General features: G+C 48.6%; 1 protein-coding gene and 1 long non-coding RNA gene across 2 annotated transcripts; one reads left to right on the top strand and one right to left on the bottom strand.

The window, feature by feature from the left end:
• The first annotated feature begins 17,877 nt into the window (after window positions 1-17,877).
• LOC143941715 (uncharacterized) lies at window positions 17,878-43,948 on the top strand. The gene is made up of 3 exons (XR_013264400.1): window positions 17,878-18,016; window positions 27,937-27,985; window positions 43,835-43,948. It is a non-coding gene; the product is annotated as an uncharacterized LOC143941715 (long non-coding RNA).
• A 781-nt stretch (window positions 43,949-44,729) lies between these two features.
• On the bottom strand, window positions 44,730-45,512 carry LOC143925372 (cyclin-O protein B-like). The gene has a single exon (XM_077449943.1). The coding sequence runs from the start codon at window positions 45,510-45,512 to the stop codon at window positions 44,730-44,732; it is 783 nt and encodes a 260-aa protein (XP_077306069.1).
• Window positions 45,513-72,089: the final 26,577 nt, after the last annotated feature.

Consider the following 72,089-nt stretch of genomic DNA (forward strand, 5'->3'; position numbering starts at 1 on the left):
TCGCACATATCTACAACATACAAATCGCACATATCTACAACCTGTGAATCACAAATATCTACAACATGCAAATCGCAGTTATCTACAACCTGTAAATTGCACATATCTACAACATGCAAATCGCATATATCTACAATCTGTAAATAGCACATATCTCCATTCTGTAAATCACATTCTGTAAATTGCACATATCTACAACCTGTAAATTGCACATATCTACAACATGCAAATCTCACAAATCTACAACATGCAAATCGCACATATCTACAACCTGTAAATTGCACGTCTACAACCTGTAAATCGTACATATCTACAACATGCAAATCTCACAAATCTACAACATGCAAATCGCACATATCTACAACCTGTAAATTGCACATATCTACAACATGCAAATCGCACATATCTACAACCTGTAAATAGCACATATCTGCATTCTGTAAATCGCACATATCTACAACCTGTAAATCGCACATATCTCCAACATGCAAATCGCACATATCTACAACCTGTAAAAAGCACATATCTGCATTCTGTAAATCGCATTCTGTAAATCACACATATTTACAACCTGTAAATTGCACATATCTACAACATGCAAATCGCACATATCTACAACATGCAAATCGCACATATCTACAACCTGTAAAATCGCACATATCTACAACCTGTAAATAGGACATATCTGCATTCTGTAAATCGCACATATCTACAACCTTAAAATCGCACATATCTACAGCATGCAAATCGTACATATCTACAACCTGTAAATCGCTCCTCCGCCCCTGCTGCCCCCATGCTTCGGCATATATGCTCTTTTTTTTTGGTTTAACTGTGGTGGTGAAATCACCTCCTACAGCACTGGAGTCACGGCTTTATGTATCGTGGGAACAAACACTGTTGCTGTCAAGATAAATAAATCTGCGCTGCAACTGAATGGCATGCCTGCTAAGCAAATGATGGTTAAAATGCAAATCGCACATATCTACAACCTGTAAATTAAACATATCTACAACCTGTAAGTAGCACATATCTGCATCCTGTAAATCGCATTCTGTAAATCACACATCTGCATTCTGTAAATCGCACATATCTACAACATACAAATCGCACATATCTACAATCTGTGAATCACAAATATCTACAACATGCAAATCGCAGTTATCTACAACCTGTAAATTGCACATATCTACAACCTGTAAATTGCACATATCTACAACATGCAAATCGCATATATCTACAATCTGTAAATAGCACATATCTCCATTCTGTAAATCACATTCTGTAAATTGCACATATCTACAACCTGTAAATTGCACATGTCTACAACCTGTAAATCGTACATATCTACAACATGCAAATCGCACATATCTACAACCTGTAAATTGCACATATCTACAACTCGTAAATTGCACATATCTACAACATGCAAATCGCACATATCTACAACCTGTAAATAGCACATATCTGCATTCTGTAAATCGCACATATCTACAACATGCAAATCGCACATATCTACAACCTGTAAAAAGCACATATCTGCATTCTGTAAATCGCATTCTGTAAATCACACATATTTACAACCTGTAAATTGCACATATCTACAACATGCAAATCGCACATATCTACAACCTGTAAATCGCACATATCTACAACCTGTAAATAGGACATATCTGCATTCTGTAAATCGCACATATCTACAGCATGCAAATCGTACATATCTACAACCTGTAAATCGCACATATCTACAACATGCAAATGGCACATAATGATGGGCATATGCGCACCATTTATATATGCCGAAGCATGGGGGCATCCGCCCCAAAAGTTAGGTGCAAATTGATCCTCCACCCCTGCTGCCCCCATGCTTTGGCATATATGCTCTTTTTTGTTGTTGTTTAACTGTGGTGGTGAAATCACCTCCTACAGCGCTGGAGTCACGGCTTTATGTATCGTGGGAGCAAACGCTGTTGCTGCCAAGATAAATAAATCCTCGCTGCAACTGAATGGCGTACCTGCTAAGCAAATGATGGTTAACAATGAATGAATAATCAAGAATTTCTAAGCTGCCATGCGGCAGCCCCTTACCTATCAGGCGGGCAGAACAGAGAAGTGCCGTGCCAACGTCACTTCCTTCAGTGACGTCGGAAGCACCGCCCACTGTTCACTCATGTGCAAGTCTATGCACTTGCTCGGTCAGTCGATCGCGCCGGAAGCTGTGGCGCGATCGGCTGCTCCGCAGAGCGCTCTTTTTTTGGCCAAATGAAGCGCCTCGTCTGCAATCTTGTGATTGCATAGATGTGGCGCTTCCTATATTGCACTGCGCCCGGCGCCAGTGCACATAGGGAGGGAAATTTAAAAAAAAAAAAAATTTTTTGACTACATGGGAGGGGGGTGGGCAGCGCCTGGGCGCCCCCTATGGACGGACCTCCACTGGGCTTTGGGCTGCAGGTTTTGGGATATGGGATATGGGCTCTGGGCTTTGGACTGTGAGCTAAAGGAGAGGTTTGGGAATTAATGGAGAATGACAGAGGGAGGCACAAACATACAGAGACAATTCCATGACAAATAGTTTACAAGGACGTTAACTAAAATATCTATCTTTATATTTGATTTTTTTTTTTTAAAACAAGACCAAAAACATACATACTATTTTATCATATCACTATCCTATCTCTATTTACAAAATATATATATATAATTTTTTTAGTTTTTTTCTTTTTCTTTTTCAAACAGAGGTGAGGGGAAAGGGAGGGGTTTGGGAGTTAACAGAGGATGTGACGAGGAATCGGAGACGCACATAAGAAACAATTTCATGACAAATAATTTACAAGTACATTTACTTAATAATATCCATCTTATCTATAAAAATCTATACAAGAACAAAAATCATACATACTGTCTTATCATATCACTATCTTATCTATGTTTACTAAAAAATTTTTTTTTTGCATTTTTACATTTTTTTTCAAAACAGAAGTGAGGGGAAAGGGAGAGGTCCGGTAGTTTAACGACTTCATGCCCAAAGTATGTGATATGACGTCATAGACTTTGAGGGGGATATCTGAATGATGCCTGGATTGTATTTTTTCGGCCAGCGACACTGCGCACCGTAAGAACAATCCCAACAGCTCAGCCGCTTGACCGTTCTTACAGGCAGCGGGAGGGGATGCCCCCCCCTCTGCCACTCTCCGGTGCTCTTCGTGGGCTTGCCTGTACAATCGGCGACCCAGAGAAAGAATCGGTCACCAACGGAAGTTTACCGTAGAGATTTATGACGCTATGTCACATCCGGGCTGGCGGATGTAAACAAAGCCGAGAGCGTTCATTTTATTTTATTATTTTTAACGATCTCAGCCTTTCCAGCCTGGAGGAGAGATGTGGGGTCCATAAAGAGGACCTGTCACCCACTACTCATATAGTAAACTCTGGTTTAAAAATATATATTCAATTTAAGTATGTGTTCTTAACCCAAAAACGTAGCTATGGGCTTTTGGACTGTGGGCTTTCTTCTCCCCAATTAACCGCCCAATCACACTTCTTTTGTGTACTTTGGTAAAGAAGTGACACTAAACTCCAGTCCCTTCATTTATTTTATGATCCAACTTCCTGAAAAGGGCAATGGGCTTTAGACATTATGCTATGGGCTTTGGGCTATAAGATTTGGGCTATAAGATTTGGCCTATAATCTTTGGGCTCTGAGCTTTGTAATGTTCATAGAGCAGTGTGCATGACTGCAACTAACGTGCACTGCTCATTCGAAACAGATGTGAGGGGAAAAAGAAGGGGTGTAGGAGGACCATTAACTAATGGATGTGTATGAATTTTTAATGAAAAATAAGGATATTGTTTAGTGGAAAAAAAAATCCGGCCTCCTCCACCCCTTATATCCAACAATCCCTCTCCATCTTTGTAAGATTAAAAAAAAATGTGTTTTGCTGTTTATATGTTGAGTTTGTAACTACATTTTGTAGTCTGGTCTGGAATCCTCAACTTCATCAGGATGAAGGGACTCCTTTTCGGTGATAATTGTCTGAAGCGCTCATCTGGAAAGCTTGAAGCTGCATCAGGTTGAAACGACTCCTTTTCGGTGATAATTGTCTGGAACGCTCACCTGGAAAGCTTGAAGCTGCATCAGATTGAAACTACTCCTTTTCGGTGATAATTGTCTGAAGCGCTCACCTGGAAAGCTTGAAGCTGCATCAGGATAAAGCGACTCCTTGGGCACTGATGAGATGGCACTGATGAGCACTGATGGGCTGCACTGATGAGGTGGCTTTGAGGTTGGAACTGATGGGCACTGACAGGAAGCACTGATGGGCACCAATAGGCAGCACAGATGTGCCACTGATGGGAACTGATAGGTGGCACTTATAGGCAACACTGAGGTGGCACTGATAGGCAGCACTAACATGTGGCACTGACAGGTGACACTGATGGGCAGCACTGAAAGGTGGCACTGGGCAGCACTGAGGTGGAACTGGTTGGCACTGGCAGGTGGCAATGGTTGGCACTGGCAGGTGGCACTAATTGGCATGTGTCACTGGTTGGGATTGGCAGATGGCACTGGATGGCAATGGTGGGTTTCACAGCCGATAGTGTAACTGAATGCTCTCTGCAGCACTGCGGCGTGTGAAACTGTATGGAGAAAGAGAGGAGCTGACAAATTCAGAGTGATGTCGGAGGTGGTCGGGACACGGGGTGGGCGGGACCCGGCAGCTATCCAGCCAATGATTGGGCTGTTTAAGAAAGGGGCAGGTGTTGGATAGCTGGGTCTCGCCCATCCCGGGTCCCGCCCACCCCGACATTCAACCTCAATTTTGACAGCTCCTCTCTCTCTCCATACAGTTTCACACCGTGGCGCTGCTCTGCCAACAGAGTGTGGAGAAGGGAGGAGGAAGCTCTCGCCATGTCAGCGGCTGTTGCATTGCTCCCTTCCTGCTCCATCCCCACTCCTGCCGCTAATAACTTTACCAGACAGTGCTCTGTGTGTGGAGGGCCTACGAGGCCTGCAAGGCACCTCCACTTTCCCAGTCAAGACCCCACAGCCCGCTCTGTAGCAGGGGCACCTGTCACTGACAAAAGCCCAGGCCCCGGGGCACAATTTCTAGTCGCAATGGTGACCTGGCGCCTGGGATTTGTCGAGCCCTGCTCTATAGGGATCATTACCACATTACTACCTATCAATTACCTCATACTCATCGTCCTCTTCAAGAGCCTGAAAGTCAAGCAACACCTCTTCAACGTTAAAGTACCACACATTACCATTTTCATCAAGCTGAACCTCAAACCTGTCGTTGAGCCACTCGTCGATGTCAATCTCAAAGTGGATTCCGTGGTCCTGCTGGTCCTGCTGGGGGATGGGAATAGGAGCACGGCACAGTGGACAGGTTGCGCTTTGCTCGATCCAATGTTGGATGCAGCCCATGTGGAACTCGTGAGCGCAGGTCAGAATGGCCGTGTCTTCTCCAGGTTCATACCCTAGAAGACAAATTGAACATCTCACCTGCTCCTCGCCACGCAGCTCCATGGCCGGCGGCGGTGCTGGAAGATGTTCAGCCAACCTGTCGCGGTCTCTCGGCGAACGGCTCCTGTTCCTGGGTGGGTCCGCCTCCTGTCTCTGCTGATGTGGGGCTCTGGATCGCGTCCTGTGGGCGATTGGTGACTCGTCGCTGTCCTGGCGTGAGCGCCTTCGCCGGGATCTGGGACGTGAAGGCCGAGGCATCTTGTTGAAAGTCTGTATACCTGCAAAAAACTATAAAATTAATGATAATATTCTAATAAGGGTTAGTAATAGCGATAAATATCAATAAAAATGATAAAAATTGTGGTTATTTGCCATCAGTCGCTGAAAATCGCAGTGAAATACGGGAGCTCATAGGTTTGCTAATCTGACAGAACTTCGCTGCTTTTAAAATTCAACATCTAAGCAGTCAGACGTTCTAAGTCCTGTATTTCACTATACAAACTAACTTTACTGTTATAAATACGTCTAAAATGCAAAACTCTGGTGGGTGTAACAACATCTACCCCCCATCAACCCCCTTCTGTGTTCACTCATCTACCCCTCATAACTCCCCCTTCTATGTTCACTCAACTACCCCTCATAACTCCCCCTTCTATGTTCACTCAACTACCCCTCATAACTCCCCCTTCTATGTTCACTCAACTACCCCTCATAACTCCCCCCTCTGTGTTCACTCATCTACCCCTCATAACTCCCCCCTCCGTGTTCACTCATCTACCCCTCATAACTCCCCCCTCCGTGTTCACTCATCTACCCCTCATAACTCCCCCCTCTGTGTTCACTCATCTACCCCGGATCACCCAACCGTGTTCACTCATCTGCCCCTCCATCACCCCCCTCCTTGTTCACTCATCTGCCCCCCATCACCCCCCCGTGTTCACTCATCTACCCCTCCATCACCCCCCTCCATGTTCACACATCTGCTCCCCATCTTCATTCATGTATCACCCCCCCCCTCCCAATTACCTCCCTCGGTGCTCACTAACCCACCATTCACTCATCTGCCCCATCACCCCCCTCCCCATCCATGCTCACTAACCCCCCATGTTCACTCATCTATCTCACCCCCCACCTGTTCACTCATCACCCCCCCTTCCCTAATCAACACCCCTGTATTCACTCATCTGCCCCCCATCACCCACCTCAGTGCTCACTATCCCCCTCCCCCCCATGTTCAGCACCACCTGAATCGGATGACCAATTCCCAATAAGTACTTCCTGTATTACTTTTGCTGATATTTTAATTGTTGGTGTGAAATTTTATGCGTTCAGCTGGACATTTCTATCCCCTCCATGTCATCCTCCTGGAAGAAGTCTGTTTTTTTTATCAGCAAAACAAGCTGTCATGCAGATGTAGCAGTTAGAGGGTTGAGCCAAACCATGTGCCACTGATAGGTGATTGCAGTGATCAGCTCTTTTATTTATTTGTGTAAAACCTTTATCCCAAAAAATCTGTCATTCTAACTGCTTGTGAGTCTAAAGTGTGACCTGGAGATTGGCTCCAATTTGGTAGTATATGTAAATCTGCTAGTACATCTAATCCCCCCTCCCCCCAGACCAACAATGCTTCTGTCCTAAGATGTGCCCCCCTGTGCTCCTTCATCCAGAGTGGGGGCAGTCTAGTACAGGAGGTGTGTTACTGGCCAGATTACCAAGGGGAAAAGCCTTCGGTCCCTTTCACACGGGCGGACCACTCAGGTCCTCCTGTCAGTTTTTTACTACCACTTTAAGGGAATCCCTGGGGGAACCCCAAGTGACCAGAACTGGTGTCCCCATTGGAAGATTTCATCTCAATTATTTTTCTGGGACACCCCAAAAATGTGGGATTTTCTTTACTTTCAATGATAACGGTAATATATATATAATATATATACTGTATATACATATATATTTTGTTATAAAATGTTGAAAACTGGAAATTTTTCTCCTTCATTGATATACAAATGATAAAACTGCTTTGATGGGCACTGATGAGGTGGCACTGAAGGGCATTGATAGGTGACACTGGTGGGCACTGAGAAGGGGTACTAATAGGTGGCACTGATGGGTGGCAGTGATGGGCACTGGTAGGTGACAGTGATAGGCAGCACTGCAAGGTGGCACTGATTGGCATCACTGGTGGGCATTGATAGGTGGCACTGATTGCTGGCACTGATTTGTGATTCGTGCCACTGTGGGCACTGGCAGGCGGCACTGGTGGGCACAGATGAGATGGCTGTGCATCTTCCTCTTCGGGACTGATGTCCTTTGCACATAAGCCAGTGATTGGCTATTTTTTCTCCTCGCGCTCCTCTCATTGGCTCGGTGATCACAGTGCGGGGGGGGGACGTCTATTGATGGCCTCCTGGCAATGTAGGTCCACACTGTAGCCGTCATTCGGCTATAATGCGGATCTGAAGGGGTTAATATTACAAAGCACTTTAATTCTGTATTTTGCTTGGGGATCTATTCAGGTTAAATATCTGGCACAGGCACTAAAGCCATATTATTTCTAGATTTTGTATATTCTTTATTACATCCGGAGATTCATTTTTGATTTTTTTTCAATCAAAACAAATGGACGTCCCCCCTCCCCCCAGCTTGCTTTTTTTTATTATTTTTTTAAAGGACTAACGTTTATAGTGCAACACCCCCCTCCCCCCCATTACCCCAGTAGTGTTTTCAATGTTTATTAAAGAGGAAGTAAACCCTGATGGGTTTACTTCCTCTTTTTTTCCCTGCAAAGGTAAAGCATAATGGACTACTATGCATCGCATAGTAGCTCATTATGTGTCACTTACCTGACACAGGAGCCAGCGAAGTCGCCGCTGTCCGCATCCATCTTGCTGGTGGCGTCTCGCAGCTCCGCCGAATGACAGCAGCGAAGCCGCGATGACGTCACTCCCGCGCATGCGCACGGGAGTCGCGTCTCGCAGCTCCGCCGCTGTCATTCGGCGAAGCCGCGATGACGTCACTCCCGCGCATGCGCACGGGAGCCGACAAATTAGGCAGCTCCATTCTTGGACTTGCCGCGTTTAGTGCGCCTGCGCGCCGCTGTCTACGGCGCATGCGCCGTAGACAGCGGTGCCCATTTTCGGGCAAATATCTCCTAAACCATATAGGTTTAGGAGATATTGCTTGGACCTACAGGTAAGCCTTAATCTAGGCTTACCTGTAGGTCAAAGTGGTTTGTAAGGGTTTACAACCACTTTAATCTTTATTTTCTTGCTCTCTTAATTTTTTTTTCCCCACTGCTTGTGTGTGGAAAATGACATTTTTTTCCCCATTTATTCACAGTATATATCTCAATTTGCTGATATTGACTCCATCATAATATATTTGTTAAAAAATAAAAATACATTAAAACACAATTATGGCTTTGTTAATGTGTCTTTTTTTATTTATTTTCTATTCAGTCCAGCAGACATTGTGTGTGGTATTTGCAAGGCTGTTTAAATGGGCTTTTTCATGCATCCTCTGCAGCATTAAAAGGGTATACTGCAGGCCACATATTAACGAGGTGCATTGGCTCCATCAGATTCCGGGTGAAAGTGTGTTCCGCTAACTCCAAGCCAGGGTGTGGTATGAGCAGGGAAAAGTGTACCAGAGGTATGTGGCCTGAGCAGGCTAAGGTGTGTGCGAAGAGATCCAGTCAGAGTATGGGGTAAGGTCAGGCACGTCTTTAAGGCGGGGCAAAAGGGGAAGCTGCCCCGGTCCCAGTTATTTTTATGGGGACCAAAGCAGCTGCCCCTTGAGCCCAGGGTTGCTCATAGCTATAGGGGCCCATGCTGCCTCCCTATCATATCAGAGTAGCTGAGCGCTCTCCCCTCACACTGCTGCACAGGCATTACAGGTCTCGGGTCTGCTGTGCTATCACGGGGAAAAGGCGCGGCTGCAGGTTGTCTGTGTGCTCGCAACCTCCTGCCCACCCCCCCTGTCAGCAGCCAGCTCTGTCTAATCACTGCTCGCTCCCTCTTCCCCCTCCCTCCAGCTAAGCAGAACGAGCTGCCAATCAGAAGAGACTTGAGGGGCATGAATGGGACATGTAGTCTCAAGGAATGGCCTATTCACCAAAGTCCATGGGGCCTGAACTCAACCCGCTTTTTGTAGAGGGAACAAGATTTGCCCAGGCAAAAATTCACCAGGATGGCGCAGTGTTATGGGAGAGTTGGTGAGCGGTACAGCAGTACAGTTACAGTCCTCCCCGTGAGAGACTGAGCTGCTGAAAAACCACCAAGTGAGTACTATGTGGGGGAGACTGGAAGAGTGAGAAGACGTGTTGCTGAGCCACTGCCAGGATATAGACCTTGCTGCAGTGCCTACTGGAGATGTCACAGGCAACCAAGCAGTGAGCTTTAATGATGTGCTGTTGTCTCTAGCAACCATTAAGTGGTAATGATGCACAGTAACCGATAGCAGGGGGTCGTCAAACTACGGCCCTCCAGTTGTTCAGAAACTACAATTCCCATCATGCCTAGTCATGTCTGTGAATGTCAGAGTTTTACAATGCCTCATGGGATGCGTAGCTCCAACAGCTGGAGGGCCGTAGTTTGAGGATCCCTGACCTATAGCAACCAATCAGTGAGCTGTAATGTGCAGTAACTTTTAGCAACAAAGCAGCCGTAATGTGTGCTGTTTCCTCTAGCAACCAGTTATTGAGTGGTAATGATGTGCTGTATTCTCTGGCAACCAATCTCAATTGCTGCCTGATCTGCTGCAGTAAAATGGAAAATTTTGAAAAAAAAAAAAAAATCATGTTTAAAGCGGTAGTAAACCCGCTAATGTTTTTTTTTTTTTTTTTTACCATCTGCAAAGCAAAAGGCATAATGAGCTAGTATGCGCCGCATACTAGCTCATTATGAAATACCTTAGAATGAGGCCCCGACATCTGGCCCGATCCACGCCATGGGAGCTGACATGCTCCCTCAGCGTTTCTTCCGGGTATTGCGGCTCTGGTGCTGTGAGTGGCCGGAGCCGCGATATCGTCACTCCCGCTCATGCGCGCAGGAGATTTCTTTCTGGCCGGGGAGTATACAACCACTTTAAAAGTTTGTTATAAAATTTAGCAAACAGGTCATTTTTCTCCTTCATTGATATGCACTGATGAGGGGGCACTGGTGGGTACCGATAGGCACAGTTAAGGTGGCACTGATGGGGACAGATAAAGGGGCACTGATGGGCCCTGATAGGTACCACTGATAGATGGTACCACTGATAGATGTTTTTTCCAGTATCGTACTTACCTAGGTGGACGCCATATCTGTCCCCCGGCCCCTCTACACTGAGAACCAAGCGATCAAACACTGTTGATTGCTCGGTTCTCACAACTCCATGAGCAGAGAGCTGCAGACTGTCAGTCACAGCTCTCTGCTCTGCCCCCTCCTCACTCATTGGAGCACTCGGCTGTGGAGGGAGCGGAGGCCACATGCCCTCAACATTGGGAGTCTGTGACCCCTCAAAGCACCATGTCCCCATGTTGATGTGGAGAATGGCCTCATCCCCACAACCCTGAGTGGTGGTTGTGGGGGTCTGCAGGCGGGGGCTTATCAGAATCTGGAAGCCCCCTTTAACAAGGGGACCACCAGATCCCGGCCCCCCCTGTTTGAAATGGTAAGGGGGTACCCTACTATTTCACAAAGAAAGTGTAAAAATGGTTAAATAAGACAAACACACTTTTGAATAATTTCTTTATTAAAAATAAAAAAAAAAGATTCCAGCGGTGCTAATCCACTCTTGCTATCCAGCGATGGATGATCATATCCAGCGACGGGGGATCTCTCAGTCCAGCGCTGTCCATACATCCGTCTTCTGTCTCCACTGCGGGGATCCCAGCGCTGATGTTTCTTATATCATGAGGGCGGGCCTCCCGTCACCTGACCCCGCCCCCTCTGACGCTGGTGAGGGGAGCCAGGGATTCCCTAATGACGTATGGGTGACCCCGCCCCCTCTGATGTAACGGAAACCTGCGTTACATCAGAGGGGGGCGGGATCACCCATACGTCACTGGGGAACCCCATAGCTTTTCTCACCAGCGTCAGAGGGGGCAGGGTCAGGTGTAGCCCAATCTAACCAGCAGCTCTTTTGGGGGTTAGTGCTACATTTGTATATATCTCTTTGGGATGTGGTGCCATTATATATATATATAATACATTTAATATATAAATGTCCAGACCCCAACCGGATAAAATAATTTTTGGGATGATTTACAGCAGAGACTGCGAGCCAGGACTTCTCGTCCACATCAGTGCCTGACCTCACCAATGTTCTTCTGCAAGAATGGTCAAACATTCCCATAGACACACTCCAAAACCTTGTGGACAACCTCCCCAGAAGAGTTGAAGCTGTTATAGCTGCAAAGGGTGGGCCAACTCAATATTGGACCCTACAGAATAAGACTGGGATGCCATTAAATTTCATGTAAAGGCAGGTGTCCCAATACTTTTGATAATATAGAGTGTGTATACACAGACGTTTAGAAATAAATGTAAACAAACATATTAAAAAAATAAATCATGGATGGTGTCAATAGGGCAGTGGCCAGTGTCAGTAAAACGGGAATATGTGCCGCACATGGTGATTAGGATATGCCCAGGCTCACCCTGTGGGCATACCGTTGGGAATGCCATAACCCTGGTATCCTCTTCAACAGCGGGCGGTCCTCTTTCAGATAAAAGTGGTCTCTGCAATGGATTTGTCGCAAGATCACTTTTATCGTCGGAGGGAGAAGGGCCCCCCCCGCCGTGCTGCGGCCATCTCCACCGCTTACCAGAGCCGTCTGTAGTGGCAGAGACGATCGCGTCCTCTTCCCTGTGAGGCTGGATGCCACGTGAAGGAAAGATGCCCCCACTCTGCTCCATACCATTGGATGGCGGAAGAGACTTCAAAGGTCACTTCCCCCTAAGGGCCGGTTCACACTGCAGGCGAGGCGAGGCGACTCCGACTTGCCTCGCCGCGACCTGCCGCGGCCTCAGCGGCGACTTGCAAATGACTTCTGTATAGAAGTCAATGCAAGTCGCCCCGAGGTCGCCCAAAAGTAGTACAGGAACCTTTTTTCTGAGTCGGAGCGACTCGAGTCGCTCCTCTCAGAACGGTTCCATTGTACAGAACGGGGGCGACTTGCGAGAGCGAGGCGAGGCGAGTCATGTCGCCTCGCTTCGCCCGCTGTGTGAACCGGCTCTAATGGTTTTAAAAGGGGATTTTTTTTGTAAATAAAAAAAGACATTTAAGTGTAAATGTGATATCTGAGGTCTGCTTGACCCCCAGAACTCACATTTAGGAGGTCCTGTCATGCTTTTTTTTATCACATTTTTTTTTTTTTTTAAAGGACAGAGTACAAGTAAAATAAAGAAGAAAATTATTTTTTTAAGTGCCCCGCCGAGCTCGCACGCAGAAGAGAACGCATACGTTAGTTGTGCCCGCATATGAAAACTGTGTTAAAATGCCAAGCCCTCTCTACCCCACACACACCCCCCTCTCTACTCCTCACACACCCCTCTCTACTCCTCACACCTCCCCCTACTCCTCACACACCTCCCCCTACTCCTCATACACCCCCCTACGCCTCACAAACCCCCCTCTACTCCTCACAAACCCCCCCTCTCTACTCCTCACACCTCCCCTCTACTCCTCACACCTCCCCCTACTCCTCACACACCTCCCCTATTCCTCACACACCTCCCCCTCTCTACTCCTCACACAACCCCCTCTCTACTCCTCACACAACCCCCCCCCTCTACTCCTCACACAACCCCACTCTACTCCTCACAAACCCCCACTCTACTCCTCACAAACCCCCACTCTACTCCTTACAAACCCCCACTCTACTCCTTACAAACCCCCACTCTACTCCTCACACACCCCCCCTCTACTCCTTACAAACCCCCCTCTACTCCTCACACACCCCCCTCTACTCCTCACACACCCCCCCTCTACTCCTCACACACCCCCCCTCTACTCCTCACACACCCCCCCTCTACTCCTCACACACCCCCCCTCTACTCCTCACACACCCCCCCTCTTCTCCCTCTACTCCTCACACCTCCCCCTACTCCTCACACACCCCACACCTAGGGTTGCCACCTGAACACATATGAATTACACAGGTTCTGAGGCTAATTTAATTCAGATAATGCACCAAGTGAGTTTACCACCTTAATCAGCCACAGGACCAACTGCTGGATGGAGAGGCACAGACATGGCAGGATCCAGGGGGTGCCGATTTACACCCAGATTTCAGTTGTGCCCTCCCTTTGATGTGATGCCTGATTGGCCACTGATCTCTCCCCACCATCGCCTGCACTCAGAGCTGGGAAAAGGCAATGGCATCCTGCAGCAGTGAGAGGAGAAGTGGCAGAGTGGAGAGATGCCATCGGACTGTACACACACACTTTGATTACCGCCCCCCTATCTCCTCCAAGGGCTGCTCATCTCCTAGTGTTCTGTTGAGAAGTGCCCCCCCCCATCGAATAGTGCCCGGTATGTACTGCGCATGCGCCGTACGGAACAGCACAACAGCTGATTTGCCGGTCAGATGGGCTGACGTAATCAGAGCATAGGGCGCACACCGTAGGAGGTATCTCTCGATGGGAGATACCATTTCACAGGCACAATTTAAATCTATACAAACAGCGGGGGGAGACAGTAGTTCTCACATTGTGCATCGCTGCTGCTGGAGGGCGGCTAGTGTGTGTTGAAGAGCTGGTATTGTCTGTGTTGCAACCCGACCTTTCCCACAGGCAAAACCGGCCGTTCAACACAGCAAACCCGCCTGCAAAACAGACAAAATTCCGTACCATCAGCGCACTGTAAAGCCGCCCGCAACAGCGAGGCACAATGTGAGAACTACAGTCTCCCCCCGCTGTTTGTATAGGTTTCAATTGTGGCCCTGAAATGGTATCTCCCATCGAGAGATGCCACCTACGACGCCCTGGTCATGTCACTCCAGCTGATTGGCAAATCAGCTGAAGTGCGTCTCCGTCCTGCGCATGCGCGGGCACTATTCCATGGGGGGGCACTTCTAGACAGAACACCGGCAGCAGGAAATGTGGATGGGGGGCGGTAATGACACTGTGTGTGTGTGTACAGCCCAATGTCATCTAAGAGCAATCCTGTCTCATGTGCTGTAGGAGCGCTGTAATGACAGGAGAGGATGAGGAGGGGAAGGTCGCAGGGAAATTGTACACAATGGAGGAGGGGAGGGGGGGGGTAAAAGTTTGTGCTTTGGATGTTTGTGGAGAAGGGGGATGGGAATTTATCTGTGCTGTGAGGTGTAATCAGGATGGGGGGGTGTATTTGATAGAAGGAGAAATAGGGGGGGATATGTGCGAGGACAGTTTTGGGGGATTTGAGCCGGATGGGGAATGTTTGCCCTAAGGGTGTGTGAATTTCTGCTAAGAGGGGGAAATTTCTTCTGGGGGGAGATTTGGGTAGGGAGGAGGAATGTGTGCTAGAAAAAGGGTAATTTGGAGGGGGTTGTGGATTTATGGGGGGATTTCCTCTTGAAGAAGGGATTTAGGGATTGTTTTTTTTTGCTAGGGGGGAGGATTTGTGCTAGGAGGAGGGATTGGGAGAATTTGTGTTAGGAGTGAGGGCTGGGGGAGGATTTGTGCTGGGAGTGGGGGTTGGGGGGATTTGTGCTGGGAGAATGGATTGGGGGGGTTGTTAGAAAGGGGGGTTGGGGAGGATTTGTGTTAGGAGGGGGGGTTGTGGGGGAATTCTGCTGGGAGTGGGGATTTGTGCTAGTAGTGGGGGTTGGGGGGGGGATTTGTGCTGGAAGAATGGATTGGGGGGTTATTGCTAGAAGGGGGGATTGAGAGGATTATTGCAAGGAGGAGGGACTGGGTGGATTAGTGATTTGGGGGATTTGTTCTAGGAGGAGGGATCGGGCGGGAGGATTTGTGCTAGGAGAGGGAATTGGGGGGTAGATTTCTGCTAGGAGGGGGATAGGGGTGGGATGTGAGTTGGTGGGGGGCATAATAACTGTGTAGTGGATACTCCCACTTTGAATTAGATACAATGATGAAAAGTGACCCGCTGCCGCAGGCACCCGATATCTTATGGGTATGTAATGTGATTGGTATATATATGGAATGGAGGGGCTGCTGTAGTGATTGCCAAATGAATTGATGCATCAAAGCTGACATGACATCGGTGTACAAGGATGTAATTAATGGCCATTCAAATAATGTGACAATAATGAGCAAATAAATATCCAACACGTGAGAATTCATATAACACAATCCAGAGCACTTTATGTGCTGATAACAGTAATAAATATATGAAAAGAAGGTGGAGATGAATGTATAAAATACGGAGGATTCATCTGTCAATGTGCAGCGATTGCTATGAAGACAGCAGAATATTAATAGTGATTTATAAACAGACGACTCCGAAGTAAAGGGGGAGATGAGAAATCTGAGGCGACTTTCACACTGAAAAATAGCGGCAATTTACCGCCGATTCCCCCATCCCCCCCCCGTGTGAAAATGCCCTAAATTGTTCTCTCTTGTAATCCTTTAATGTAATGGGGTGTCCCTTTCCAGTGTTGTAGGAGGGATTAGGGGGATTTGCGCTGGGAGGAGGGGGGCCCCTGTCATGGAGTAAGTCGGGGGGCCCCTGTCATGGAGGGTGTCGGGGGCCCCTGTCAGGTAGGAAGTCAGGAGGCCCCCGTCATGGAGGAAGACGGGAGGCCCCTGCCATGGAGGAAGTCGGGGGCCCTTGTCACGGAGGAAGTCGGGGGGCCCTTGTCACGGAGGAAGTCGGGGGGCCCTTGTCACGGAGGGTGCCGGGGGCCCCTGTCACGGAGGGTGCCGGGGGCCCCTGTCACGGAGGGTGCCGGGGGCCCCTGTCACAGAGGAAGTCAGGGGGCCCCTGTCACAGAGGAAGTCAGGGGGCCCCTGTCACAGAGGAAGTCAGGGGGCCCCTGTCACAGAGGAAGACAGGGGGCCCCTATAACGCAGGGTGTCCGGGGCTCCTGTCAGGTAGGAAATCAGGGGCCCCTGTCACGGTGGAAGTCGGGGGCCCCTGTCACGGTGGAAGTCGGGGGGCCCTTATCATGGAGGAAGTTTGGGCCCCTGCCATTCAGGGTGTCAGGGGCTCCTGTCATGGAGGAAGTCGGGGGGTCCCTGTCATGGAGGAAATCAGGGGGCCCCTGTTATGGAGGAAATCAGGGGGCCCCTGTCACGGAGGGTGCAGGGGGGCCCTGTCACGGAGGGTGTCGAGGGGGCCCCTGTCACGGAGGGTGTCGGGGGGGCCCCTGTCACGGAGGGTGTCGGGGGGGCCCCTGTCACGGAGGGTGTCGGGGGGGCCCCTGTCACGGAGGGTGTCGGGGGGGCCCCTGTCACGGAGGGTGTCGAGGGGGCCCCTGTCACGGAGGGTGTCGAGGGGGCCCCTGTCACGGAGGGTGTCGGGGGGGCCCCTGTCACGGAGGGTGTCGAGGGGGCCCCTGTCACGGAGGGTGTCGAGGGGGCCCCTGTCACGGAGGGTGTCGGGGGGGCCCCTGTCACGGAGGGTGTCGGGGGGGCACCTGTCACGGAGGGTGTCGGGGGGCACCTGTCACGGAGGGTGTCGGGGGGGGCACCTGTCACGGAGGGTGTCGGGGGGGGCACCTGTCACGGAGGGTGTCGGGGGGGGCACCTGTCACGGAGGGTGTCGGGGGGGGCACCTGTCACGGAGGGTGTCGGGGGGGCACCTGTCACGGAGGGTGTCGGGGGGGCACCTGTCACGGAGGGTGTCGGGGGGGCACCTGTCACGGAGGGTGTCGGGGGGGCACCTGTCACGGAGGGTGTCGGGGGGGCCCCTGTCACGGAGGGTGTCGGGGGGGGCACTTGTCACGGAGGGTGTCGGGGGGGCACCTGTCAGGTAGGAAGTCGGGGGTCCCTGTCATGGAGGAATTCGGGGGGGCCCTGTCACGGAGGAAATCGGGGGCCCCTGTCACGGAAGGTGTCGGGGGGCACCTGTCACGGAGGGTGTCGGGGGCCACTGCCTGGGATTTCTCTTCCTTCAGACCAGAAAGGAGGAGAGAAAACACCGACGGATCATAGACAGCCAGCGGCGGTCACACACAACATTTCGGGGCAGGTCGGGAGAGACAGACCCCTCCCCCATCCCCACACTGGACCCGCCTCCCTGCTAAGGTGACATCAGAGCTAATGACACTTACTATAACTCCAAAAAAGCTGGGGGTGTAGTTTGCGGTTAATCCACTGGAAGGCGCTGTGTCTGATCAGTCAAAAGAGCGGTGAGTAGATACGCCCCTCTCTGTGACGCAGCCGACAATGGTCAAAATGGCGTCGCTAGGCTGTCTTATACTCGCGATGACGTCACCCGCCGCCTCCTCCGCCAATCAGGAAGCGCGCGTCCCCCCCACTACCCCCCCCCGCACAGAGCACAAGCTGGCTGTCTCACACTCACTCACAGCCCCGATGTACAGACAGGAGAGGAGTCGGGTTACTCCTCCCTCCAGCCTCTATCCCTCACTGGAGGAGGAAGAGGACGTTTCACATTCACACGGTGACTGTCTGCAGATACAAAAGAGGAGGATTGGGGGAAGACAACCTACCTCACACCTACCCTTTCTACTCCTCCAGCAACTCCCCTCTATTCTTTGGACACCCCCCAGACACCACCTCTCTTCCTCACCCCCTCCCAGACACCCCCTCTATTCCTCACCTCCCCCCCCACACCCCCTCTCTTCCCCACCTCCCTCCCAGACACCCCCACTATTCCTCACCCCCCAGACACCCCCTCTCTTCCTCACCTCCCTCCCCCCATTCTTCCTCACCCCCCTCCCAGACACCCCCTCTCTTCCTCACCTCCCCCCACAGACACCCCCCTCTCTTCCTCACCTCCCCCCAGGCACCCCCTCTCTTCCTCACCTCCCCCCCCAGACACCCCTTCTCTTCCTCTCCTCCTCCCCCCCAGACACCCCCTCTCTTCCTCACCTCCCCAGACATCCCCTCTCCACCTCACCTCCCCCCCAGACACCCCCTCTCCACCTCACCTCCCCCCCAGACACCCCCTCTCCACCTCACCTCCCCCCCAGACACCCCCTGTCTACCTCACCTCCCCCCAGACACCCCCTCTCTTCCTCCCCCACACCCCCTCTCTCCCTCACCTCCCCCTCCCCAGACACCCCCTCTCTTCCTCACCTCATCCTCCCCCCAGACACCCCCTATATTCCTCACCCTCCCCCCCAGACACCCCCCCTCTTCCTCACCTCACCCTCCCCCAGACACCCCCTCTATTCCTCACCCCCCTCCCAGATACCCCCTCTATTCCTCACCCCCCCAGACACCCCCTCTTGCTCAGACACCCCCTCTCTTCCTCAACTCCCTCCAGACACCCCCTTTTTTCCTTCCCCACACCCCCTCTCTTCCTCACCTCCCCCAGACACCCCCTCTCTACCTCACCTCCCCCAGACACCCCCTCTCTTCCTCCCCCCAGACACCCCCTCTCTTCTGCTCCTCCTCCCCCCCAGAAACCCCCTCTCTTCCTCCCCCACACCCCCTCTCTTCCTCACCTCCCCCCCCAGACACCCCCTCTCTTCCTCACCTCCCCCTCACCAGACACCCCCTCTCTTCCTCACCTCATCCTCCCCCCAGACACCCCCTCTATTCCTCACCCTCCCCCCCAGACACCCCCCCTCTTCCTCACCTCACCCTTCCCCAGACACCCCCTCTATTCCTCACCCCCCTCCCAGATACCCCCTCTATTCCTCACCCCCCCAGACACCCCCTCTTGCTCAGACACCCCCTCTCTTCCTCACCTTCACCTAGACACCCCCTCTCTTCCTCAACTCCCCCCCAGACACCCCCTTTTTTCCTTCCCCACACCCCCTCTCTTCCTCACTCCCCCAGACACCCCCTCTCTACCTCACCTCCCCCCAGACACCCCCTCTCTTCCTCCCCCCAGACACCCCTTCTCTTCCTCTCCTCCTCCCCCCCAGACACCCCCTCTCTTCCTCCCCCACACCCCCTCTCTTCCTCACCTCCCCAGACACCCCCTCTCCACCTCACCTCCCCCCCAGACACCCCCTGTCTACCTCACCTCCCCCCCAGACACCCCCTCTCTTCCTCCCCCACACCCCCTCTCTCCCTCACCTCCCCCTCCCCAGACACCCCCTCTCTTCCTCACCTCATCCTCCCCCCAGACACCCCCTATATTCCTCACCCTCCCCCCCCAGACACCCCCCCTCTTCCTCACCTCACCCTCCCCCAGACACCCCCTCTATTCCTCACCCCCCTCCCAGATACCCCCTCTATTCCTCACCCCCCCAGACACCCCCTCTTGCTCAGACACCCCCTCTCTTCCTCACCTTCACCTAGACACCCCCTCTCTTCCTCAACTCCCTCCAGACACCCCCTTTTTTCCTTCCCCACACCCCCTCTCTTCCTCACCCCCCCAGACACCCCCTCTCTACCTCACCTCCCCCAGACACCCCCTCTCTTCCTCCCCCCAGACACCCCCTCTCTTCCGCTCCTCCTCCCCCCCAGATACCCCCTCTCTTCCTCCCCCACACCCCCTCTCTTCCTCACCTCCCCAGACACCCCCTCTCCACCTCACCTCCCCCCCAGACACCCCCTGTCTACCTCACCTCCCCCCCAGACACCCCCTCTCTTCCTCCCCCACACCCCATCTCTTCCTCACCACCCCAGACACCCCCTCTCTTCCTCACCTCCCCCCGCAGACACCCCTTCTCTTCCTCACCTCCCCCCCAGACACCCCCTCTCTTCTTCACCTCCCCCCAGACCCCCCTCTCTTTTTCCCTTCCCCCCAGACACCCCCTCTCTTTTTCCCTCCCCCCCAGACACCCCCTCTCTACTTCACCTCCTGTAGATCTATACCTTATTATTACAAGAATGTTATTAAAAATGAACCTCAGTGATCTAAACAGAACATGAAACCAAGATAGCCACAGCAGTTCCAGAAGATTTACCCCCCCCCCCCCCCCGACCAGGCCATTTTCCTCACCTCACCCTCCCCCAGACACCCCCTCTATTCCTCACCCCCCTCCCAGATACCCCCTCTATTCCTCACCCCCCCAGACACCCCCTCTTGCTCAGACACCCCCTCTCTTCCTCACCTTCACCTAGACACCCCCTCTCTTCCTCAACTCCCCCCCAGACACCCCCTTTTTTCCTTCCCCACACCCCCTCTCTTCCTCACTCCCCCAGACACCCCCTCTCTACCTCACCTCCCCCCAGACACCCTCTCTCTTCCTCCCCCCAGACACCCCTTCTCTTCCTCTCCTCCCCCCAGACACCCCCTCTCTTCCTCCCCCACACCCCCTCTCTTCCTCACCTCCCCAGACACCCCCTCTCCACTTCCCCCCCAGACACCCCCTGTCTACCTCACCTCCCCCCCAGACACCCCTCTCTTCCTCCCCCACACCCCCTCTCTCCCTCACCTCCCCCTCCCCAGACACCCCCTCTCTTCCTCACCTCATCCTCCCCCCAGACACCCCCTATATTCCTCACCCTCCCCCCCAGACACCCCCCCCTCTTCCTCACCTCACCCTCCCCCAGACACCCCCTCTATTCCTCACCCCCCTCCCAGATACCCCCTCTATTCCTCACCCCCCCAGACACCCCCTCTTGCTCAGACACCCCCTCTCTTCCTCACCTTCACCTAGACACCCCCTCTCTTCCTCAACTCCCCCCAGACACCCCCTTTTTTCCTTCCCCACACCCCCTCTCTTCCTCACCCCCCCCAGACACCCCCTCTCTACCTGACCTCCCCCAGACACCCCCTCTCTTCCTCCCCCCAGACACCCCCTCTCTTCCGCTCCTCCTCCCCCCCCCAGAAACCCCCTCTCTTCCTCCCCCACACCCCCTCTCTTCCTCACCTCCCCAGACACCCCCTCTCCACCTCACCTCCCCCCCAGACACCCCCTGTCTACCTCACCTCCCCCCCAGACACCCCCTCTCTTCCTCCCCCACACCCCATCTCTTCCTCACCACCCCAGACACCCCCTCTCTTCCTCACCTCCCCCCGCAGACACCCCTTCTCTTCCTCACCTCCCCCCCAGACACCCCCTCTCTTCTTCACCTCCCCCCAGACCCCCCTCTCTTTTTCCCTTCCCCCCAGACACCCCCTCTCTTTTTCCCTCCCCCCCAGACACCCCCTCTCTACTTCACCTCCTGTAGATCTATACCTTATTATTACAAGAATGTTATTAAAAATGAACCTCAGTGATCTAAACAGAACATGAAACCAAGATAGCCACAGCAGTTCCAGAAGATTTACCCCCCCGACCAGGCCATTTTCCTCACCTCACCCTCCCCCAGACACCCCCTCTATTCCTCACCCCCCTCCCAGATACCCCCTCTATTCCTCACCCCCCCAGACACCCCCTCTTGCTCAGACACCCCCTCTCTTCCTCAACTCCCCCCCAGACACCCCCTTTTTTCCTTCCCCACACCCCCTCTCTTCCTCACTCCCCCAGACACCCCCTCTCTACCTCACCTCCCCCCAGACACCCCCTCTCTTCCTCCCCCCAGACACCCCTTCTCTTCCTCTCCTCCCCCCCAGACACCCCCTCTCTTCCTCCCCCACACCCCCTCTCTTCCTCACCTCCCCAGACACCCCCTCTCCACCTCACCTCCCCCCCAGACACCCCCTGTCTACCTCACCTCCCCCCCAGACACCCCCTCTCTTCCTCCCCCACACCCCCTCTCTCCCTCACCTCCCCCTCCCCAGACACCCCCTCTCTTCCTCACCTCATCCTCCCCCCAGACACCCCCTATATTCCTCACCCTCCCCCCCAGACACCCCCCCCTCTTCTCACCTCACCCTCCCCCAGACACCCCCTCTATTCCTCACCCCCCTCCCAGATACCCCCTCTATTCCTCACCCCCCCAGACACCCCCTCTTGCTCAGACACCCCCTCTCTTCCTCACCTTCACCTAGACACCCCCTCTCTTCCTCAACTCCCCCCAGACACCCCCTTTTTTCCTTCCCCACACCCCCTCTCTTCCTCACCCCCCCCAGACACCCCCTCTCTACCTGACCTCCCCCAGACACCCCCTCTCTTCCTCCCCCCAGACACCCCCTCTCTTCCTCACCTCCCCAGACACCCCCTGTCTACCTCACCTCCCCCCCAGACACCCCCTCTCTTCCTCCCCCACACCCCATCTCTTCCTCACCACCCCAGACACCCCCTCTCTTCCTCACTCCCCCAGACACCCCCTCTCTACCTCACCTCCCCCCAGACACCCCCTCTCTTCCTCCCCCCAGACACCCCTTCTCTTCCTCTCCTCCCCCCCAGACACCCCCTCTCTTCCTCCCCCACACCCCCTCTCTTCCTCACCTCCCCAGACACCCCCTCTCCACCTCACCTCCCCCCCAGACACCCCCTGTCTACCTCACCTCCCCCCCCAGACACCCCCTCTCTTCCTCCCCCACACCCCCTCTCTCCCTCACCTCCCCCTCCCCAGACACCCCCTCTCTTCCTCACCTCATCCTCCCCCCAGACACCCCCTATATTCCTCACCCTCCCCCCCAGACACCCCCCCCTCTTCTCACCTCACCCTCCCCCAGACACCCCCTCTATTCCTCACCCCCCTCCCAGATACCCCCTCTATTCCTCACCCCCCCAGACACCCCCTCTTGCTCAGACACCCCCTCTCTTCCTCACCTTCACCTAGACACCCCCTCTCTTCCTCAACTCCCCCCAGACACCCCCTTTTTTCCTTCCCCACACCCCCTCTCTTCCTCACCCCCCCCAGACACCCCCTCTCTACCTGACCTCCCCCAGACACCCCCTCTCTTCCTCCCCCCAGACACCCCCTCTCTTCCTCCCCCACACCCCCTCTCTTCCTCACCTCCCCAGACACCCCCTCTCCACCTCACCTCCCCCCCAGACACCCCCTGTCTACCTCACCTCCCCCCCAGACACCCCCTCTCTTCCTCCCCCACACCCCATCTCTTCCTCACCACCCCAGACACCCCCTCTCTTCCTCACCTCCCCCCGCAGACACCCCTTCTCTTCCTCACCTCCCCCCCAGACACCCCCTCTCTTCTTCACCTCCCCCCAGACCCCCCTCTCTTTTTCCCTTCCCCCCAGACACCCCCTCTCTTTTTCCCTCCCCCCCAGACACCCCCTCTCTACTTCACCTCCTGTAGATCTATACCTTATTATTACAAGAATGTTATTAAAAATGAACCTCAGTGATCTAAACAGAACATGAAACCAAGATAGCCACAGCAGTTCCAGAAGATTTACCCCCCCCCCCCCGACCAGGCCATTTTTTGCGTACTTTTACTGACAATTGCGTGGTCATGCGACGCTTTACCCAAATATAATTTATTTCCTTTTTTTTTACCCCAACCCGAAGGAAAAAAATTACATACAGCTATGTGATTTTGCTCTGAAGGGCCACCCTACCACAGAATATATGTGTGGGGCGGTCCGGAATCGGTTAATAAAGCCTAATTGCATCCTTTTTGGGAAATCGCTCATCCCAGTGCTGCCGAGACATTGGTCACATGATTGCTGCAGAAAAGATGGTAACCAATTAGACACAGCTACTGATTGGCCAGTTCTGCCTGAATTACAACATGCTACAGCTGGGTGCACACGTGACTGTCGGCTTCTCCAATTGTATTAACGTGTTTTTCATGCATGATCAGGAGTAAGGGGTTTATTGTTTTGGTCATTTGAAAGGTGGTGACTGGCTGTTAGGCAGTTACATGCGTTTTTCAGCCACTCCCATTGATTTCTATTGGGCTGAAAACACGATCCTGCCGCAGGGAAGTGCCTGTACTTCTCTGGGATGACCGCACTAGGCCTCATAGAATAAAATGGAAATCTTCCTGGTGAATGTTGTCCTACATTTGGAAACATGAGACTCATTGCTCCAGTCTGTGACCAGCAACCTACAAGGCTGATAGTAAGCCAAATTAAAGTATTTATAGTAGTTGCATTTTACCCACTTGTGGCAAAATCGCATACCTGTACATCATTCTGCCACAAGTGGTTGTACCAGGGTGTGCCTCACCCCGGTAAACCATTTTTAGAGCCGACGGTCAGCTTTCCTGTGATATTAACCGATGCGGCGAAGCAGCCGCTCGATTGTTATCACAAGCAGTGGTTAGGGACGTCCCCCACCCCCGCCATCCTACAGCCTCTCTGCCCAGGCCCAAGCGACAAGCCAGCACGTCCGCCCACTCTCCGGAAATCCGAACAAAGCCAGAATTGGCATTGGTGTCTCTGATATAGTAACCCAGAAGTGATGTCACTCCCAGTATATTCAGCAGCCAATAGAGCCAGTTTTAAAAATAATGGCAGTGTTAAAAGCTGCCGATATTTGTGCCTTGAATACTTTGACGTACAAAGGAGGGATTTGGGGTCTTATAGATCCCAGATCCCTCCAAAAAAATACTCAAAAATGCCGCAGTTGATCCTCACTTTACATCTACTTGTTTGGGTGGTCCCTTCTTGACCCTCATTGACATTGACATTTTTGAGTATCTTGTTTCTGTTGTTGAGGGACCCCACCCTAATGGGTGGGGCGGTTTTTTATTTGCGATAAGCGGTAATCCTGGACTATTGACCCCGGTGTTTTTATCAATTATTTAGTCAGGTCCCCCCAAAAAAATACCTGAGACGTGACAATTGCTGTCACAGGGATGTTTACATTTCTTGTGACAGCAATTAAAGTGATTAAAAAAATAAGAAAAACAATTTTTTTTTTAAAGTGCCCAATCCCTCCGCGCCCGCACCCGCCAATGTAAATCGTGTTCAAACCACAAACGTGAGGTATTGCCACGATTGTTCGAGCAAGAGCAATAATTCTAGCACAATACCTTCTCTGTGACTCTAAACGGGTAACCACAAAAATATTTTTAAAGCGTCACCTATGGAGATTTATAAGTACTGTAGTTTGTCGCCATTCCATGAGTGTGCGCAATTTCAAATCATGACATGTTGGGTATCTATTTACTCGGTGTAACATCATCTTTTTCATATTATACAAAATAGGGCTAACTTTACTGCTTAAGTTTTTTTTTTAAATTCATTGAAGTGTATTTATTTTCAAACAATTGCATTTGAAAGACCACTGCGCAAATAGTGTGACATAAAATATTTAACCACTTGCTTACTGGGCACTTAAACCCCCCTCAGTCCCAGGCCAATTTTCAGCTTTCAGCGCTGATGCACTTTGAATGACAATTGCGCGGGCATACAACACTGTAACCAAATGAAATTTTTATCATTTTTTCCCCACAAATAGAGCTTTCTTTTGGTGGTATTTAGTTACAGCTGGGAGTTTTATTTTTTGCTAAACAAACAAAAAAAGATGCAAAAAAAAAAATCATATTTTAATAGTTTATTCTAAAATTTTGCAAACGGGTAATTTTTCTCCTTCATTGAAGTGCGCTGATTAGGTGGCACTGATAGGCTGCATTGGTGGGCACTGATGGGCTGCATTGGTGGGCACTGATGGGCTGCATTGGTGGGCACTGATAGGCTGCACTGGTGGGCACTGATAGGCATAGTTAAGGCGGCACTAATAGGCACAGATAAGGCGGCACTGATGGGCACAGATGGGTGTCACTGCTGGGTGGCACTATGGGCACTGCTGGGTGGCACTGACGGGGGGCACTTACTTTTATTCAGGATGGCACTGCGGGGGGCAGGTGGACACTGGCAGGGGGCAGATGGTCGCTTGAATTGCTGGCCGTGATCGGGACTGATGTCCCGATCACGGCCGCCAGTGATCGGCTTTTTTTTTTCTCCTCGCGCTGTCAGAGCGAGGAGGAATACTAGCCGATTACCGGCTCCGTTATATCACCTGATCAGCTGTCATTGGCTGACAGCTGATCACGTGATAAGGGGTCGGGATCGACCCCTTGCACGGATCGGTGATCAGGCGAGTCTCATGGACTCGCCGATCACAGAGCGCGTCGCGCGCGCCCCTCAGGGGGCGCGCAGGCCGCTCGTGCACGGGACGACGTCAATAGACAAAGTCCCAGAAAAGTAGGTCCGCGCTAATGCCGTCATTTGGCAATAGCGCGGATCCCAAGTGGTTAAACAACCACCATTTTATTCTCTAGGGTCTCTGCTAAACTATATAATGTTTTTGGGGTTTCCAAGTAATTCAGACTTAAAAAAAAAAATTCAGACTTTACCAAGTGTCAGAAAAAGCCTGGTCTTGAAGTGGTTAAATCCATGTAGTGTTATTTGAATACATAAGTGCTTTTGCAGCTTCAGCAGTGGTGCTGCTTTGTCCCTCTGCATGATGGGTCATCACACAGCTTACCCTGCAGACTCTCTACTTCTCCCTGCCAGAGCTGCTGGGCTAGAGAAGAGGAGAAAAAGGACTCTGCGGGTTCTGGATGACAGTCCCACCTAACACTCAGGCCGCGTACACACGCGGGGACTGTTCGCCCAACTTTGTCCGCTGAACAGTGTTTCGGCAAACAGTCCGCTCGTGTGTGGGCTTTCAGCGGACAGTTTCAGCGAACAGTCCGCTGAACAAGGTTTTTCGGAAATTCCGAAAAACTGTCCGCTGAAACTTTGTTTCAGCGAACAGTCCCCTCGTGTGTAGGCTTGTTCGTCAAACTAAGTTCCGCGCATGCTCAGAAAGGATTTACACGCCGAAAGTTATAATGCAGTGTATAGGACGTCGTATTTTTCGTCCCGTCGTACGTGCCGTTCACGTCATCGCGCACGGTTTCAGCAAACTGTTCGTCCGTCGTGTGTGGCCATGTCCGTCCATGCTAATTTTGAGCGGACTGTTTGCCGAAACTGTTTGACGGACAAAGTTGGGCGAACAGTCCCGCGTGTGTACGCGGCCTCAGACAGCAGGAGGGCAAGGATTGGCTGCAGAATATCCTGGGAAGGGAAAGCCCACCCAGGGAGCCACGTAGGGCTGCTGGGAACTATAGGGATTTGTGGGTGATGTAGTCCCCATCTGGAGATGTTAAACTTAGCGACTTGGTGGTACCACAAGTCCCAAAAGAAATTTGTGCCAGATGGAGGAGAAAGGAGAAGTCTGGGCTTGGAGGCATGACCCCGATCACTGTAATGAGCCAATGACTTGGCTCTTTAAACATGTGATTGGCTGTGTCTAATCACAACCAATCACATGTAAATATGGAAGTTCTGTTCATCGGTTCCCCTCGCCTCACATTGACAGTGTGTGAGGAGAGGAGAACCAATCAGCGGCATTTCCTCGCAGGAGAGACCTGTACAGATAATCAGGGCACTGATTATCAGTGCTGCATATCGGTGCCACCTCAGTGCCCATAAGTGTCGCCTCCTGAGCGCACATCATTCTTTTTCTGTCTGTATGTACACTGCACAGTGCCACTTCTCTTGTCCTGTATGCTTGGTGTAATTCTCTATAATGCTCTAATTCTTTCTGGACTCTACAAACATTGGTGTGGCACTAACTGCTTTTCTTATGTTTTTGGATTTCTTTCAGGACCCTCATGGAAGTGGGATTGCTGTGCCATATGAGACCACCTCTGAAGGTAATTGGCATGATTATCTGAATGGGTCACCTGCACTATTTGATATTAAAAACAGAAGGTCTACTACATCTTACACAAGTACATAGATTGCGAGCTGTCTGGTATCAGGAAATGGTGGGTCACTTTACAGGGTTGTGAGGTGCCCCTTATGATAGGAATGGATGGGGAATCGTACATTGCAGGTTATTGGGTACAGGTGTGGATGCAAGATGGAGTCACAGTTTGGAGGGTGATCCTTAAGAAAGGTAAAGGGGGGGGGGGGGGTGAACATCACAGATTAGGAGGTGCTCATTCCTAGCTACGTAAAAAAAGTGAAGGCAGGCCTTCACCATTCTTGATAGGCCCCAGTAATGTGAAAATGTTTACTAAATTGTATTACTGTCTTTTGTAAAACTAATAAAAATTATGGAAACAGTCCATATTTTTTGTTTTGTTTTGTTATGTTACCTGAGTATAGATCTAGGTTTGTCCCAAGCATGGTTGAAGCCATTTACTGTTGACTGTCTCACTACATCTGCTGGTAGACTATTCCAAGCATCAACTACCTGTTCAGTAAAATGTTAGTTTCTAAGATTCATTTTGAACTTTCCTCCAGCTAGTTTGCGGTCATGTCCCCATTTGCTTGATTTTGTTTTTTTTATTGAAAAAACTGCCCTTCTGAACCTTGTTCACCCCCCTTTAATGCATTTAAAGGTTTAAGGCTGGCTTCATATATGTGAGTGTTTCTCCGCATCCAATTTGCATGAAATGCGAGTAAGACCGGCTCTTAATGGAGCAGGTTCAGACAGGTCCGGGTTGGCCGGGGAGCGGATTGCAAAAGGGTCCTGTGCGTGTTTGTGTCCAGGTCAGGTGCAAATTCAGGCAAAAATTCCGCACCTAAATCGGTGAAAAGGTAGAAACCCACGGCCACACATATGAGAATCCGGCCTCAATCATGTCTTCCCTTTCCCTTCTTTCCTCCAGACTGTACATATTAAGTTCCTGAAGTCGCTCTCGATATGTCTTCTCCCCCAAACCTTTCACCCGTCTCTAGACTCGTTCTATCTTATCGATGGCTTACAGTCGGCATGTTTATGGATGGTGAGGAGGAGGAGCAGGAGTCACAGACTGCCCAGAATTTAGGATGGAGATGGAGTCTCAGATTGCCAGATGGTCCACAGTGACCTCCTGAGTGCCTTGTGAAGTCTCCTGAGGGTTAGGTGGGGGCATTTCACTGTTTGATTATGACAATGAAGCCTCTTGTACTCACAATAAACCAAACTGATCATCTCTGCTAAAGACCAAATTATTCAGTTGAACTTTCTACCAAGGATTAACTATACCCCCAGAGATTGCAACCCTACTGTCTCCCCTATCTACAGTAGATATCAGACTGAGATAGGCACCCTTTATCACATGGCGTGGAGTTGTCCCAAATTGGGCAACGGCAGGGGTCACCTTGTGCCACAGCAAGCAGGTCCAAGCACCAGAATCCATTGATCTTCTGCTTACCTTTAAAGTTCCTCTATGGCTCCTCTTCTATTTAGCAGAGACTATCTTCAAACATGCTGCCTGTAAAGGGTGGGTCACAGGTGGTGAAAGCTGAGTGGCTCACCCATGGGTGGCCTCAACTGAGTCACTCAGCTTGCATAAGTCTGCATCTTTCCTTTACAGCTTCCATAGACAGGGGGGAATGGGGGTTTTACCTGGAATAGCACATTGCAACCCTGGATGAGAACTCGCTCATTGCCAATGCTTACTAGCCCACAGCATTGCAGTGAGCAAATGTATCACTGTTATGTAGGCACAATCAGTGACGTTTCCATACAGGGACACTGGAGAAATCAGCAATGACAGGGGAGTTCTCCACTATTCTGTCACCATTCACACACCTGTACACAGCACTTCCTCCCACTCCAAAGAGCTCACCCTCAGGACTCCTGGGGCTTGTAGGATTGTCACATCAATTTCCATGAAAACCAAGAAAAAAAATAAACCTTTTTGTGTCAAAATACTTTATTAAAAGAGCTTACATAGATACAAAATGTTTTATATAACATAATTATAAAATGACTTCAAGCATTTCAACACGTACACCAAAGATTAAACTGCGAGGAGTTTCCAGAACAAAATACTAAAATATTTAACATCCATACACTAACTTTTTTTATAAAATAAATTCTAAGACCTAAAGCAGGCCATACATTAACCACTTCAGTACCGAGGACTTTCACCCCCTTCTTGCTCAGGCCAATTTTAAGCTTTCAGCGCTGTCGCACTGTGAACGACAATTGCGCATTCATGTAACACTGTACCCAAATGAATTTTTTAATAATTTTCTTCACACAAATAGAGATTTCTTTTAGTCCAGAGAATCACAAGAGAGATATACACCACCGCTCAAAGGCAGGTCCTGGGAACTCAGAGATAATTGCTGCAGGTGAAGGGATCCGGGTGCGAGCCACAGCATGCAGATAATGTGGATAATGACAGAACTCTGTACGGCCGCACTCCAATGCTAAAACGATGCTTTATTCAAATAATATTTAGGACACAGCAAATGACATCACAGTGAAAGATGCTAACAGATGATGCGTTTCGCACTAAGGCTAGTGCTTACTCATAGCTGGTACCCCATAGCACACTGCATGTGTCCCCATATACTCTCCATAGCGCACTCCATGCTTCCCCAATACACACTCCTACACCCCAAAGCACACTCTATGCATCCCCCATACACTCTCCAATACCCCATAGTGCACCCCATGCATGTCCCATACACTCTCCTATACCCTATAGCGCACTCCATGCATCCCTACACACACTCCTATACCACATAGGGCACTAAGGTTTAATCAAGTACGTAATTCCAGATCTAAGCTACATTACATCATGTAAGTCACTTTTTTTTGCACTGTATATTCTTCCTTGCTTTTTTGTGGGAAACGATGATGCCACATGTTGTACCTAATTTGCAATCTTTGTTCTGTACTTGGAACTTTTCCATTGTATGTTCTTGTTTACAGAATAATACCTTTGTGCAAAAAATAATAATATCAACAGGCAGTTGAATACTTACATGGAAATTAAATGCTTACTTAAAGCGGAGGTCCACCCTAAAGTGGACCTTCCGCTCATCGGAAACCTCCCCCCCTCAGGCGCCACAATTGGCACCTTTCAGGGGGGAGGGGGGTGCAGATACCTGTACAGTACAGGTATCTGCACCCACTTCCGGGATAGCTCTCTGCGGAAAGGGGTGTAGATTACGCCCATTTCCGCAAGTGCCCGCCCCTTTCCGCAAGTGCCCCGCTGCCTGCTGGGAAACACACAGATCCCAGAGGCGGCAGCACTCGAGAGACGATCTAGAGATTGGCTTCGGGTGCCGACATCGCGGGCGCGCTGGACAGGTAAGTGTCACTATTTTAAAAGTCAGCAGCTGCAGTATTTGTAGCTGCTGGCTTTAAAAAAAAAAAAAAAACGCGGAGTCCCGGTGGACTCCCGCTTTAACATACAACACATTAACCTACAACAGGGGACAGGAGAATCCAGACAGATATGAAATTCAATGACATTGCTTTGATTTGGACCATCATTTTAAGATGACGAGGCTCCCCTTAGACCTGGTTCTATACAAATCTATGCAAATTGACAATTGGTCACCATGTGCCAGGAGCACCAGCAACCACTCCCTTTATGCACGTTGTGGATACAACATGGGCTGTCCCTTCCTCTGACGGGCCCACTGCACTTGAAGAAATGTGCAACCCCAATGACATGGAAGAATTCTTCTTCAGCTTCAACCAAGGTGAACCCGTGCAAAACAAAGCAAAAGGATATTTTTTTGGTGACTATCCACAAGATGGCCCTGTTTGTGTGCATTTTATATCCATAGGAGGACAATATAATGCAAGACTGGTCATACAAGAATTTTTTCGCCTGGATGTATGAATTTACAGTACATGTAGAGAGGGATAGACTGGTGGGGTTAGGTGGAGTTCTGCAATACAAGCTGGTTGGGATTTTTAGTGCAGCAGAGGAAGGAAGCTGGGAAATCTGGAATTCTGTCAGATCTATAGCTATTTTTTCTGAGAGATGTGCATGCTCTGACAAGATAAACCAAAAAAAAACCAAAAACTTTTGGATAAAGTGGTGAGTGTTTGGAACCCGGGTCTGGTTTCTAATGTTCTCTCTGTCCCTCGTGGGCAGATTTACACTGTGTCTTGGTAACCATTTACACCGGGATTGAAAGTGAGGAAAATTCTAAATCACGAGCTGTCACCAGAACAGGAATAGTGACATTTTCCAATGGGAATACTTTTTCGATTGACAACTAATAAGAGGATTTTCCCCTTGCTTTGTAGAGATTTTCTCCTGTTTTGACTACAGGAAGTGAAAGGAAATCTCCCCAATGAGAAACGCATAGCAAAAAATAAAATAAAAAACAAACAAAAAAACAGCAGTTTACCTTTCATGCTATTAAAAAGGGGTGGCCTTTAGATATACCTTATTTTTGTGAGCCTTGAGGATCACAGGAATTACACCGTACTGTTGCCTACAAGGAAGATTGGACCCCCATCCTTTCTTCTACCCAACATGCCCCAGTCCTGTGATAAAGCAATACCAAGGGCATGAACAAAAACATAAGGCTGGAACTCTGTGCCCCAATGGACCCCAAGAAATTAATTTTATGGCACTTAAAAAACAAAATGTTTTATATATATATATATATATATATATATATATATATATATATATATATATATAAGAAACTTGAGACATCCAAAAACAGTCAAACTTGGGCATTTGGAAACAGCTTAAAAAACAAAAATAAAAACAAAAAAAACACTAAACAAGACTAGGAACTGCCTGCAGCCCAGGGTCTTTTTGGATTACCAATGCCCGAATCTGAATGGATGAGGTGGGGTGCCAATACTACCACAGGCGCGAGAGTATTGAGGATCAACCTTATGCTCCAGACCAGGATAGAGATGGTAACCCCCAGAAGTAAACGTGGCCAGAAACCAACCCAGAGTCAGCAAAAGCTGAGCAACCAGAAGAGATGGAACAATAACAATCTCGGGCATGTTGGGTAGAGCAAGGGTTAGACTTGCGGGCTGTTTTGGAAAAGTTGCAGGGTGCCAAGTCAGCGGGAATAAGGGGAAAAAAAGGTGGTTAATTATGTTAATCATCAGGGGGTCCCTGTCCTCAGGTGAGTAGCCAAGAGGGCCCCTGTCCTCAGGGGAGAAGGAGGGACTCTGTCCTCAGGAAAGAAAGGAGTCTCTGTCCCCAGGAGAGAAGGGAGTCCCTGTCCTCGTGGAAGATAGAGTGTGATATGGGGTGGACTCACCATGACCAAGTTTGCAGGTCCCTCATTTTATGGTTGTCTGGGCTCCCTCCAGCAGCACGGATGGGCGATCAGCATATCCCCAGGGAGCACAGCTACAGCTTGACATGCTCTATCTACAGCACACTTTTCAAAAGAACAAAGAGTACACAGAACAGTGGCGTTGCGTCCATAAGGGGTGCAGCCCCGTCTCTCCTGGCACCACTCTTTCACCATAGATAGATTAATGCATTGCATTGTAATCCTGAATTACAGTGGCGGGGTGTTTTTTGCAAGCACCTGATTAGAGCCATAGGCTCTAATAGATGCCAAAAAAGATGAACAGCGTCATTCTGTGCGTTCGCTGTTCATTTAGTGTTGTGTTAGCAAAGCAAAGGAATTTGATTTGCTAACACTGAACCGCCTCTTAGCCAATCAGGTGCTCGGGTCTGTTACCTGATTGGTTGAAACATCAGGCGCAACGTCAGGTGCTGTGATTAGATGCCTGAGAGAGGATGGAAGAAGACATGGAGGAAATTTATGGGTACAGTGGCTGCAATCGTTTTATAGCAGCAGGAGTGGCACTGTCACGAGCAGACAGGCAGGAGGAGAGAGGCTTCGGATGACAGAGGCAAGTAAACTGACCAGGGTGTCAGGGCTCAGCAGCCATGATGAACCGTGATCTGTTTCACGAAGGGGAGGCCAGAACAAGGTATTTCAGGTGATATGGGGGGCGGGGGGCCAAATAACACAGCACAAACACTGTGCTGCATAACATGCTTTAAACTGAAGTTCCACTCAAAAGTGGAACTTCCGCTCGCTCCCTCCTCCTTCCCCCAACGCCAGGCTAGTAAGAGAGTGTAGCGTGCTTCGCGCATGCACAATAGAGACCAGGCCGTGAAGCAGCAATGCTTCACTGTTGGGTTCCCTTACCGGCAATTGCGGCAGCAGCAGCACCCCATAGCTGATGGAAACGTCACCTGCGGCGCCGACATCGCTGGACTCCAGGACAGGTGAGTGTCCTAATATCAAAAGTCAGCAGCTACAGTATTAACACTTTTTAAAGAGCGATTATGACAGCTCCTTATTTGTATTATCCCCCTCCCCACCCGAAGATTACAGAGGTGGGGGCGGCATGGAGGATTTCTACTAAAAGAAGAAGAATCAGCACAATGGACACATCTTAAAGTTGTAAACTCTTGTGTTTTTTCACCTCAATGCATCTTTATTTATTTATTTATTCCCCCCCTCCGGTGTTGTGTGTGATCTTCTTTATTTAAAACAAGCTGTTGTGTTTATTGAAGATGCAATCCAGGTAAGGATAGGAGTATGAAATATGCTCTTTTGTGTTGCACAGATTACAGTTCTGTTTTGGGTCTACATGGAATCTCTCTGATCGCTGGAATCAGGATTATTTAGTGATGTGAAGCACAGGGCCAGCTATAATTCAATGTCTTTGGTCCACTTTTAAGTGGTAACTCCACTTTTTTGGGAAAAAAAATAGCAAATAAAGAAAAAAAAAATACAGCGTGTACTATTGCGATACAAGTCATATTGTACTTGAATGCTATTAAAAACGACCTTTCCTTTTCAATCTGCAGCAGCTGTAATATTCTATAAATGCAAAGCAATATGGCTGCATGGAGTTGTTCTTTACACAGAATGTGTACTGACCTCTCCGCAGAAACATCATTTACTGCTTGTGTGATTGGCTCACCAGCTTTCCCAGAAGTCTGCACTAAGATACAAGTCAGATTTCAGGCATCCCCTACAACAGAAATGTCATTTTTAATGAGATATTTCCAATAGGAACATGTCTAAAGGGATGCAGGTCCAGCAGCTTTCCTCATTAGTGCCCTGCAGCTGCCACAGCTGACTGATAATTATGAAACCACTTCCATTAGACCCACTCAGTACAGGAACACAGACAAACACACATGGATTTCTTCAGAATGTGAATGGATCATGCAGCTGTGTGCCACAATCAAGCAGACAGGAGGATATATACAAAGATATTATATATATATATATATATATATATATATATATATATATATATATATATATAAATATTTTTTTCAGACACCCTAGAGAATAAAATGGCAATCGTTGCAATACTTTGTCATGCCGTATTTGCACAGCGGTCTTGTTTGTAAAAAAAAAAGGGAAATTTTGAATTTAAAAAAAAAATAGGACAACAGTAAAGTTAGACCAATTTTTTACATTGTGAAAGATAATGTTACGCAGATTAAATTGATACCCAACTTGCCACGCTTCAAAATTGTGCCGGCTTGTGGAATGACGACAAATTTTGATATTTAAAAATCTCCATAGGCGAAACTTAGAAATTACTACAGGTTACCAGTTTTGAGTTAGAGGAGGTCTTTTTCTAGACATTGCTCTCGCTCTAACTGTTGTGGCGATACCTCACATGTGTGGTTTTAACACCGTTTACATATGTGGGTGCAACTTGCATATGTGTTTGCCTTTGCATGCGAGTGTGGCGGGACGGGTCACTTAAAAAAATTCCTCCCCTTTAAGACCATTGAATGGAAGAGACATTTGATGTCTCTTCCGTCATCCAAAGGTATGGAGTGGAGTGGAAGCCATCATTCCCTCACTCGACTTCCAGCCTCAGAGGGGAAAGGATCGGATTGTCTCCACCGCTACCGATGGCTCCTGTAATCGGCGGAGATGACCGAAAACGCGACGGGAGGGGGGATGGGTACTTCTCCCGCCGCTGATAAAAGTGATCTGGTGGTGACCACTTTTATCTGAAAGCGGACCACCTGCCATACAAAATACTGGGGTTATGGCAGATATTAGCTCCCATAACAACGGTATTCAATGTCAAAGTACCAACGTATAACGGCGGCGGGCAGTCCGGAAGTGATTAACTTGTATAAGAGCGGTGTGAACAGCGAGCTTTGATGAAGGATTTGTAGAGCTTTCGGCAAGTTTTTTTTAAGCTTTTAAATTGTGGCTTGACAAATCCCAGGTGCCAGGTCACCACGGCGACTAGAAATTGCACCCTGGCACCTGTGATTTTTGTCAGTGACAGGTGCCTTTGCTACAGGGCAGGCTATGGGGTCTTGGCCAGGAAGGTGGAGGCGGGTCAGGCATCACAGGCCCTCTGGACAGAGAGCTGCTTGGCACCACCAACATTAGTGAACATGATTAACGGTGCAGCGATGACGGAGCAGGAAAAGAGTGGCGCAGCAGCTGCTGACACGGTGGGAGGGGCGAGCGGCCAGCAGAGTGAAGTCCAGCTGGGGATTCCTGGTGGCCTGTCACCCCCACTGCTGCTGCTGCTGCCACCCCCCCCCCCGGGTATTGCAGGAGTTGGTGGCTCTGCTCAGGAAGACATCAGCCTGGCTCAGGAACATGGGGGATCTGGAGTCGGTGGTTTCCCGGCACCCGAGCACCCTGCTGCTCTGGCTGGAGGAGCGGCTGAGTGGGGAGAAGGGGTGCTGAGCTGGGGGCAGTTCATAGAAATGCTGGAGAGCCCACAGGCCAGGATGTCCAGCCCGGGCACACACTGCACACAGCAAACTGATTTTTTTATTTTATTTATCACTTGGATGCAGAACTTCTATTCGATATTTTTTCCTTTTATCTTTGCTATATCATATTCAACATTTTCCCCATAGTAGGCTTGCTGAGTCTGGTAGTCCACCAGACTTTATGGCTTAGTTCATTCGTTATTTTCCTTTTGCGGTAGGGAAGTGGATACAGTCAATTTTAATGTTAGCCCCGTAATAAAAACAATGGAGAGAAGCGCTAATCTCATGTGAAAACCTAGAAAAATATAGAGTATATGTACTCTACAGTGAGGGGAAAAAAGTATTTGATCCCCTGCTGATTTTGTACGTTTGCCCACTAACAAAGAAATGGTCGGTCTATAATTTTAATGGTAGGCTTATTTTAACAGTGAGAGACAAAATAACAAAAATATGCAAAAAAAAAAACAAACAAACACATTTCAAAAAAGTTTTTATATATTCATTTGTATTTTAATGAGTGAAATAAGTATTTTATCCCCTATCAATCAGCAAGATTTCTGGCTCCCAGGAGTATTCTATAAGGTAACAAACTGAGATTAGGAGCACTCTCCTAAAGGAAGTGCTCCTAATCTCAGCTTGTTACCTGTATAAAAGACACCTGCCCACAGAAGCAATCAGATTCCAATCTCTCCACCATGGCCAAGACGAAAGAGCTGTCCAAGGATGTCAGGGACAATATTATAGACCTACACAAGGTTGGAATGGGCTACAAGACCATCGCCAAGCAGCTTGGTCAGGAGGTGACAACAGTTGGTGCGATTATTTGCAAATGAAGAAAAACAGAATAACTGTAAATCTCCCTCGGTCTGGGGCTCCATGCAAGATCTCATGAGAATGGTGAGGAATCAGCCCAGAACTGCACGGGAGAATCTTGTCAATGATTTCAAGGCAGCTGGGACCATAGTCACCAAGAAAACAATTGGTTACACACTACACTGTGAAGGACTGAAATCCTGCAGTGCCTGCAAGGTCCCCCTGCTCAAGAAAGCACGTGTACAGGACCGTCTGAAGTTTTCTAATGAACATCTAAATAATTCAGAGGAGAACTGGATGAAAGTGTTGTGGTCAGATGAGACCAAAATCAAGTTTTTTGGCATCAACTCAACTTGCCGTGTTTGGAGGAGGAGGAGGAATGCTGTCTATGATCCCAAGAACACCATCCTCACCATCATGGAGGTGGAAACATTATGCTTGGGGGTGTTTGTCTGCTAAGGGGACAAGACAACTTCTCCGAATCAAAGGGATGACGGAAGGGGCCATGTACTGTCAAATCTTGGGTGAGAACCTCAGCCAGGGCATTGAAAATGGGGCGTGGATGGGTCTTCCAGCATAATGATGACCACAACACATGGCCAAGGAAAAAAAGGAGTGGCTCAAGAAGCACATTAAGGTCCTGGAGTAGCCTAGCCATTCTCCAGACCTTAATCCCATAGAAAATATATGGAGGGAGATGAAGGTACAAGTTACTTAATGGCAGCTTTGAAAACTTATTGACTTGGAGAGGATCTGCAAAGAGGAGTGGGACAAAATGCCTCCTGAGATGTGTGCAAACCTGATGGCCAACTACAAGAAACGTCTGACCTCTGTGGTTGCAAAGTCATGTTTTGCAAAGGGGTCAAATGCGTATTTCACTAAATGTAAATCCATTTCTAACTTTTTTTTTGAAAAACGCATTGCCGTCGTCCTTGCTGTGCTTTTTGGGCGCTAGCTGTGCGCTTTTAACCCCTGCTAGCGGCCAAATAAAGGGTTCAAAGCGCTGCTGCCACGGCGCTTCCCATTGATTTCAATGCTAAAATATTTCCATTTATCGGTTATATCTATCAAAATCCATAGGTCATTTTTGGCTTTTAAATCTATGAGGGATGGGGGGGGGGGGGGTTGTGCTAGAAGTGATTTGGGCTGGAAGGAGGGATTGGAGTGGGATGCGAGTTGGGAGGCAGGATTGGGGGACATAACTGTAGTGTATACTACCACTTTGAATTTTTGAATTGGATATACTGATGACAAGTGACTCGCTGCTGAAGGCACCTTATAGCTTATCCGTATCTAAATGCACTGCTGTAGTGATTGTCAAATTAATTTATGCAAGAAAGCTAACTTAACATTGGTGTGCAAGGATGTAAATAATGGTAATTCAAATAATGTGACATTGAGCAAATAAATATCTAAAAACGTGAGAACTCATAATACAATCCATACCACTTTAGGTGATGATTACAGTGCAATAAATATTTAAAAAAGAAGATGCAAATAAATATATAAAATATGTAGGCATTCATCTGCCAATATTCAATGATTGCTATGAAGACGGCAGAATATTAATTATGATTTATAGACTGTGATATTGGGGTGTTTAGCTCAAGTGGATAGATGCATTTAGGTGCAGTGAGTCCACATCAGACAGGCATTTATAGTTAAGGGCCTGGTAGACCATGTTTATTAAAGGGAAAAACAAAACAAAGGTCCATCCAGGAATCCCACGCAGGGGTCCAAGCTTCAATTAAATACACGAAATCAAAATCTCTTGTACTATGTCTGCAGTCTCTGATCAGCTCCTGTACTATATCGGCAGTCCCTGATCATCTCCTGTATCTTGTCTGCAGTCTCTGACCATCTCCTGTACTGTCTGCAATCTCTGACCATCTCCTGTACTATGTCTGCAGTCTCTGACCATCTCCTGTACCATGTCTGCAGTCTCTGACCATCTCCTGTATCATGTCTGCAGTCTCTGACCATCTCCTGTATCATGTCTGCAGTCTCTGACCATCTCCTGTAGTATGTCTGCAGTCTCTGACCATCTCCTGTAGTATGTCTGCAGTCTCTGACCATCTCCTGTATCATGTCTGTAGTCTCTGACCATCTCCTGTATCATATCTGCTGTCTCCGCCCATCAACCGCACTTTGTCTGCAGTCTCTGACCATTTCCTGTATCATGTATGCAGTCTCTGACCATCTCCTGTACCATGTCTACACACTCTCTGACCATCGCCTGTATCAGATTGGCAGTCTCTGCCAATCTCCTGTACTTTTTCTGCAGTCTCTGACCATCTCCTGTATCATGTATGCAGTCTCTGACCATCTCCTGTACCATGTCTACACACTCTCTGACCATCTCCTGTATCATGTATGCAGTTTCTTAACATCTTGTGTACTTTGTCTACAGTCTCTGACCATCTCCTGTACCACTTCCGCACACTCTCTGACCATCTCCTGTACTATGTCTGCAGTCTCTGATCATCTCCTGTACTATGTCGGCAGTATCTGATCATCTCCTGTACTGTCTGCAGTCTCTGACCATCTCCTGTATCATGTCTGCAGTCTCTGACCATCTCCTGTATCATGTCTGCAGTCTCTGACCATCTCCTATAGTATGTCTGCAGTCTCTGACCATCTCCTGTATCATGTCTGCAGTCTCTGACCATCTCCTATAGTATGTCTGCTGTCTCTGACCAACTCCTGTATCATGTATGCAGTCTCTGACCATCTCCTGTACCATGTCTACACACTCTCTGACCATCTCCTGTATCATGTATGCAGTTTCTTAACATCTTGTGTACTTTGTCTACAGTCTCTGACCATCTCCTGTACCACTTCTGCACACTCTCTGACCATCTCCTGTATCATATCGGCAGTCTCTGCCCATCTCCTGTACTTTGTCTGCAGTCTCTGACCATCTCCTGTACCACTTCCGCACACTCTCTGACCATCTCCTGTACTATGTCTGCAGTCTCTGATCATCTCCTGTACTATGTCAGCAATCTCTGATCATCTCTTGTACTGTCTGCAGTTTCTGACCATCTCCTGTACTGTGTCTGCAGTCTCTGACCATCTCCTGTATCATGTCTGCAGTCTCTGACCATCTCCTGTATCATGTCTGCAGTCTCTGACCATCTCCTATAGTATGTCTGCAGTCTCTGACCATCTCCTGTACTGTGTCTGCAGTCTCTGACCATCTCCTGTATCATGTCTGCAGTCTCTGACCATCTCCTGTATCATATCTGCTGTCTCTGCCCATCTACTGTACTTTGTCTGCAGTCTCTGACCATCTCCTGTATCATGTATGCAGTCTCTGACCATCTCCTGTACCATGTCTACACACTCTCTGACCATCTCCTGTATCATATCGGCAGTCTCTGCCCATCTCCTGTACTTTGTCTGCAGTCTCTGACCATCTCCTGTACCACTTCCGCACACTCTCTGACCATCTCCTGTACTATGTCTGCAGTCTCTGACCATCTCCTGTACAACGTCCGCACACTCTCTGACCATCTAGTGTATCATGTATGCAGTTTCTTAACATCTGTACTACAGTGCCTTGCGAAAGTATTCGGCCCCCTTGAACTTTTCAACCTTTTGCCACATTTCAGGCTTCAAACATAAAGATATAAAATGTTTATTTTTTTGAAGAATCACCAACAAGTGGGACACAATTGTGAAGTGGAACGAAATCTATTGGATTTTTGAAACTTTTTTTAACTAATAAAAAAATGAAAAGTGGGGCGTGCAAAATTATTTGGCCCCCTTGCGTTAATACTTTGTAGAGCCACCTTTTGCTGCGATTACAGTTGCAAGTCGCTTGGGGTATGTCTCTATCAGTTTTGCACATCGAGAGACTGAAATTCTTGCCCATTCTTCCTTGCAAAACAGCTCGAGCTCAGTGAGGTTGGATGGAGAGCGTTTGTGAACAGCAGTTTTCAGCTCTTTCCACAGATTCTCGATTGGATTCAGGTCTGGACTTTGACTTGGCCATTCTAACACCTGGATACGTTTATTTGTGAACCATTCCTTTGTAGATTTTGCTGTATGTTTGGGATCATTGTCTTGTTGGAAGATAAATCTCCGTCCCAGTTTCAGGTCTTTTGCAGACTCCAACAGGTTTTCATCCAGAATTGTCCTGTATTTGGCTGCATCCATCTTCCCCTCAATTTTAACCATCTTCCCTGTCCCTGCTGAAGAAAAGCAGGCCCAAACCATGATGCTGCCACCACCATGTTTGACAGTGGGGATGGTGTGTTGAGGGTGATGAGCTGTGTTGCTTTTACGCCAAACATATCGTTTTGCATTGTGGGCAAAAAGTTAGATTTTGGTTCCATCTGACCAGAGCACATTCTTCCACATGTTTGGTGTGTCTCCCAGGTGGCTTGTGGCAAACTTTAGACGAGACTTTTTATGGATATCTTTGAGAAATGGCTTTCTTCTTGCCACTCTTCCATTAAGGCCAGATTTGTGCAGTGTACGACTGATTGTTGTCCTATGGACAGACTCTCCCACCTCAGCTGTAGTTCTCTGCAGTTCATCCAGAGTGATCATGGGCTTCTTGGCTGCATCTCTGATCAGTCTTCTCCTTGTCTGAGCTGAAAGTTTAGAGGGACGGCCAGGTCTTGGTAGATTTGCAGTGGTCTGATACTCCTTCCATCTCAAAATGATCGCTTGCACAGTGCTCCTTGGGATGTTTAAAGCTTGGGAAATCTTTTTGTATCCAAATCCAAATTTAAACTTCTCCACAACAGTATTACGGACCTGCCTGGTGTGTTCCTTGGTCTTCATGATGCTCTCTGCGCTTTCAACAGAACCCTGAGACTATCACAGAGCAGGTGCATTTATACAGAGACTTGATTACACACAGGTGGATTCTATTTATCACCATCAGTCATTTAGGACAACATTGGATCATTCAGAGATCCTCGCTGAACTTCTGGAGTGAGTTTGCTGCACTGAAAGTAAAGGGGCCGAATAATTTTGCACGCACCACTTTTCAGTTTTTTATTTGCTAAAAAAGTTTAAAATATCCAATAGATTTCGTTCCACTTCACAATTGTGTCCCACTTGTTGGTGATTCTTCACAAAAAATTAAAATTTTATATCTTTATGTTTGAAGCCTGAAATGTGGCAAAAGGTTGAAAAGTTCAAGGGGGCTGAATACTTTCGCAAGGCACTGTATAGCTGCAGTTTCTTACCATCTCTTGTACTTTGTCTGCAGTCTCTGACCATCTACTGTACCATGTCCTCACATGCTCTGACCATCTCCTGTATCATGTCTGCAGTCTCTGACCATCTCCTGTACTATATTTGTAGTCTCTGACCATCTCCTGTACTATGTCTGCAGTCTCTGACCATCTTTTGTACCATTTCAGCACACTCTCTGACCATCACAATATTGTATTATTTTCAAAATTGTCGCTCTTTTTTAGGTTTATAGTGCAAAAAATAAAAACCGCAGAGGTGATCAAATACCACTAAAAGAAAGCTCTATGTGTGGTAAAAAAAGGACTTTAAGTTTTTTTTGGGTACAGCATTGCACAACCACTTAGAACCCCCAAACAATATAATTTTTTTTCTAACACCCTAGAGAATAAAATGGCGGTCATTGCAATATTTTCTGTCACGCAGTATGTGCACAGCGGTCTTACAAGCGCACTTTTTTTGAAAAAAATACACTTTTATGAATTAAAAAAATAAGACGACAGTAAAGTTAGCCCAAATGTTTTTTTTTGTTTTTTTTTTATATTGTGAAAGATAACGTTAGACCGAGAAAATTGATACCCAACATGTCACGCTTCAAAATTGCACCCGCTCGTGGAACGGCGACAAACTTTTACCCCTAAAAAAATCTCTATAGGCGATGTTTAAAATATTCTACAGGTTGCATATTTGGAGTTACAGAGGAGGTCTAAGCTAGAATTATTGCTCTCGCTCTACCAATCGCAGCGAAAACACACATGTGTGGTTTGAACACTGTTTTCATATGTGGGCACTGCTCACGTATGCGTTCACTTCTGCACATGAGCTCGGCGGGACAGGGTGCGTTTCAAAAAATATATATATTTATTTTTCTTATTTATTTTACCTTTTTTTTTTTTAAACTGTTCTTTAAAAAAAAAATGTTATTACTTTTTTTCCTATTACAAGGAATGTAATCATCCAATTCATGTATGTGTTTGTTAACCCAAAAATCTCATTCTGTCTGCTTCTTGGATGGTACAGCCCTGAGAAATTGGCACTTCTCTGATCTGTCCCAGAAGTACTTCAAAAAGAAGGTGAAGGAGACCGAGGATATCGAACCCCCCAGACAGCTACACTTGCTGAGTGAGCGCTATCAACCCATCACCCATGGAGGTAAGTACAGTGGGGAGGGTGCTGGGTGTTCATTTACCTCTTCATTTTTTCTGACAAGGTTGTCATTTTATATAATAGATAAAGGTGAGTGTTTTTCTGTTATAATTTGAATTTGTGACCACATTTTGTAGTCTGGTCTGGAGTGCTCACTTGAGACCCGCTGGCGCTTTCAGAATGAAATTTAAAATGTAAACCAATACCATATACTCTCATCTCGCCTGCCCTCCTTCCACCCCCTGCACTTGCCCCGAGGGTGATAAGCTGTCATTGCCCACACAGCCAGTGAAACTGATTTGAAGAGGTCTCTCTCCAATCTCCCCCCTAACTCTCCTCTCAGCCCCCCTCCTTCCCCCTCTCTCTCACTCCCTCTCTCAGCAAGACCTCTCCCCTCCCTCTCTCAGTTCCCCCTCCCCTCCTCCCGCCCTCTCTATCCCCCTCCCCGTCTCTCTGTTCCCCCCTCCCTGTCTCTATCTCCCCCCTCTCTCTCTGGTCCCCCCAGCTCTCTCTCTCTGTTCCCCTCTCTCTGCCCCCCCCTCTCTATCTCTCTCTGTCCCCCCTCCCTGTCTCTCTGTTCCCCCCTCCCTGTCTTTATCTCCCCCCTCTCTCTCTGGTACCCCCCTCTCTCTGTTCCCATCTCTCTGTCCCCCCTCTCTCTGCTCCCCTCTCTCTGTCCCCCCTCTCTCTGTCCCCCCTCTTTCACACACACACACACACACACACTCTCTCTGTGTGGAGCACTCAGTAGTGATATAGGTAGAAAACTTCAAATTCTATGAGGCTGCTGAAGTAGTCTTGGTTGTCTGATGAGAGTAATCGTGTACTCCAGCACCTCCTGCACCCTTTCATTTGGGTATCCTTGTACACCAGTGATGGTGACAGTCTTGTCTGGGAAGAGCACCCATTCATCAGCTTTGACACAGCAGATGGCCTGCAGTGATGGAGGGATAGAGCAGTAATAGTACTCTGTCAGGCAGAGTTTAACGACTGCTTTTGCACATCCCATCAGCATATGGTTCTCCTTCACTGTCTGTGCAGTGAACTCTGCACTGGCCATCCGCTTCATGATGAGATCCAAGAAAAAGTTGGTGATTGGAGCAATTAGCCAGTACCGGAGTTCCCTCATGATCATTGACTCCATAGTCCACATAGTGGTGTTGGTGTAATACGTGCGAAAATTCTGAATCAACTGGTGCACTTCTTTGGTATATGTTTCTGATATTTTCAAGGCAAGTACCATTGAGGTGATGGCCATGATGTTGTAGGTGGACCGCTTCACCGTGAGGTTAAGTAGGAGCCTGTCCCTGTAGTTTATGGCCAGGCACAGGGACTCCAAGCTCAGGGAGTGCTTTGAGTGTGATTTGATCAGTCTGAGTAGCATCTTCCTTCGGTCTTCTTCATCCAGTTCTGTATGACTAAGACAGTTGTCAGGTAGGAAGTAGTGTTCAATGCTACTATTGTAGGCATAGCTTTCATTTCCATATTCCATAAGGTACTGCAGGTCTCTTCTCAGACTATGGAGGTTATATGGTTCCACACATGGGTTCATTGAGCAGATAGGTGACCCTTGTCCGAGCACGTTACCCGGCCGGTCAGGAAAGGGGGGGACGAGCGAGCGCCCCCCCCCCCCCTCCTGAGCCGTACCAGGTTGTGTGCCCTCAACATGGGGGGTGCCTTGGGGAAGGGGGAGCCGCGTGGCCCCCCCACCCCAAAGCACCTTGTCCCCATGTTGATGAGGACAAGGGCCTCTTCCTGACAACCCTGGCCATTGGTTGTCGGGGTCTGCGGGCGGGGGGCTTATCGGAATCCGGGAGCCCCTTTTAATAAGGGGCCCCCGGATACCGCCCCCCCACCCTATGTGAATGAGTATGGGGTACAATGTACCCCTACCCATTCACCTGTAAAATAAAGTTAAAAAAAAACACAACACACAAGATAAAATAGTTTATTGCACAGCTCCGGGGGTCTTCCGTCTTCGGGGGTCTTCTTGCCGCACTCCTCCGCTATCTTATTCTAGCTCTTTTACTAGCGGAGGAGCCCGGCTTTCTTCCTCGATGCCCACCTCTTCTTCCGACTTCAGGGGTCTTGTCCCCCACTTCAGTTCTTCTGCCGGGCTTCTTATAGCTCTTTTACAGGCGGTACGGCTCAGGAGGGGAGGGGCGCTTGCTCGTCACCCCCTTTCCTGGTCGGCCGGGTAGCGTGCTCAGATAAGGGTCTGATGTGGACCTGGGGGGGACCCCCACGCCAATTTTTTTCAGCGTTGGGGTTCCCCTTTAAGTCCATACCAGGTGGCGGGGTCAGCGACGTCTCCTTCGCGGGCCCCGCCTACCTGGAGACGCGCTCGAAATGAGCGGACTTTCCTCCGCGTGTGTGGGCGAGTCTGTTCATTTCAAAAGTAGGGCGGATAGTACGGCGGACTTAGTACGCCATATTAGTCCGCTGAAAAAGTGCCGTGTGTGGGCAAGTAGCCCGTTCGGAAAGTCGGACAGACAGTCTGGCGGGAAGTCAGCCAGACTAAGTCCGTCTGATAGTCGGCTACGTGTGTACGCGGCATTAGAAGCCGGAGGACTTTTTATTAGAAACATTTAAACCCATTTAAACATTGAACCTGTTGCCCAGATCATGTACTGAGAAATATTTACATCATTTGAACAAGCAGTAAAATTCCAATAAAAATAAGTCCACCTTTATCTCTGTATCTATAGACATTGTGGATTGCATTGTAATTCATTTTCTGAACAGAAGCAGAAAATCTCAGCTGTTTTTCTATGGAGGTCAGAATCTTGGCAGCCTGCCAGTCTTCCCATGTAAACAACCTGCAGATATTTCTACCATATTAGGCGCTTGCTGACCAGGTAGGGTTGCCACCTTTTCTTCAAGCCAAACCCGAACACTTTAGCGGCACAATTTTTTTGTGTGGAGTATACACTATAGGATTATAAAAGACTTAGGACACCTTTGAGTGCCTCAAGGAGAGTAGAAATGCAGCGAGCTAGGTGCGCCATGGTGAACAGTGAGTGTTTGCCAAATTACATTGGGAGGGGCTGAAAGGGACATTGTTAAATAAAACGCATTCTTGTACCCATAAATTATGATTAAATTAATAAATAAAATGTAATTTTTAAAAATATGAATTAGCCTAACTTAAAAGCGGACGGTGTCAGCAGGGCAGTGGACGGTGTCAGCAGGGCAGTGGACGGTGTCAGCAGGGCAGTGGACGGTGTCAGCAGGGCAGTGGACGGTGTCAGCAGGGCAGTGGACGGTGTCAGCAGGGCAGTGGACGGTGTCAGCAGGGCAGTGGACGGTGTCAGCAGGGCAGTGGACGGTGTCAGCAGGGCAGTGGACGGTGTCAGCAGAGCAGTGGATGGTGTTAAAGCAGTGGACACTGTTAGTAGAGCAGTGGCCGGTGTCAGTAGAGCAGTGGCCGGTGTCAGTAGAGCAGTGGCCGGTGTCAGTAGAGCAGTGGCCGGTGTCAGTAGAGCAGTGGCCGGTGTCAGTAGAGCAGTGGCCGGTGTCAGTAGAGCAGTGGCCGGTGTCAGTAGAGCAGTGGCCGGTGTCAGTAGAGCAGTGGCCGGTGTCAGTAGAGCAGTGGCCGGTGTCAGTAGAGCAGTGGCCGGTGTCAGTAGAGCAGTGGCCGGTGTCAGTAGAGCAGTGGCCGGTGTCAGTAGAGCAGTGGCCGGTGTCAGTAGAGCAGTGGCCGGTGTCAGTAGAGCAGTGGCCGGTGTCAGTAGAGCAGTGGCCGGTGTCAGTAGAGCAGAGGACGGTGTCAGTAGAGCAGAGGACGGTGTCAGTAGAGCAGAGGACGGTGTCAGTAGAGCAGAGGACGGTGTCAGTAGGGCAGAGGACGATGTCAGTAGAGCAGTGGCCGGTGTCAGTAGGGCAGTGGACGATGTCAGTAGAGCAGTGGATGGTGTTAAAGCAGTGGACACTGTTAGTAGAGCAGTGTGACGGTGTCAGTAGAGCAGTGAACAGTGTCAGTAGAGCAGTGAACAGTGTCAGTAGAGCAGTGAACAGTGTCAGTAGAGCAGTGAACAGTGTCAGTAGAGCAGTGGACGGTGTCAGTAGAGCAGTGGACGGTGTCAGTAGAGCAGTGGACGGTGTCAGTAGAGCAGTGGACGGTGTCAGTAGAGCAGTGGACGGTGTCAGTAGGGCAATGGCCGGTGTCAGTAGGGCAATGGCCGGTGTCAGTAGGGCAATGGCCGGTGTCAGTAGGGCAGTGGCCGGTGTCAGTAGGGCAGTGGCCGGTGTCAGTAGGGCAGTGGCCGGTGTCAGTAGGGCAGTGGCCGGTGTCAGTAGGGCAGTGGCCGGTGTTACTAGAGCAGAGGACGTTGTCAGTAGGGTAGAGGACGGTGTCAGTAGGGCAGTGGACGGTGTCAGTAGGGCAGTGGACGGTGTCAGTAGAGCAGTGGACAATGTCAGTAGAGCAGTGGACAATGTCAGTAGAGCAGTGGACGGTGTTAGTAGGGCAGTTGACGGTGTTAGTAGAGCAGTGGACAATGTCAGTAGAGCAGTGGACGGTGTTAGTAGGGCAATGGACGGTGTCAGTAGAGCAGTGGCCGGTGTCAGTAGGCCAGTGGCCGGTGTTAGTAGGGCAGTGGCCGGTGTTAGTAGGGCAGTGGCCGGTGTTAGTAGGGCAGTGGCCGGTGTTAGTAGGGCAGTGGCCGGTGTTAGTAGGGCAGTGGCCGGTGTTAGTAGGGCAGTGGCCGGTGTTAGTAGGGCAGTGGCCGGTGTTAGTAGGGCAGTGGCTGGTGTTAGTAGGGCAGTGGCTGGTGTTAGTAGGGCAGTGGCCGGTGTTAGTAGGGCAGTGGCCGGTGTTAGTAGGGCAGTGGCCGGTGTCAGTAGGGTAGAGGACGGTGTCAGTAGGGCAGTGGACGGTGTCAGTAGGGCAGTGGACGGTGTCAGTAGGGCAGTGGACGGTGTCAGTAGGGCAGTGGACGGTGTCAGTAGGGCAGTGGATGGTGTTAGTAGAGCAGTGGATGGTGTTAGTAGAGCAGTGGCCGGTGTTACTAGAGCAGAGGACGGTGTTACTAGAGCAGAGGACGGTGTTACTAGAGCAGAGGACGGTGTTACTAGAGCAGAGGACGGTGTCAGTAGAGCAGTGGACGGTGTCAGTAGAGCAGTGGACGGTGTCAGTAGAGCAGTGGACGGTGTCAGTAGAGCAGTGGACAGTGTCAGTAGAGCAGTGGACAGTGTCAGTAGAGCAGTGGACAGTGTCAGTAGAGCAGTGGACAGTGTCAGTAGAGCAGTGGACAGTGTCAGTAGAGCAGTGGACAGTGTCAGTAGAGCAGTGGACAGTGTCAGTAGAGCAGTGGACAGTGTCAGTAGAGCAGTGGCTGGTGTTACTAGAGCAGAGGACGGTGTCAGTAGGGCAGAGGACGATGTCAGTAGGGCAGTGGACGATGTCAGTAGAGCAGTGGATGATGTTAGTAGAGCAGTGGCCGCTGTCAGTAGAGCAGTGGACGGTGTTAGTAGGGCAGTGGACGGTGTTAGTAGGGCAGTGGACGGTGTTAGTAGGGCAGTGGACGGTGTTAGTAGGGCAGTGGACGGTGTTAGTAGGGCAGTGGACGGTGTTAGTAGGGCAGTGGACGGTGTTAGTAGGGCAGTGGACGGTGTTAGTAGGGCAGTGGACGGTGTTAGTAGGGCAGTGGACGGTGTTAGTAGGGCAGTGGACGGTGTTAGTAGGGCAGTGGACGGTGTTAGTAGGGCAGTGGACGGTGTCAGTAGGGCAGTGGACGGTGTCAGTAGGGCAGTGGACGGTGTCAGTAGGGCAGTGGACGGTGTTAGTAGAGCAGTGGACGGTGTCAGTAGGGCAGTGGACAGTGTCAGTAGGGCAGTGGACAGTGTCAGTAGGGCAGTGGACAGTGTCAGTAGGGCAGTGGACAGTGTCAGTAGGGCAGTGGACGGTGTCAGTATTTTATTTTTTTACAAATTTATTTATTTTTACCTTTTTTTAACAGTCTTGTTGGGGGGGCTTTGGTGAAATATCAGGAGACTAAACAGACCCCTGATAGCTCACTTTTGAAACAGAGAAAGGGACTGAAGGTAGATTCTCCAGTTCCTTTCTCTGAACCATAATAAATATAGTCAATTTGAACAAATTGACTTTTTCTGATTCCCTCAATCTCTGTGATTGGTCCCCTGCAGCTTCAGTGAAAGTTGTGACAGGCTGTTGTCACACTCCTTCATCTTCATTGTACCATACAGGGTTAATGTTCCTGTATGGTGTGCAGTGATGCTGAGGCTTTGGGAGGAGGAGGAGAGCAGTGCAGCAGGAACATGGAAACATAGAAGTAAAAGTGGTCATTTCCCCCTTTCCTGGAGATGGGCTGTATAGTACTCTGTATGTCTCTTGCTGATTATGCTCATGACAATGTCAGGAATATACTGGGACTTTTCCAGGTTCTACACACAAGTATTCCACATTATCAAAAATAATCATTTGAAATAAGATATAGTGTGTGTGTGTGTGTGGAATACATCCACGTGGAGCCTGAAAAGTCCCAATATATTCCTGACATGGCCAAGATCTTTACTTTCTCGTTCAGTAAAGCTGCACTGCAAGATGCAGAACAGGATTACAGCACAGGATCACACAGTTTGGAGGGCAAAACAGGTTGGGACTCACGGGAGGAGAATATGCAGTCCTCTGTTCTCTTCAGTCTACCCCAGGGTGAGCCTGATGTCTGCTAGGCAGGAGGAAGCAGTGATCGGGCTGCAGTCTGTGTACGGTCGCTTGCTCCGCCCACCTGTAGAGGACCTCTATTAAAGGCCCTATCCAGCCTGAGAGGAGCCTGTGCCCAGGAGAAAGGGTGTGTTGCTGCCATAAAAAGGAAGCTGGCAGTAGATTTGGGCATGTCATCCTCCCTGCTTTTCGATTCTTCAGCTGCCACCCCTTGTCTGCGACCGCCCACCGGCTCCCTCCTGCATGCAATCATTGGCAGGCAGTGTGGGCTCACTGAAGTGCTTTGGATCCCCCCTGCACTCAGCATTAGTGCGGGGTGGACTGACACTATGTCATTAGTGAGATGGCGGGGGAGGGGAGATACATCATCAACAGAGCAGTGTCATCACTCTCAGGCAGTCCAGTCTGAATGATGTGTACGGGTCTGGAGCAGATGAAAACCCATACACATCATTAAAAAACCGGACTGTCCGGGTGAAACCCGTACAGGTGGCAACCCTACTCAGCACAGAGCTCTGAAGGAATGGCACCAATGTTCAGTTTCTTCAAAGTACATGCGCTGGTGATGTCACTGGCTGCTGCTCACTGGAATATCTCCTAAACAATGCACATTTATTAAATATTCCTATTACCTACATGTAAACTTTATTATAAACTTACCTATAGGTAAAAATGTCATAAAAGACTTTACTATCACTTTAATTCAGAGTGGATAATCCATCTCCATCTAGTGGTCAAGTTTTATAATGACACATCAATCTATACAATTCGTATTCGTCTAGAAAGGCAGCACCCTTTACAAAATCCATGATTACCTCCTAATCAATATCATCAACTAAAAATCGAACATAAAAAGAGACGGCAGGTGAAACGTGTTCCCCTCCCATGCAGGAAATGTGCACAGAACACCCCTTTCCTGTGTGAACAGACCCTCAATGTCACCCCAAACCCGGGTAGCAGTCTTGTGACAAAATATGCTTGGCTCTCCGCTGAAAAAAAATGTACAGGAGCTACTTTGGCGCTGGCTGCCCTATGCTGTCACACAACAAATGCACCAAAACAAAGCAATGTGTCGGCCAGGTGTGAAGGCGGCCTGATTGTTAATGGCAATTAAATATATGGCACATTGAACAATCTTTTCAGTCTTTTAATTGTATAGATCATTATTTTTCAAACTTTTATCAGTCAAGGCACCCTTTAAAAAATACGGACAGTCTGGGGGCTCCCCATTTCAAAAGGTAAAAACTATTCTAATAGTTTTGCATAACACAGCAGCATCCACACATGTAGGACCCCCAACATTAGGGGAGATTTATTCTTCCAAAGCAAATCATCTTTTATAAACTGGTATTGACTAGGATTCCAAGGTTTCTCTTTTCCCTCAAATCTTCTCAATCACTCAGCTAAAGTGCCCTCAAGAAGGTTGTAATGGTGCACAATGGAAACCTGTGGCTAAAAGGCAGCTTTATCCACATGCTGGCTTGTATGCAATTTTGGGGCAATTTTCAGGCATTTTGCCAAGGCACCTCTGAAGAAACCTCACGGTGCCCCAGGGTGCCTGGACATCCTGGCTGATAAAAGCTGCTATAGATAATATGGTTATATATATATATATATATAACATTGTTTTAAGTCCCTCTTATGCTGGGTTGTCTCTGCCCAGACAATCCAGTGTTGTCTTGCTGCGATCCGCTACTCAGTTGTCACATCCTGGGTCCCATGCTGCCATCCTGGTCATTGAGAGTTGGCTGCCTCTTCTGGGTTCAGGCACAAGCCCCGCCCCCACCCCTCCAGATGACGCACACCAGCACGCCACGTCTGCCTATCAGATGCTGCGGATCCCTTCTCCTGTAGCCTCCTAGGATACATGATGTGGTATCCCAGGAGAGTGGTATGAAAAAAGTTAACTGAAGAATAGCATTTTACTATACAGAGGGGGGTGGGGGCTGTGAGTGCATGTAGGGGGGGTCATTTTAGGATTGTAGGCTCCACTTTAAAGTGTATCCCCAGCCAACTTTCACAAGGTGGCCTTCCTTATTGCCATCATGTCTGCGAGGTGAGTGCTAGCAATATTGTCTTGTATAAAACTTGTATGGACAAGGTTGTCTTGAGGCCTGGAGCCTCCTTTCATCGTAAAGTGGATGTAAACCTGATTCATGAACTTTTTTCATGTGCTCTGATTAAACCAAGAGTCCTTTGGTGAAATCGATTGGTCAGAAGTGACGATCTAGTGATCCTCTCTCCCATTCGCTAACATACTTTTGACCAATAGATTCCAAGCCTGCCCACCACGACAAGGTAGACTCTTCTAGGGCAGGACCTACACTAAACTACACTAAGCTACCCTACTGGATGCTAGTCATCGTTTTTCTAATGTTGGATGTATGTTTGTAGTAGGCCTCGTCCTATAATCTGTGTGTGTTATCTGCTCTCTCCTAATCAGTCATTTTCTTTGCTTCAACCTCTCCAAATCTTACAGTGTATGGCTATCTAAATGTGCTTCTAAAGCCATAAGTTTTATCACCAGGGGCTGCTCTGTGCAAAACCATTACATAGAGCAGGTAAGTATAGGCACGTTTTGTTTTTTTGTTTTTTTAATAAAAATGTGCTTCTAAAGCCATAAGTTTTATCACCTTAATGCATTCTATGTACTAAGGAGAAGAACCTTCTCTGCTGAAGCTGCCCACCCAACCCCCCTTTTCCTTACCTGAGCCCATCCGATCCAGCTTCCACCGCTGTCTCTCTCCTCATTGGACAGACTGATAGCAGTGGGAGCGATTGGCTACAGCTGCTGTCAATCAAATCCGATGACATGGGGGTGCGCGGTGGCCCGAGTCCCGCTTTCTGTGTCAATAGATGCAGCAGCGAGTCTCGGGAGTGAGCACGCACAGGTGCCCCCAGGGAGCGGCTTTCTGTGGGGGCACCCAATGAAGAGGAGGGTCCTGGAGTGCCAGTGGGAGGTACCCAGAGGGGCTGCTCTGTGCAAAACCATTACAAGCAGGTAAGTATAGGCATGTTTTGTATTTTTTTTTAATAAAAATTCCCAGTCTAAAAAGAAAATATCTGTTATTACTATACTTATACATTCATACAATTTTTCTTTTTTTTTTTTCTCAAAACATCAATTACAATAAAACTGCTAGAAGTATGCTGTATAGAGGAAAGATGTTAAATATTTATACATTTACATGTATACATTTTATATAAATTTTTTTCAAACCCTTAACTATTAGGCCCCCTTCACACGGGACGAATCGGATGGATGGGCTCCGCTTGCTCAGTGGGGGATCGCTCCGTTGATCCTCTCTGAGCCGGCAGATGACAGGTCTGTCTCCACTCCCTGTGCAGGGATGGACCTATCAGAGCCCCGCTGTTCTCTATGGGCAAATCGGATGAAAATGGACTGCATGACCGTTCTCATCCGATCCCATCTGATCCGCTGGACGTATCGCAAACGTATCGCCATCGGTCTGTTTTGAGCAGATCTTGTCGGATCGGATGGCAGGTGGGTGTCAGCGGACACATCTTCACTGACATCCGCCTGCCCATATGAGTCAATGAGTGGCCGGCTCAGATCTGACTGAAAATGGATCCGAGAGGGTCAGTCGTGTAAAAGGGGCCTTACAGTTGTCACCAAACTGCAGCCCGGGGGCCAAATGTGGCCCTTTGCTTGCTTTTATCCTGCCCTTGAAGCATTATTCCTCCCACTGACTCCAATGATGGGGCACTATTCCTCCCACTGACTCCAATAACGGGGCACTATTCCTCCCAGAGTAAACTGGTCCTTTCTTTAGAAGGTTTGGAGACCCCTGAACTAGTACTACACCACTTCATGTAATGTATATAAAAAGAAAATGTGTCACACAATGGGGATTAGAAGCAGATATGGAGCACCATTGGGATCAACACGAATGGCAAACCTGTAGTTGAGCATTTCTTCAAAGGTGATTGGGTCATCAGTGGGCAGTCTGCGGGGCAGTCGGGAAACATCAGCCCGGCACAGAGGACAGGTCCTGCACTGCTGCGCCCATCGCTGGATGCATTCCAGGTGGAATTGGTGACTGCAGGGCAGAGTCGTAGTGTCTTCTCCATCTTGAAAATCTGAAAAACAAATGGCACATATCAGCTGGTCCTCACCACCCGGCTGGATGGGTGGCGGTGGTGATGGGGGTTGTTGAGGAGCTCTGCCGCGGTCTCTAGGAGAACGGCTCCTATGGTCCTCCTGTCTCCTCCTCCGACGGGCTCTAGACCTCGTCCGATGGGCGATGGGTGACTCTCCGCTGTCCTGACGAGAACGCCTCTGCCGGGATCCGGGACGAGAAGGACGAGGCATCCCGATGGTATAGGGTGCCTTTTATACCTGACAAAGGCTAAAAAATTATGGGCCCAATTTGGACATTTTCACTTAGGGGTGTACTCACTTTTGTTGCCAGCGGTTTAGACATTATAATCCTAATCATAATAATAATCATAATAAAATATTTATAAAAATGTGAGGGGTGTTCAAACTTTTCTTAGATACTGCAAGTCAGGGTTGCTCAACCGTTTGAAGAGTGGGGGCAACATAAAATGATTGTAAAGTCTTGTTTTTTTTTCCTATAAAAATAAACCTGTTATACTTCCCTTCTCTATTGCGGTGGATTTGCACAGAGCAGCCCCAATCCTCCTCTTCGGTGCTCCTGACTCCTCCCTCCTGTCACGTGTCCCCACAGTCAGCAGCTTGCTATGGGGGCACCCGAGCCGAATCGCATCTCCCTGTGCCCATTCAGACATGGAGCCCCGCCCCTATCTCTCCTGATTGGCTGGCTGACTTTGACAGCTGCGGGAGCCAATGGGGCTGCTGTTGTGTCTCAGCCAATCAGTAGAGAGAATCTCAAATGGCCGAGACACTCATGCACATCACTTGACAGAGATAGGGCTCAGATAAGTATTATACACACGACAAGACTTTTTGACAGCAAAGGTCCGATGGAACGAGTCCGTTGGACAATTCGATCGTGTGTGGGCTCCATCGGACCTTTGCTTGCCAAAAGTCCGGCAGAATTTAGGAATAGAACATGTTTTAAATTTTCCCGCCAGAACTCCGCCGGACCAAGAAATCCGTTCGTGTGTATGCTAGTCCGACGGAAAAAAAACGACGTTAGGGCAGCTATTGGCTACTGGCTATGAACTTCCTTATTCTAGTCCGGTCGTACGTCATCACGTTCAAATCCGTCAGACTTTGGTGTGATTGTGTGTGTCCAAGTCTGTTCATTCGGAAAGTCCGTCGGAAAGACTGTCGGACCTAGTCCGTCAAAGTCCGCTCGTGTGTACACGGCATAAGGAGAGGCTGCTGCACACAGGTTTTTTATCTTAATGCATAGAATTTACAACTCCTTTAAGTGATTTGGTAACCGGTCACAGCCCATAATGAACTATGAGGTTTTACCACCCCCTAAACCGCAAATGTAAATGAGCCCTTACTGTCCTGAGCCTGTAAGCCTGCTTTCACACTGATGCGTTGTGGTTTACTTACACGGCAAGTGCAGCGCAATGATGCACCTGCAGCTTTCCTGTGGGCTAGCTGCGTTTTGCCATAGACTTGTAATATATCTTGTGGGTGTGGGGCACTTTCTGAAAGCACAGCAACTTGCAGGATATAATAGAAGTCTATGGCTCAGTGTAGCTAACCTGCAGGAAAGCTGCAGGTTCACTATCAGTGTGAAAACAGCCTAATAACCCATTTTTATAAGTGCTAAATGCCTATTGCAAAAGTGCAATGAATATGATGTTTAATACTCTGACCTTTTCCTCTTTCAGCTTCTGCTGGCATCCCTCTCCAGGCTGCTAGGAATGTCGCAGGAGAAGTGCACTCGGTATCAGTCTGCCTGGTACAGGAGCTGGCGCTACAGAGGAAGCATCGGCTTATGCGGCTCCCTCCCTCCACCTCTGATGCTCTGGGATGACAGGTTGCAAACCCATTGATCACGAGTTGGGCTTGCCAACCCACCCTCCCAGAGCATGGGCATGCACTTTCCTGGTTTGAGGTCGGGCCACATCGAAAGTCTCCGAGGGCCACATGTGGCCGAAAAACATATTGGCCGAAAAACGGCAGATAATGGAGCCGAAAATGGGATGGGGCCTGGGCGGTTGGGGGGGACTTCGCCCCCTGACCTTGGTGCCGCCCATCATGGGGGTGTCCTATAGCGCAGGAGAGCCACTTTGACAGATCATCCGTCCAATCCTGGGACGGGTGATCTGTGTATCAATGTTCCCCGGACAAGGGGGAGGGGCTGTATGTGACGGCACGTGGCCGGGAACACACAGCTATTGAAATGAAAGCTGTGATGTTCCCGGAGCTGTGATCAAACAGGCGGCGGAGGTGGCTCTCCTCTCTTCCCTTCACAGGCTGGCTGCAATGGGGGACATAAATGCTGGCTGCATCTAATGGGCACTGGTGAGGCTGCATTGATCTCTTGAGGAATCTTGAGATAATGGAGGCGAGGGAAACCTGGTGATCATCTACTGCACCCTCTTCTTTGCCTACCCTGACCTTCCCTCGCCTCCATTATCTCAAGATTCCTGAATTTTCAGAATTTCACATATAAAAAAAGAATGCTTGTAGTTGTCGATCCCAGATTCACCTCATACATGTGTTATGTCATTGGCAATGTGGTGGGACTATGTGTGCACAGCTAGTAATTATTTTGTGGCTGCAAATATGACCTGTAGGTTTGCAAAGTTCACCATCCCTGTGATGTGCTGACTTCCTCCTGGGGCTGCTTATTATGAGGGGCTCCCACCATCCCTGTGCTATGCTGACTTCCTCCTGGGGCTGCTTACGGTGCAGGTGTCAGTGCTGTATATCACAGTGCTGGTGTCAGTGCTGTATATCACAGTGCTTGTGCCAGTGCTTTATGTCACGCTGCTGATGTCAGTGCTCTCTATCACGGTGCTGGTGTCAGATCACTCTATCACGGTGCAGGTGTCATTGCTGTATGTCACGCTGCTAATGTCAGTGCTCTCTTGCCACATTTCAGGCTTCAAACATAAAGATATAAAATTTTAATTTTTTGTGAAGAATCACCAACAAGTGGGACACAATTGTGAAGTGGAACGAAATCTATTGGATATTTTTAGCAAATAAAAAACTGAAAAGTGGTGCGTGCAAAATTATTCGGCCCCTTTACTTTCAGTGCAGCAAACTCACTCCAGAAGTTCAGCGAGGATCTCTGAATGATCCAGTGTTGTCCTAAATGACTGATGGTGATAAATAGAATCCACCTGTGTGCAATCAAGTCTCTGTATAAATGCACCTGCTCTGTGATAGTCTCAGGGTTCTGTTGAAAGCGCAGAGAGCATCATGAAGACCAAGGAACACACCAGGCAGGTCCGTAATACTGTTGTGGAGAAGTTTAAAGCCGGATTTGAATATAAAAAGATTTCTCAAGCTTTAAACATCCCAAGGAGCACTGTGCAAGCGATCATTTTGAAATGGAAGGAGTATCAGACCACTGCAAATCTACCAAGACCTGGCCGTCCCTCTAAACTTTCAGCTCAGACAAGGAGAAGACTGATCAGAGATGCAGCCAAGAAGCCCATGATCACTCTGGATGAACTACAGAGAACTACAGCTGAGGTGGGAGAGTCTGTCCATAGGACAACAATCAGTCGTACACTGCACAAATCTGGCCTTAATGGAAGAGTGGCAAGAAGAAAGCCATTTCTCAAAGATATCCATAAAAAGTCTTGTCTAAAGTTTGCCACAAGCCACCTGGGAGACACACCAAACATGTGGAAGAAGGTGCTCTGGTCAGATGAAACCAAAATCAAACTTTTTGTCCACAATGCAAAACGATATGTTTGGCGTAAAAGCAACACAGCTCATCACCCTCAACACACCATCCCCACTGTCAAACATGGTGGTGGCAGCATCATGGTTTGGGCCTGCTTTTCTTCAGCAGGGACAGTGAAGATGGTTAAAACTGAGGGGAAGATGGATGCAGCCAAATACAGGCCCATTCTGGATGAAAACCTGCAAAAGACCTGAAACTGGGACAGAGTTTTATCTTCCAACAAGACAATGATCCCAAACATACAGCAAAATCTACAAAGGAATGGTTCACAAATAAACGTATCCAGGTGTTAGAATGGCCAAGTCAAAGTCCAGACCTGAATCCAATCGAGAATCTGTGGAAAGAGCTGAAAACTGCTGTTCACAAACGCTCTCCATCCAACCTCACTGAGCTCGAGCTGTTTTGCAAGGAAGAATGGGCAAGAATTTCAGTCTCTCGATGTGCAAAACTGATTGAGACATACCCCAAGCGACTTGCAGCTGTAATCGCAGCAAAAGGTGGCTCTACAAAGTATTAATGCAAGGGGGCCGAATAATTTTGCACGCCCCACTTTTAATTTTTTTATTAGTTAAAAAAGTTTCAAAAATCCAATAGATTTCGTTCCACTTCACAATTGTGTCCCACTTGTTGGTGATTCTTCACAAAAAATTTAAATTTTATATCTTTGTTTGAAGCCTGAAATGTGGCAAAAGGTTGAAAAGTTCAAGGGGGCCGAATACTTTCGCAAAGGCACTGTATGTTGCGCTGTGATTCTTTAAAGGATAAATCCACCTTTGGGAACGTGTTACATGTTCCATCCATTTTTATGGTGAAACATGTAACATGTTCCTACTGCTGCAGCCATTCACCGTTTCCTCCTCTCCCTCTGGCAGCAGCATGGGGAGAAGTTCCCTATACTAGCTGTCACTTTTTTAAAACAGTGCGGCCGCACGGGGCTCTGCTCACACGGCTGCATTATTCATTCACAGCACAGGACTCTGTGTGTGTGAATGACCTACAAGCATCGCCATCCTTTGCGGCTGTTGGTTTGCAGTTCTCAATGATCTACCACTGCGCTGTTCAGTGCTATGGTAGCTCATTGAGTCTTGACAGTGTGAAACTGCCTGGCTGTACGATGTACAGGGCAAACAGCTTACACTGACAGTCTGCAGGAGACCTGCATGGTATCAGCAATCTGCTGATCGCTGGGGCCATGTTTTCCAGGCTCCAAAAGGCAAAAAAATTTTGCATTTATTTATTTGAAGTGAACGTCTCATTAACCTCCCTGGCGGTTTCCCTGAGTGTTGCTCGGGGTTAAATTTCCGCACCATTAGCGGTAACCCCGAGCCACACTCGGGATTGCATTGCAGGATCCTGGTGCAGTGTACTTACCTTGTCCCCAGGATCCTGCAATATCCCCCCCGCTGTGTCTTCCACCCAATGCCTCTGTGTGCCGGGCTCCATTCCCTGCGAGCGGCACGGGGGGGGGGGGGGTGGGATTAGAGCCCAGCGGCAAATTCAAAAATGTGAAAAATCATAATACATACAGTACACTGTAATCTTAACGATTACATTACTGTATGAAATGATTTCACATCCCTTTTGTCCCTAGTTCTTTGTCCAGTGCCCTCCATGCAGTTTTATATTATAAATACAGAGGAGTAGTGATGGACGAACTTCCGACGGGACGTTTCGTGGACCGCGAACGCGGCCGATAGTTCGCGAACCGGAACATTCGCGGCGGGCTCCATTGACTTCAATGGGAGGCGAACTACAAACCTACAGGTCAAATTTGCAGCCACAAAATAATTAATAGCTGTGCAATGACATAACACGTGTATGAGGTGAATCTGGGATCGACAACTACAAGCATTCTTTTTTTATATGGGAAATTGTTGTGACAATTCAGGACTGTGGAGCGCATGAAGGCAATGGAGGAGAGGGAAGGTCAGGGTAGGCAAAGAAGAGGGTGCAGGAGATGATCACCAGCAGCGTGACATACAGCAATGACACCTGCACCGTGATAGAGTCATCTGACACCAGCACCGTGATAGTGCTTTATGTCACGCTGCTGATGTCAGTGCTCTCTATCACGGTGCTGTTGTCAGATGACTCTATCACAGTGCAGGTGTCATTGCTGTATGTCATGCTGTTGATGTCAGTGCTCTCTATCACGGTGCTGCTGTCAGTGCTATATATCACGGTGCTGGTGTTAGTGCTTTATGTCACGCTGCTGATGTCAGTGCTCTCTAACACCAGCACCGTGATATACAGCACTGACAGCAGCACCGTGATAGAGAGCACTGACATCAGCAGCATGACATAAAGCCCTAATACCGTGATATATAGCACTGACAGCAGCACCGTGATAGAGAGCACTGACATCAACAGTGTGACATACAGCAATGACACCTGCACCGTGATAGAGTCATCTGACAACAGCACCATGATAGAGAGCACTGACATCAGCAGCGTGACATAAAGCACTCACACCAGCCCCGTGATATACAGCACTGACAGCAGCACCGTGATAGAGAGCAATGACATCAGCAGCGTGACATACAGCAATGACACCTGCACCTTGATAGAGTCATCTGACACCAGCACCGTGATAGAGAGCACTGACATCAGCAGCGTGACATAAAGCACTAACGCCAGCACCGTGATATACAGCACTGACAGCAGCACCGTGATAGAGAGTACTGACATCAGCACCGTGATATACAGCACTGACACTTGCACTGTAAGCAGCCCCAGGAGGAAGTCAGCATAGCACAGGGATGGTGGGAGCCCCTCATAATGAGCATAGTACAGGGATGGTGGGAGCCCCTCATAATGAGCATAGCACAGGGATGGTGGGAGCTCCTCATAATGAGCATAGCACAGGGATGGTGGGAGCCCCTCATAATATGCACAGCAGAGGTACAGCCCCAGGAGGAAGCCAGCACAGCACAGGGATGGTGGGAGCTCCTCATAATAAGTAGCCCCAGGAGGAAGTCAGCACAGCACAGGGATGGTAGGAACCCCTCATAATAAGCATAGCACAGGGATGGTGGGAGCTCCTCATAATAAGCAGCCCCAGGAGGATGTCAGCATAGCACAGGGTTGGTGGGAGTCCCTCATAATAAGCAGCCCCAGGAGGAAGTCAGCACAGCACAGGGATGGTGGGAGCCCCTCATAATAAGCATAGCATAGGGATGGTGGGAGCCCCTCATAATAAGCAGCCCCAGGAGGAAGTCAGCACAGCACAGGGATGGTGGGAGCCCCTCATAATGAGCATAGCACAGGGATGGTGGGAGCCCCTCATAATATGCACAGCAGAGGTACAGCACAGGGATGGTGGAAGCCCCTCATAATAAGCAGCCCCAGGAGGAAGTCAGCACAGGTATGGTGGGAGCCCCTCATAATGAGCATAGCACAGGGATGGTAGGAGCCCCTCATATTATGCACAGCAGAGGTACAGCCCCAGGAGGATGTCAGCATAGCACAGGGATGGTGGGAGCCCCTCATAATAAGCAGCCCCAGGAGAAAGTCAGCACAGCACAGGGATGGTGGGAGCCCCTCATAATGAGCATAGCACAGGGATGGTGGGAGCCCCTCATAATATGCACAGCAGAGGTACAGCCCCAGGAGGAAGTCAGCACAGCACAGGGATGGTGGGAGCCCCTCATAATAAGCAGCACCAGGAGGAAGTCAGCACAGCACAGGGATGGTGGGAGCCCCTCATAATAAGCAGCCCCAGTAGAAATATGACACCGCTCAACCTCTTCAAAGAGGAGGGTACGGGCATATAGTATGGTGTGCTTTTTTTGGACAAGGAAGTGAGCCAAATGAAGAAAGAAGGTCTGTGTGCTCGATTAGAAAAATTGTTTATAGACATATACATGGTCTACTGGTCACATGTGTTGAATTCCTCCGAGATCCATGCCTCATTCATTTTTAGAAATGTGAGGTAGTTAACACTGTCGTGAGCTAGGCGAGTACGCTTATCGGTCACGATCCCCCCTGCTGTGCTGAACGTCCTTTCGGACAGGACACTGGATGAGGGGCAAGCCAACAGTTCGATTGCAAATTGGGCAAGCTCTGGCCAGAGGTCAAGCCTGCCCACCCAGTAGTCCAGGGGTTCATCACTCCTCAGAGCGTCCACATCGGCCGTTAACCCGATGTAGTCGGACACCTGACGGTCTAGGCATTCCCTGATGCTGGATCCGGATGACACCTGTCGATGGGTCGGCTGAAAGAATGACCTCATATCCGAAGTCACCAACACATTTTCAAACCGGCCTCTTCTTGCAGGCGCTCTTGGATTGGTACCCGCAACTCCTTCTCTGGGAGTGGAAATTGCTCCTCTGCCAGCGCACGCAAAAGCAGAATGCAGCATTTCTCGAAGCAAGGCCTGGAAGTGCTCCATTCTGCCAGCCCTCTGTGACGGCGGTAACATTTCCGCCATTTTGTGTTTGTACCGGGGGTCTAAGTACGTTGCCACCCAGTACTGGTCCTTGACCCTTATGCTTTTTATACGGGGGTCCCTATTAAAACACTGGAGCATGAAGGCCCCCATTTGCACTAAACTGGAAGCAGTGTGGTGGCCTGGCTCCTGCTCATCATCCAGGATAATTTCGTCCTCTTCATTCTCCTCTCCCCATCCACGCACAACAGGGATCCCAGAAAGGTTTAAAGCATGCTCTTCTTGCTCCTCCTCATCCGCCCCGGCACCATCCTCCTCTGACTTCTCTTCAGACTCTTGTTGTTCACTTGTCTCAGATAGAGTAGCCCCCCCTGGGAATTCATCCAGCATTGCGACTTCCTCATCTTCCCGCTCCTGCTCCTCCACAGCTTGATCAATGACACGACGCAAAGCACGCTCCATAAAGAAGGCATAAGGTACCATGTCACTGATGGCGCCATGGCTGCGACTGACCAGTTTGGTGATCTCCTCAAATGGCTGCAGAAGTCTGCATGCGTCACGCATGAGCAGCCACTGGCGTGGTTAAAAAAAAAAAACAGCTCCCCAGAACCTGTTCTGCCGCAGAGTTCATACAGGTAGACGTTAACTTCACGTTTCTGCTGTAGCAGCCTATCAAGCATTTAGAAGGTTGAGTTCCATCGCGTCGGGCAATCGCAAATAAGATGTCTGACCGGCAGATTGTGTCGCCGCTGAATGTCAGCAAGGCGAGCCATGGCCGTGTAAGATCTTCTGAAATGGGCCGAGATTTTCCTTGCCTGCCGCAAGATGTCCTGGACCCCAGGGTATTTGACAATGAATCGCTGCACGACCAAGTTTAGGCAGATTGGCACCGTTGTCACACACAACTTTACCAACTGTCAAATTGAGCAGTGTTAGCCACTGATCTGCCTGTGAACGCAAAGCTGAAAGGAGTGCCGGGCCAGTGTGGCTCTTGGCTTCCAGGCACAACAGACGCAGCTCGGCATGGCAACGTCTCACCTGGCATGTCGAATAGGTTCTGGGGAGCTTGGGCGGCGCAGCGGAAGAGACGCTAGCAGCAGAAAAGGAGTCAGCCGAGGAGGAGAGGGAGGAGGATGGAGTAGGAGGAGGAGGAGAAGGGCCAGGCCTGCATGCAATTTATGGCGGTAAAACCAAATCTACACGGGTGCCACGGGTTACATGCTTGACGGCCGTCAGTAGGTTCACCCAGTGGGCAGTAAAAGTGATATACCTTCCCTGCCCGTGTTTGCTAGACCACGTATCTGTGGTCAGATGTATCTTGGCACCGACACTGTGTGCCACTGAACATGGCCATATAGCTCTGGGATGCCCTTCTGTGAGAAATACTTCCTTCCTGGGACCTTCCATTGTGGTGTTCCAATGTCCACAAATTTGCGAAAGTCCTCCGAGTCCACCAGTTTATATGGCAGTAGTTGGCGGGCTATGAGTTCTGACAAGCCAGCCGTCAACCGTTGGGCAAGAGGGTTATCTGGCGTCATCGTTTTTTTACGCTCGAACATTAGGCCCATGGAAGCCTGCCTTTTTGCAGAAAAACGTGAGCTTGGTGTGATGGAAGGTGGAGTGGAGGACAATTGTGAGGAGAAGGAGAAGTAGAAGACGAGGCTGGACGGTGAGAGCCTGGAGTGTGGCTTTGTGTGTTCCGTTGCTCCCACTGGGCTCGGTGATGGCTGCTCATGTGCCTTCTTAAGGCGGTCGTCCCTAGGTGAGTGTTGGGCTTACCGTGACTAATGCATTGACTGCAAAGATTGCAGATGGCAACGCTATTGTCAGCAGCGGACACGTTAAAAAAAGCCCACACTGCGGAGCCATGTGCCGGTGTCCTGGGAGCGCCAGATGTGACCGTACATGGTCGATGACTCGCTCCTGATACATTTGCAGTCTGCTTTGTCCCTCCTGTTCAATGTAAGTTATTCCTGCTTCTCCTCCCTATCTGCTGGTCCATATCTCCCTCTGAACTCCCCTCCTCTTCCTCTCTTGTGAGCACCCACGTGACATCACTAGACACGTCATCATCGACGTCACCTTCCCCACCGCTATAAGTAGAGATCTCGGAGGAGGCAGCAACACCGGGGACCAACCTCCTCCTTGGGCTGATCTGGGTACTGTCGGACTGCTGAGTAGCGGTTGTTGCTACCTCCTCTTCCTGATCCACTACCAAGAGTGGCTATGCATCAGAAATGTCTTGATATGGATCGGAAAATAATTCCTGTTACTCAAGCGGAAGGTATGTGGTGGTGGTGGTAGTGTCTTTAGGGGTGCACATAGCAGAGAGTGAAGAAGAGGGTGCAGATCGAGAGGATGAGGTGGGTGCAGAAGAGTAAAGCTGAGTGAGCCACTCAACCAAGTCTGGTGCGTCCTTTAAAGTAATTGAACGCACCTTCTGTAACTTCCCACTTTGGCTCAAGCCTGTTGCTCCTGCCCTACCCCTACCACCCCTGTGGAAGGGCCTGCCTCTTCCTCTGCCTGTCATTTTTTAAATGACCCTGTGACAAAACTCTCAGTCCCTATACTGATGAAGGACTGCTGCAGTATAGCGCAGCGGTCAGCAGTAGTGCACCTCAACCCTATGTATTGTGGACCTATACCATTCCTTATAGAATAGCAGACTGTACCTCAATCAACCCTATGTACTGTAGCACCCTAGATCAAGTTACCAGTCCTTATAAGGACCTTTGTGGAACAAGTAGGTTGTGTGTGACTGATTAGCAGACTGTACGTCAGTCCCTATACTGATGAAGGACTGCTGCAGTATAGGGCAGCGGTCAGCAGTAGTGCACCTCAACCCTATGTATTGTGGACCTATACCAGTCCTTATAGAATAGCAGACTGTACCTCACTCAACCCTATGTACTGTAGCACCCTAGACCAAGTTACCAGTCCTTATAAGGACCTTTGTGGAACAAGTAGGTTGTGACTGATTAGCAGACTGCAGCAGAAGGACAGCAGTCAAGTATAATATTCTTTCTATATTTGGAAGAAAGAATATTATACGTGTACAAGCCTATTACCATACCACTGATACCAGTCCTGAAAAGAACCTTTGTGGACCTAATATAGTAACAGCTACTGATTAAACTGACCCTCACTGCCTCACACACAGCTTCCTGCCTGTCCCTATATAAACTGACAAAACAGAGGCTGCTGGAACAATAACTTGAATAGCACTTTTGTGGACCTGATAGTAACAGCTAATGATTAAACTGACTGTCCCTGCAGCATACACCGTCCTGTCCCTTTCTCTAAACTGACAAAAGACACTCAGGCTGCTGCAACAATCAGTAGCACAGCAGTGCCTCAAACCTATATCCTGAACTACACCTAACACCTATACCAGTCCTGAAAAGAACTTTTGTGTAACAAATAGCTAGCGATTTGGGTCACTGCAATCTCTCCCTATAGTGACAGAAGAAAGAATGTAAAATGGCCGCCGGATCAGGTCTATTTATAAGTTAGGGGGAATGTCCAAGTGTCCATGTGCTGTAATGTCTCAATTGGCTGTCCTGTACCCCATGATGGATGTGTCATCATAGGTCAAAGTTCTTTTACACAGTAAACACGGAAGTCCGCTGGGCGAACGGCGGCAATAGTCCGCCAATCGGGCGGACCGCGAACAGCCGAAATTCGTCGCGAAACGACCGCCGGGCGAACCGTTCGGCCATCACTACAGAGGAGTGGTGTCGCCCCTGTATGAGACTTGATTGTCAGTGAACCCACATCCCTAGTACAATAGAAAAATAATCCCTGAAAAAGAGTGTATATCCTCTGATGGGATTTTAAATAGTTTACTGGCAATAGGTAATAGTAGAAAGACTCTAGACTCTTCTACTCTTGTAATATTACCTATTGCCAGTAACCCTATTTAATTTCCCATCAGAGGATATACACTCTTTTTTAGTGATTCTTTTTGTATTATAAATACTGCCTGGAAACTGGAGATTGTCCATAGCAACCAAAAAGTGTCCCTTTATGTCAAAAGTGGTTTTAGACCAGCTAGAAAACGGCAATAGTAAATTAGAACACTTGCAAAATTGAGTGATAGTTAATCATGTGGAAATTTATTTTATTACTATTATATTATTATTTTTTTGAATTATTTATATTTATTATGTTATAAGTTATGATTTTGTGTTTCAAACTTCATCATACCCGGGATGTCTACTAGACTCTTGTTTGGACAGATTTAAGTGTGTTATTCCTAACACAAATCGCCAAATTTCTATGCAAAATAATTGTACTGCTTTGAGACGCAAAGATCTGACATAATCATACCGCCAGGACGGCTACGGCTGGGTTCACACTATTGCAATTTGAATGCGGTAGCTGCAAAAATGTCAGTCCAGCGCATTCGTGCGGGAGCCTCAGTACAGAGCTCTGAAGGAACGGCACCAATGTTCAGTTTCTTCAAAGTACATGCGCTGGTGACGTCACTGGCTGCTGCTCACTGGAATATCTCCTAAACAGTGCACATTTATTAAATATTCCTATTACCTACATGTAAGCTTTATTATAAACTTACCTATAGGTAAAAATGTCATAAAAGACTTTACTATGACTTTAATTCAGAGTGGATAATCCATCTCCATCTAGTGGTCAAGTTTTATAATGACACATCAATCTATACAATTCGTATTCGTCTTGAAAGGCAGCACCCTTTACAAAATCCATGATCACCTCCTAATCAATATCATCAACTAAAAATCGAACATAAAAAGAGACCGCAGGTGAAACGTGTTCCCCTCCCATGCAGGAAATGTGCACAGAACACCCCTTTCCTGTGTGAACAGACCCTCAATGTCACCCCAAACCCGGGTAGCAGTCTTGTCACAAAATATGCTTGGCTCTCCGCTGAAAAAAAAAGTACAGGAGCTACTTTGGCGCTGGCTGCCCTATGCTGTCACACAACAAATGCACCAAAAAAAAAACCAATGTGTCGGCCAGGTGTGAAGGCGGCCTGATTGTTAATGGCAATTAAATATATGGCACATTGAACAATCTTTTCAGTCTTTTAATTGTATAGATCATTATTTTTCAAACTTTTATCAGTCAAGGCACCCTTTAAAAAATATGGACAGTCTGGGGGCTCCCCATTTCAAAAGGTAAAAACTATTCTAATAGTTTTTCATAACACAGCAGCATCCACACATGTAGGACCCCCAACATTAGGGGGGATTTATTCTTCCAAAGCAAATCATCTTTTATAAACTGGTATTGACTAGGATTCCAAGGTTTCTCTTTTCCCTCAAATCTTCTCCATCACTCAGCTAAAGTGCCCTCAAGAAGGTTGTAATGGTGCACAATGGAAACCTGTGGCTAAAAGGCAGCTTTATCCACATGCTGGCTTGTATGCAATTTTGGGGCAATTTTCAGGCATTTTGCCAAGGCACCCCTGAAGAAACCTCACGGTGCCCCAGGGTGCCTGGACATCCTGGCTGATAAAAGCTGGTATAGATAATATGGTTATATATATATAACATTGTTTTAAGTCCCTCTTATGCTGGGTTGTCTCTGCCCAGACAATCCAGTGTTGTCTTGCTGCGATCCGCTACTCAGTTGTCACATCCTGGGTCCCATGCTGCCATCCTGGTCATTGAGAGTTGGCTGCCTCTTCTGGGTTCAGGCACAAGCCCCGCCCCCACCCCTCCAGATGATGCACGCCATGTCTGCCTATCAGATGCTGCGGATCCCTTCTCCTGTAGCCTCCTAGGATACATGATGTGGTATCCCAGGAGAGTGGTATGAAAAAAGTTAACTGAAGAATAGCATTTTACTATACAGAGGGGGGTGGGGGCTGTGAGTGCATGTAGAGTGGGTCATTTTAGGATTGTAGGCTCTACTTTAAAGTGTATCCCCAGCCAACTTTCACAAGGTGGCCTTCCTTATTGCCATCATGTCTGCGAGGTGAGTGCTAGCAATATTGTCTTGTATAAAACTTGTATGGACAAGGTTGTCTTGAGGCCTGGAGCCTCCTTTCATCGTAAAGTGGATGTAAACCTGATTCATGAACTTTTTTCATGTGCTCTGATTAAACCAAGAGTCCTTTGGTGAAATCGATTGGTCAGAAGTGACGATCTAGTGATCCTCTCTCCCATTCGCTAACATACTTTTGACCAATAGATTCCAAGCCTGCCCACCACGACAAGGTAGACTCTTCTAGGGCAGGACCTACACTAAACTACACTAAGCTACCCTACTGGATGCTAGTCATCGTTTTTCTAATGTTGGATGTATGTTTGTAGTAGGCCTCGTCCTATAATCTGTGTGTGCGATCTGCTCTCTCCTAATCAGTCGTTTTCTTTCCTTCAACCCCTCCAAATCTTACAGTGTATGGTTATCTAAATGTGCTTCTAAAGCCATAAGTTTTATCACCTTAATGCATTTTATGTACTAAGGAGAAGGACCTTCTCTGCTGAAGCCGCCCACCCAACCCCCCTTTTCCTTACCTGAGCCCATCCGATCCAGCTTCCACCGCTGTCTCTCTCCTCATTGGACAGACTGATAGCAGTGGGAGCGATTGGCTACAGCTGCTCTCAATCAAATCCGATGACATGGGGGTGCGCGGTGGCCCGAGTCTCGCTTTCTGTGTAGATGCAGCAGCGAGTCTCGGGAGTGAGCACGCACAGGTGCCCCCAGGGAAAGCGGCTTTCCGTGGGGGCACCCGATGAAGAGGAGGGTCCTGGAGTGCCAGTGGGGGGTACCCAGAGGGGCTGCTCTGTGCAAAACCATTACATAGAGCAGGTAAGTATAGGCATGTTTTGTTTTTTTGTTTTTTTAGTAAACATTGGCAGTCTAAAAAGATCTGTTATTACTATACTTATACGTTCATACAATTTTTTTTTGTTAGTTTTTTTTCTGGATACGAAACACGACCTGCTTTAAAATTTAGCACAAACTTGCAATGGCATCAAACTACATACATTTTTAAAAGCCTTGAAAAGCCTTTACAGGGTACCAGTTTAAATTTACAGAGGAGCTCTACTTCTAAAATTACTGCCCTCGATCTGACCTTCGCGGCGATGCCTCGCATGGTGCAATTGCTGTTTACATTTGACGCCAGACCAATGCTTGCATTTGCGCGAGAGCAGGGGGGGGGCAGGGGTGCTTTTTTTTTTAATGGGTTCTATTAGACCCTAGATCTCTCCTCTGCCCTCAAAGCATCTGACAACACCAAGATCGGTGTGATAAAATGCTTTTTTACCAATTTCCTAATGGCGCTGTTTACATCCGGCGAAATCTAAGTCATGAAATGCTCGTAGCTTCCGGTTTCCTAGACCATAGAGATGATTGGAGCCATTCTGGTCTCTGATGAGCTCTATAGTCAGCTGGCTGAATCACCGGCTGCATTCTCAGGCTCCCTGTTGGGACAGGAGAGCCAGAGAAAAACATGGAAGATGGAGGGGGGGTCATTCCCTTCCACTGCTTCTAAAAGCAGTCTAGAGGCTAATTAGCCGCTAAGAATGCTTTTACATGAAAGCCGACCGGTGCCTGAAAAGGATGATACCTAAACCTGCAGGCATCATTCTGGTATAACCACTCAGTCCAGCAACATACCAGTACGCTGCTGGTCCTTGTTGGGCATATATTGTAATCTTTTTTTTTTTCATGCAGCCTGTGGGCTGAACGAAAAAAAGAGATTGATCGGTGGGTATGCCCACCATTAGATACCTCCCTTCATCCACCCACTTCTAATGATGGGCATACGTGCACCATTTATATATGACAAAGCATGGGGGCATCCGCCCCAAAAGTTAGGAGCAAATCGCTCCTCCGCCCCTGCTGCCCCCATGCTTCGGCATATATGCTCTTTTTTTTTTGGTTTAACTGTGGTGGTGAAATCACCTCCTACAGCACTGGAGTCACGGCTTTATGTATCGTGGGAACAAACACTGTTGCTTTCAAGATAAATAAATCTGCGCTGCAACTGAATGGCGTGCCTGCTAAGCAAATGATGGTTAAAATGCAAATCGCACATATCTACAACCTGTAAATTACACATATCTACAACCTGTAAGTAGCACATATCTGCATCCTGTAAATCGCACATCTGCATTCTGTAAATTGCACATATCTACAACATACAAATCGCACATATCTACAACCTGTGAATCACAAATATCTACAACATGCAAATCGCAGTTATCTACAACCTGTAAATTGCACATATCTACAACATGCAAATCGCATATATCTACAATCTGTAAATAGCACATATCTCCATTCTGTAAATCACATTCTGTAAATTGCACATATCTACAACCTGTAAATTGCACATATCTACAACATGCAAATCTCACAAATCTACAACATGCAAATCGCACATATCTACAACCTGTAAATTGCACATGTCTACAACCTGTAAATCGTACATATCTACAACATGCAAATCACACAAATCTACAACATGCAAATCGCACATATCTACAACCTGTAAATTGCACATATCTACAACCTGTAAATCGCACATATCTACAACATGCAAATCGCACATATCTACAACCTGTAAAAAGCACATATCTGCATTCTGTAAATCACACATATTTACAACCTGTAAATTGCACATATCTACAACATGCAAATCGCACATATCTACAACCTGTAAATCGAACATATCTACAACCTGTAAATAGGACATATCTACAACCTGTAAATAGGACATATCTACAACCTGTAAATAGGACATATCTGCATTCTGTAAATCGCACATATCTACAACCTTAAAATCGCACATATCTACAGCATGCAAATCGTACATATCTACAACCTGTAAATCGCACATATCTACAACATGCAAATGGCACATAATGATGGGCATATGCGCACCATTTATATATGCCGAAGCATGGGGGCATCCGCCCCAAAAGTTAGGAGCAAATTGATCCTCCACCCCTGCTGCCCCCATGCTTTGGCATATATGCTCTTTTTTGTTGTTGTTTAACTGTGGTGGTGAAATCACCTCCTACAGCGCTGGAGTCACGGCTTTATGTATCGTGGGAGCAAACGCTGTTGCTGCCAAGATAAATAAATCCTCGCTGCAACTGAATGGCGTACCTGCTAAGCAAATGATGGTTAACAATGAATGAATAATCAAGAATTTCTAAGCTGCCATGCGGCAGCCCCTTACCTCTCAGGCGGGCAGAACAGAGAAGTGCCGTGCCAACGTCACTT

This window comes from Lithobates pipiens, unplaced genomic scaffold (assembly GCF_037356315.1).
Source record: "Lithobates pipiens isolate NorthernLeopardFrog02 unplaced genomic scaffold, aLitPip1_a1.2 Scaffold_10, whole genome shotgun sequence".
In the NCBI taxonomy this organism is placed as follows: domain Eukaryota; kingdom Metazoa; phylum Chordata; class Amphibia; order Anura; family Ranidae; genus Lithobates; species Lithobates pipiens.

Coding starts and splice junctions, on each gene's coding strand:
- LOC143925372 (XM_077449943.1), bottom strand. CDS start 45,512: ATGAACCCATGTGTGGAACCATATAACCTCCATAGTCTGAGAAGAGAC.